The sequence below is a fragment of the Hypanus sabinus genome, chromosome 7, assembly GCF_030144855.1.
Source record: "Hypanus sabinus isolate sHypSab1 chromosome 7, sHypSab1.hap1, whole genome shotgun sequence".
NCBI classification, from domain to species: domain Eukaryota; kingdom Metazoa; phylum Chordata; class Chondrichthyes; order Myliobatiformes; family Dasyatidae; genus Hypanus; species Hypanus sabinus.
Genome location: NC_082712.1, coordinates 47733510 through 47805598, shown reverse-complemented (window position 1 = coordinate 47805598; position 72089 = coordinate 47733510). Strand labels below are relative to the sequence as shown.

General features: G+C 42.9%; 1 long non-coding RNA gene across 1 annotated transcript; it reads left to right on the top strand.

The window, feature by feature from the left end:
• Nucleotides 1-32055: 32055 nt before the first annotated feature.
• LOC132396323 (uncharacterized) lies at nt 32056-54527 on the top strand. Its single transcript, XR_009512952.1, has 3 exons — nt 32056-32191; nt 39190-39637; nt 53002-54527. It is a non-coding gene; the product is annotated as an uncharacterized LOC132396323 (long non-coding RNA).
• The last annotated feature ends 17562 nt before the right edge of the window (nt 54528-72089 follow it).

Genomic DNA, 72089 nt, shown 5'->3' with positions numbered 1-72089 from the left:
CTTTGTATCTGTACTTGGCACAATGCCAATAAAGTTGAATCTAATCTAGTCTAATCTCTTTACGGTTTTGACATTAATTATAAATAGTTTCACCAAGGCTAGAAATTCATCCTCAGTTTTAAAGTTGTATGATACATTGAATTCTGTTCCATGCATTACAAACCTAAATTAACATAATGAAACTGAATTGACTGTGGACATCTTACTTACATTACAGGTTAAAGCATGCCGCAGAGGGCAGATCTTACCCTTGTACTCCAGCTCTGGTTCAGCCAGTGTTTTAGAAAATTTTAGCATAATCTTTTTCCTTGTGCCTCATTTTATATATGTGTCTATATATAACACCTATTAGATGGTTCCTAAGGTTATTGTAGCCAGGAATAGTAGTGGGGATAAGCTCCCACTACCTATAAAATGCTCCAAATGTTGTGCGTCTCTAACAGCCTCTAACAACCAAGTCCAATTCTTGGCCTTCAAGTATGGTTTAGCTGCTAGTCCAGCGGAAATGTTTCTACTGACAAGAGAAGGTGCAAAGGCGGACCACTGGTGCCTCAAAACCAGTTGCTTTAGACAGGTGGGGCTCGTCAGCCTTGGATGGCAGCCCATAGAGGAGAAGGAAAACTCTGATTTTAAATCATTTTGCCTTGTGGGCATACCAACCCATGGGAAAGACTCTGGGAGTAAACCCTGAGGAATAAATCTGCAGCTGGGGTCCCTAAGGCAGTTTGATGTTGCTTACAACTTCACTCTGGCAACCTCAGTGACGACACCGGTGCCAAGCTGTATTGGTGCTTGCCCTTCCTTTGGACTACATCAGTGACATGGAGAAGAGGAACCTGCTACATGGGCAACAGCCGGTCCTTCAAATCTTCCTGCTCAGGCTTGTGCCCTAGAGAGGACATAGTCCACCAGAGGCACAAACCCATGATCCCTTGGGATTGATGGCTGCCGATGATAGATGCATGTTGCATGTATTAGTGAGTAGTACAAATCCATTCATTCTTTGTCAATTAATCAACAATTTTAACACTTGCAGTCTCCATTTGTTGCTGAACAAAGCGATTGGCTTATCATTAATGTGTCAATAGTCATGAATGAATATGGAATGAGCTGGGAGAGGACCTAGTTGAGGCAGGTATATTAATGACACTATAATGCATTTGGAGAGTTATATGGGTGAGGAAGTTTTAAAGGAAAATGGATTAAATGCAGTCAATTGCTCTCAGACAGTTTGTCAACTTGATTGGCACAGACAAATTGAGCCAAGGGGCCTGTATTTGTGCAGTATAGCTCTATGACTCTATAACGTTCTGTGCGTTGATCAGAAGAGGTTGCATGCTGCAAGGACCTGATCAAACCCAGAGCTTTATGTAATGAAATCAGATCATGGGGTGGATTGAAATAGACTCTGGCTGCAAACTGAGGAAATCTTTGACTGAGGACAAAGCAAAACCTTTCTTGTCATGGTGTTTTCTTATTGTTTCTGAATATTTCTAAGATCTGTGACATTTAAAAACTATTACAACTAAAAAAAAGAAAATGATTAAAAATATCACCTGAAGCACTTAAAACTTCTTTAAAAATTGTCACACCTAACAGAAGTAATTAAAAAAATGTGACTTAACTTCTTTTTAGTTTATTTCAATTAAACTAACCCATATCTGCCAGCAGATTTTCCTGGGAATTTCCAGTGTTTTTAACCTGTTCCACTGGGTAGCCTATGCTAGAATGCAGAATGGCAGTGTTTGGCCTACAAGCTGTAAACCTGCTTCTCGTCAAACCTGTCTGCACTATTTCTCAGCAAGTTCTAGCCTAACTGTGTTTGCATAAACAAGGATTTGCATTACAGAAAATTATGACATGGGTAGTTTTCTATGAATGCAATCTCTCTGTAATGGCAGTGGTGTGTTATTTTAGAGCTGAGCCATTCAAGATCAAAAAAACACTTATAGATGCAAGTAAGACTATAAACCCATAAGATGAGGGAGCAGAATTAGTCCATCGAGTCTGCTCCACCATTCCATCATGGCTGATCCTAGATCCCACTCAACCCCATACACCTGCCTTTTCACCATATCCTTTGATGCCCTGATTGATCAGGAAACGATCAACTTCCACATTAAATATATGCATGGACTTGGCCTCCGCTGCAGTTTGTGGCAGAGCATTCCACAGACTTACTGATCTCTGGCTAACTAAAATCCTCCTTACCTCTGTGCTAAAGAGTCACCCCTTAATTTTGAGGCTGTGCTGTCCAGTTCTGGACACCCCCATGATAGGAAACATCTTTCCACATCCACCCTAACTAGTCCTTTCAACATTCAGTAGGTTTAAATGAGATCCCCATGCATTCTTCTAAATTCTAGTGAGTACAGGGCCCAAAGTTGTCAAACGGTCCTCAACTGTTAACCTCTTCATTCCCAGAATCATCCTCGTGAACCTCGTCTGGACCTTCTCCATTGACAACACATCCATTCTGAGATATGGGGCCCAAAACTGTTGACAATACTCCAGGTGCTGCATGACTAGTGTCTTATAAAGGCTCAGTATTATCTCACACAAAATGCTGGTGGAACACAGCAGGCTAGGCAGCATCTATAGGGAGAAGCGCTGTCGACATTTCGGGCCGAGACGTAATTCCCTTTATTCCATTGTGATACTGATACATGTGAGTTTTGCTTCTCCCTCTCAAATTGCAGTATGAATTCAATCATATTATGATCACTGCCTGCTAAGGGTTCTGTTATGTCAAGCTCCTTAATAAGATCTGGGTCATTACACAACACCCAATCTAAGATAGCCTTTCCCCAAGTAAGCTCAAGCACAAGCTGCTCTGAAAAGCCATCTCAAAAGCATTCAACAAATTCCCTCTTTTGCGATCCGACACCAATCTGTTTTTCCCAATCCCCTTGCATATTGAAGTACCCCATTACAATTGCGTTATTACCCTCAGTACATGCCTTTTCCAGTTCCCTTTGCATTCTCAACCCCTCATCTTGGCTACTATTTAGAGGGCCGAATATGCTTCCCATAATGTTTTTTTTAACCATTGCAGTTTCTTAACTCCACCCACAAAGATTCAACATTCTTTGACCTTATGTCACCTCTTTCTAAAGATGTAATTTCATCTTTAACCAACAGAGTCACACCACCACCTATGCCTTCCTGCCTGTCCTTTAAATACAAAGTATATACTTTGATGTTAAACTCCCAACTATGGCATTCTTCAGCCATGACTCAGTGATTTCCACAATGTCATACTGACCGATCTCTAATTGCACCATGAGATTGTTCGGTTTATTCCGAATGCTATGCACATTTAAATACAAAACCTTCACTCCTGCATTCTTCACCCTTTTGAATTTTGCCTCTGTGGTACAATTTAACTCTTTGCTCTGTCTGCATTTGTACCCAATCATTGGCTTGTTCTTCCTTGTGTTCAGGTTACACTTGTAAACCTGCTGGCACATGCTCAGCTCTGTCATCCTGTTTCCCATCCCCCTGTCATATTAGTTTAAACCACTCCCAACAGCTCTAGTTGAAAAGGCCTTTTTGGTCTGATGATTAACACTCACCTACACACCTGGGACAATTTTTACTGGTCAATTAACCCAAAAGCCTTTGGGATGTGAGAGGAAACCCAAGGTTTCTAATTACTTGTTTAAATAGTTTGACCATGGGCTGAAGTGCCTGTTTCTGTGCTGTACTGTTCTATGTTCTGTGTACGTTGGCTACCTTCCACTCTGTGGGAGCTGTTTTCGAATCGCTCTATTGCACCTGTTCCATCCTTGGTTGACTGAACAGTCATCTGATTTAAATGATAATTATTGTGAAACATATGGACATGCAACTAAAGGGAAAGTTGAAGTGAGAGGTCTGGTGCTAGTTTATTTTACACAGAGTGATGGGTGTCTGGAATGTACTGCCAGGGAGAGTGGTGGAAGCAGAAATGATGGTGGTGTTTAGACAGATACATGAATATGCGTGGAACAGAAAAACATATTTGACGTACCTCTATAAGACATTCTTTTTATTTCAGCAACATGTTCAGCACAGGCATTGTGAGTTGTAAGGCTGGTTCCTAATGTTCTATTTGCTCTGAAAACATTTCTTTCCAATCTCATTCTTGTTTGCAAGTTTGGACTTAATGTGATCTACATTAACAGTGAGAATCAGTCTCTGCAAGTTAGCTCCAAGGAAGGTATGATTATTATCAATCCTCCTCCCTCTGCACTTTCTATTAAATTCATAACAACCTCGTTAATTTTTATTATGTAGACTAATCCTTGGTAATTTCAGTCGTCTCTATGCCGATCAGTCAGTCACTGTAGGTTGGACTCTGATCATAGGGAACTCCCAAACAGTACTGGCTAACTTCTAGAGCTCTCTCCTGTACTCAGTGGTCTTCCATTTAGTCTGACAGTTTGGATCACAACTATCTAAAACCTTGCAGAGACGAGGAGAAATTTCTTTAGTTAGAGGTTGATGAATCTGAGGAATTCACTGCCACAGATGGTGTGGAGGCCAAGTCATTGGGTACGTTTAAAATAGAGTTTGACAGGTTCTTGATTAGCAAGGATGTCAAAGGTTGCAGGGAAAAGGTAAGAGAGTTGTGTTGAGGGGGAAAATAAATGAGTCATGATTGAACAGTGGAGCAGACTTGACGGGCCAAATGGCCTAATACTGTGTTTATAATGAAATCACAACCATCTGAGAAATCAACCCAACTATTTATTTACAACAACTCAATTGCAGTAAAATATAATTGTCGCTGTACCTTTAATTCCATTCAGTGCCCGTGGAAAAATCATTTGGTTGGTATTCCAGGATATGTGATTTAATCCTCACCATAACCATCTGAAAATTTAATTCACGTTATTCTTGGGGAAAAACCAAGCATGGTTAGTGAAAACTGTTAATTGATCTGGACTTGATGTCAAATGTTGATGAATCATATTCTTGTGAAATTCTTTAAAAGGAAGTTATTTGTTAATTTGCTAAGTATATCTAAGTTTCTGCTATTTAAATAATTTCCCTGGGAGAAAAAGTTACATTACTCACTGGATGGGTCAGAAAACTGCAGTATGTGCACTATTTAAACTCATGATTACTATATTGTTGTATTATAATCATATAGTAATGGGTGGAATTAATGTGTTGGACTGGCTATTAGCTGTAAGTAGTTAACAAATGATTTAGGTCAACTAGATCAGTTCTCACTGATCCTCGCACTGATAGAACATTTTCAGTTTATAATTTGTGGATGAGTTCTTGAGTTTGTGAATGATGTGAGTTTTTGTTTGGATTGTTCAGATCTACATTTAACTACTTTTCAATTAGTTTTATGCTTTGGAGTTACAAAACATAACAGTGGCGATGAGGAAGTTTAAAATGCACCCCAGACGGCTACCTATCTGTTGAAGTGCAGTGAGATGTCCCAGTTCAGAAAAAGCCACAGCGAGACGTTTGAGCTGAGAAAAAGCATAGCTCGAAATGGTTGATTAAAAAAAAACAACACAACACATGCTTTGAAAAGGGACAGAGACGTTCAAGTTAAAAAAATGTCAGAAATCCTCCTTCATATGGATTATGAAACTACTTCTTTCACTTCTTTTATGTCTTCTTTTTCTTTTTGTTGTGGTTCAGCTACTGTTGGGCCAGTATCTACATTTTGGTGGTGTGTTTTTGGGCTAATTGAGCAATCGGGTGCTTTGATGTCTTTGAGGGTTTTTGATGAGGTTTCAGGAGAAGTGTGCGGCTTTGAGGCCTAAAAAGCTTGGAGAAGGGACTTGAGCCCATGATCGACTCTATTTCTCACTGATTATGTAAGAACATAGCAAGTGGGGAAAGGAGTAGGCCATTTGGTTCACTGATCCTGCTCCTCCATTCAATACAACTGAATATGGCTGATCTCCACCTATCTGCCTTTTCCCTGTAACCCTTAATTCCCTGACTAAACCATTGAGGAAGATTGAAGTCATCACAGTAAGAGCAGAAGGCAAGCGGGTGTTCAGCACTATCTACCAGCCTCTCACTTGCTGCTGCCTGAGGAAGGTCTCTGCTTGTGATGGTCTCTCTCTAGCTTGCTGCTCCTGGAGGAAGCTCCCTGTGTTTGAATGTGCTCTCTCGCTCGATGCAGTTGGACAATGTTGCCGGGGGTCTTGGGCAAGGTTTAATTGATATGGGTTGCGGATCGGACTCTGTAAGGCTTGATCAATCTGGTTTGCGGATCGGACTCTATATGCATTTCTGGTTTCTGGTCCCTCTTTTTTTGTTGCTATTTTGTGCGATTTTGATTGGGGTGGCCTGCAGATAACAAACAACACAGCGCTAGATTGAACTGAACTGAAGATGCATGAATGTACCTCTTTTTCTCTCCAGTCCTGCTGAGGGGTCTCGGCCTGAAACATTGGCTATACTCTTTTCCATAGATGCTGCCTGGCCTGCTGAGTTCCTTCAGCATTTTGTGTGTGTTGCTTAAGTATGCATGGGACACTTCCGATGACTTTGTAGGTGTCAAGCGCTGTCAGAACCACTTTTTTAAACATTTATTTATTTATGGGATATGGCATTGCCAGCTCAGCCAGCATTTATTACCCAATCCTAGTTGCCCTCGAGAAGGTGGTGATGAGCTGCCGTCTTGAACCGCTGCAGTTCCCGAGGTGTAGGTCAACCCACAGTGCTATTAAAGAGGGAATTCCATGACGTTGACCCAGCAATACTGAAGGAACTGCAATATGTTTCCAAAGTCAGGATGGTGAGTGACTTGGAGGGGGATTTCCAAGTGGTGGTGTTCCCAGGTATCTGCTGTTCTCATCCTTCTAGATGGCAGTGGTTGTGGTCTGGAAGGTGCTGTCTTAGGAACTTTGGTGTGCTGTTGCTGTGCATCTTGTAGATAGTACACACTGCTGCAACCGTTTGTCAATGGTGGAGGGATTATGGAAGGGGTAGCAATCAAGTCGGCTGCCTTGTACTGGATGGTGTCAATCCTGCAGTCCCAGAGTCAACTCCTACAACCTCTCACAGAGGAGGCCCCAGAACCTGTGATTGTTTCACAGCCACAAGTCTCACCTGCCAAGCAGAGTGTGGTGAACCACACATACCTGTCTGGACACACCCCCTGCTGACTGCTCCTGTGGCTCCTCCCACAGACCCCAGTATAAAGGCGAATGAGGCCTGAGCCCGGCCTCTCAGTCTCCAGGATGTAGTATAGTGGTCAACCACTGCTTTTTCTTTCTTCCAGTCAATAAAAGCCGATATCTCGACCACGTCTCAGTTATTGATGGTGCATCAATTTTATTGACTGGAAGTTTTAAAACATGGAAAGCATTTTACGTCTGGAAAGATTGGATTTGGACCCCCAAGACCCTGAGGCAGCTCTTGCCTTTGAACTCTGGCTTGCATACTTCCAATCATACTTGGAGGAGGTTCGTGCAACTGAACCCGCTGTTATGCACCGAATTCTCCTCTCGAGGGTCACACTGAAAGTTTACTCACTTATCAGAGGCTGCTGACCTACGAAGGGGCACTGGACGCCCTCAAAAGACAGTACCTGCGGCCGGTGAACACCGTCTACGCAAGACATCGCTTAGCTACGCGACGGCAGCAGCCTGCAGAGTCGAGCGCTGAGTTTCTCCGAGCCCTACAGACACTCACGCGGACTTGCGATTGCAAAACACTCACGGCGGAACATCATGCGGAGCTGCTAGTACAAGACGCCTTTGTTACAGGAATCAGGTCAGTGTATGTGTGCCAGCGGCTGCTGGAAAATGCCAATCTTACCTTACGCTCGGCGATCGAGATGGCCGACACGCTGGAGGCTGCTCTGCACAACGCTGACGCTGCCCAGCCGCGTGATCCCCCGCCAGTTCCGTGGACACCTCAGACCCCGCCACTGCCGGTTCCCGCGAGTGAATTTGCCAACACCGCTGCCAGTCGCGATTCCACGAACTCCCTGAACCTGACCACAGCTGCTGCCAGTCGCAAGCCCGCGCAGTGTTACTTCTGCAGACTCGAAAAACACCCCCGAAAACGCTGCCCGGCCCGAGAAGCGACCTGCTCCAGCTGCGGGAAGAAGGGCCATTTCGCCAAGGTCTGTACGTCTAAACCACGAGTGGGGTCGGGCAGCGCTGCGTGTGAGGCATGGAGGCCGCCATCTTTGTCGGTGCCAACATGCCCCGCCCCCTACCCACCAGTGCTTACCGGGCACCAAGACGGCAGTTCAACTCTGGCCACCGTAACCCTCGACCAAAGCGCCCCACACCAGCTTGCAAGGTCAATGATGGACATCCTGGTGGAGGGGCACAGGACTAGCTGCCTGCTTGAGACGGGCAGCACTGAGAGTTTTATTGACCCGGACACAGTGCAATGCTGCGGACTCGTGACACAGCCGGTAAGCCAGAGGGTCATCATGGCTTCTGGGTCGTATTCTACAGACATCCGGGTGGGTTGTGTAGCGACATTGGTGGTGCAGGGCACAGAATATCGGAACTTTGCGCTACTGGTCATGCCTCAACTGTGCGCGCCTGTGCTATTGGAGCTGGACTTCCAGAGCCACCTCGAAAGTGTGACTATGGCATATAACGGGCCCCTCCCTCCACTCACTGTCAGGAATCTTCAGTTTTGTGGGACCTCGCCATATACCCCGCTACTGACCACACACACACCGACCCAAACATCCCACCCAGCACCATGCCGACAGCTGCGCTACTGACACCACTTGCAGCCTTTCCACCCTCAAGATCCCTCACCCACCGCTGTTCACCAACCTGACCCCCGACTGTAAACCTGTGGCAACTAAAAGCAGGAGGTACAGTGCGGGGGACAGGGCCTTCATTCAGTCAGAGGTGCAGCGGCTGCTCAGGGAGGGGATCATTGAGCCAAGCACAAGCCCTTGGAGGGCTCAGGTGGTCGTTGTTCGGACCGGGCAGAAAAATAGGATGGTCGTGGAATATAGTCAAACCATCAATAGGTTCACGCAGCTTGATGCGTACCCCCTACCCCGCATCGCGGATATGGTCAACCAGATAGCTCAGTACAAGGTGTACTCGACAATAGATCTGAAATCCGCTTATCATCAGCTCCCCCATCCGCCCAGAGGACCGCCCCTACACCGCCTTCGAGGCAGGCGGCAGGCTCTATCACTTCCTGTGCATCCCCTTCGGTGTCACAAATGGTGTCTTGGTCTTCCAGAGGGAAATGGACCGGATGGTGGACCAGTGCCAACTGAAGGCCACATTTCCCTATCTGGATAACATCACCATCTGTGGTCACGACTGGCCGGATCACAACGCCAACCTCCAACGATTTTTCCAAGTGGCCAAAGCCCTGAACCTTACTTATAATAGAGACAAGTGTGTGTTTGGTACCACCCGACTCGTTATCCTTGGGTATGTCATGGAAAACGGGGTCATTGGCCCTGATCCCGACCCCCTGTTAGAACTCCCTCTTCCCACCACCCTCAAAGCCCTCAGATGGTGCCTGGGCTTCTTTTCCTATTACGCCCAATGGGTCCCCCATTACGCAGACAAGGCCCGCCCCCTGGTCAAGTCTACCACTTTTCCCCTCTCTGCCAAGGCCTGCGCAGCCTTCAGCCACATTAAAGGGGACATTGCCAAAGCATGTGGTGGATGAGACCATTCCCTTCCGAGTAGAGAGTGATGCCTCCGACTTCGCGCTGGCTGCTACCCTCAATCAGGCAGGCAGGCCAGTAGCATTCTTTTCTCGTACCCTTCAGGGCCCTGAAATTCGGCACTCCGTGGTGGAGAAAGAAGCCCAGGCCATAGAGGAAGCTATTAGGCACTGGAGGCACTATCTCGCTGGCAAAAGGTTCACCTTGCTGACCGACCAGCGCTCAGTTGCGTTCATGTTCAGCAACCAACAGCGGTGCAAAATCAAAAATGATAAAATTTTGCGGTGGAGAATAGAACTCTCCACCTACAACTATGATATCCTGTACCGGCCTGGAAGGCTCAATGAGCCCCCTGATGCCCTATCCCGAGGAGCGTGTGCTAGCGCACAACTCGACCAGCTATACACCCTCCATGCACATCTTTGCCATCCGGGGGGGGGTCACCCGATTTTACCATTTCGTGAAAGCCCGGAACCTGCCGTACTCCCTTGAGGACATCAGGACGATGACCAGGGACAGCCAAGTCTGCGTTGAGTGCAAACTGCACTTCTACCGTCCTGAAAAGGCGCAACTTATCAAGGCCACCCACCCCTTTGAGTGACTGAGTGTTGACTTTAAGGGCCCCCTTCCCTCCACCGATCGCAAAGTCTACTTTCTCAATATTATCGACGAGTACTCGCGGTTCCCCTTTGCCATCCCCTGCCCCGACACCACTACCACGTCTGTCATAAAAGCCCTGCTCCAGATCTTCACTCTGTTTGGATATCCCTGGTATATCCATAGTGATAGAGGGTCCTCCTTTATGAGTGACGAGCTGCGCCGGTACCTGCTAGCTAGGGGCATTGCTACTAGTCGGACCACGAGTTATAATCCCCGGGGAAATGGACAGGTGGAGAGGGAGAATGCCACAGTGTGGAAGGCCACACTTTTAGCCCTTAAGTCAAAAGGGTTGTCGGTCTCTCGAAGGCAGGAGGTCCTCCCTGAGGCATTCCACTCTATCCGCTCCCTGTTATGTACGTTCACCAATGCCACCCCTCAAGAGCGTCTATTCTCTTTTCCCAGGAAGTCTGTTACTGGGACCACCCTACCGGTTTGGCTGACGTCCCCAGGGCCAGTGCTGCTCCGGAAACATGTGAGGAGTAATAAATACTCCCCGCTGGTCGAGAGGGTTCACCTTCTATATGCGAACCCCCAGTATGCTTACGTGGTCTTACCTGATGGGCGGGAGGACACGGTCTCTGTCCACGACCTGGTGCCCGCAGGAGCAGCAGACCACTACCCTGAACACTCCACGGTAACTATGAACACTGTACCTGAGGTGCACCACTGAGCCCTACACAGACTCCTCACGACACTCCTATACCGGGCGTCTCGTACACGTATATACCAGGCGCCTCGCACACGCATGAGGGATCACTGACGCCTAGTGGGCTGACACCTCCAGTTAGGCCGGAACCAGCACAACCTCCATCTCTGGTGCAATCACCACCGGCACCTGTGCAATCACAGCCGGTGCTACGTAGATCGCAGTGACGGATTCGACCACCTGATAGACTTAACCTGTAAATATACTTGTAAGAAACTTCGCCCCATGGGGAATCTCTTTTAAAATAAAGGGGGGTGGTGAATGTGGTGAACTACATATACCTGTCTGGACACCCCCCCTACTGACTGCTCCTGTGGCTCCTCCCACAGACCCCGGTATAAAGGCAATTGAGGCCTGAGCCTGGCCTCTCAGTCTCCAGGATGTAGCATGGTGGTCAACTACTGCTTGTTCCTTCTTCCAGTCAATAAAAGCTGATATCTCGACTTCACGACTCAGAGAGAGTTATTGATGGTGCATCACAGAATGATCCCACTTGCCAGAAAAGATGTTAACCCACAAATGTAAGAATTTCTCCATGGTGATTAAATCTTTAAGCCTGATGGGATGATTTAAAATTTACTGCACTGTGGATGTCTATGTAGTACTTGTATTATAGCGTATAGAGTTGAGATGCATGCTATATTGAGTTGGAGTTTATAGCTAACAGGGATAAGTGTTGTGTATTTAATAATACATTAATATTTGAGTAATATTATAAATATATTTGATTAAGCATTCTTTGGTGCTTACATAATTCAGTATGGGTTATGTGTAAAAGTGCGTGAATGGCATGTATCATATGCATGCATCTTGCTAAAATAAAAATGAAACCAAGGCATGTTATTCCTGGCTCTGTGTTTTATCTCCATTAGTTTTATGTTTTGGAGTTACAAAACAGAACAGTTTTAATAGAAGGTGCCTTGTGCCTAGATTTTGATCCATTGATTATTAATGAGTGGTATATATTTGTATATGTACAGTATGAATGGTGGCTGAACTTGGTGATAGTGGTGGACATAGGCAGATCTTAACCTTGTCCGGTAAATTAAAGATATTGTTGCTGTATCCTGGGTGTGTGAAGCTTACCAAGGATGCTTGATCACTATCAGCTGATCCATACACTTGGGCTCTGTCTCTGAGTGGCAAACTCTGATTAGATAACATTAGATACAAACATTAGATAAGTGTTATCTCTTGTGCATGTCATATCAAATGTTCAATATGCACAGGAAAACAAAATACTGAAGACGCTATGAATCTGAAGTAAGAACAGTAATGGTAGAAATAACAGGAAGGCAGCATCTGTGAACAGAGGAACAAGAATTAATGTTTTAAATTGATAATCTTTCTTCAAAAAGGGAAAAGAACCAATGCCAGTGGTGAAGAAATGATTTAGCTATTTTAGATTAACAGTTACTATGAAAGGAAGAACAATTACATGAATATGTAACTGAAATAAAGGTGTGGTTTGAAGTTAAGTGAGGGCACTATTTCCCCCATAACCCTCCCAAATGTCCGTCGGTGAACTTCAGTCAGAATTAAAAGGTCTGTATTGTTCTGCTGTCAAGGTGAGTGACATAGCTGTGGGTGGATAAAGAAGAGGACACACAGTTTAATGCTGCCAGATAGGCTCACATCTGGTTCTTCATACCATGGTGCTCTGGGGGTTGTGGTTGACAGCCCGGCCCAGCATTTCTAATGACCAGTGCTATTTATTGTCCTTGTGTTAAAATGCTTTTGTGGGATTATGGTTAATTTATTGTTACATTTTAGCTTGGGTTATACAGTTATTTGCATGTGTGTTTGTGGGTCACCCTGATTGTAACTGAGGTGAGTAATAATCACCTGCCCAGTTTGTATGTAACTGAGTGGGTTCTCTTCCCTGTTCTTAGCTCCCAGTCTCTCTTTGATCTTGTTGCAATAAAGACGTCTTTTGAGATAAATAGACTCTTTTCATCTGTCATCATGGACTGAATGCTTGTCACAACATTTTACAATTACCTTGAGGAAGGGTGATTGACAGAAGACGAGATGATGTATGAGTAGGCAAAATGTTTTGTCACAATTTTTAGAAGAAATTTGCTCTGAAATAAGAACATGTAAAACTGGTTTCTGGATGTTGATTCCTTGAATTCATGGAGAGAAAAGCTTTTTTTTTCTTTCTGAGGTGAAGATTGCCTCACACTGGAGAATTGTATTGTATTGTTTATCAAGGTCAAGGTGGACTCATTAACCAGATCTCGTATGCAGGTCATAGAGAACAATTTCTGGAAACTTTCCAACCAAGTTATCATTAAATGTTCTAACCCTAGAATTTGGTGATAAAATTTCTTGACTGCTTTCTTGACTCTTGACTGCTCAGACAAATGGAGTTTACAAGTCAACAGTTCCTTTCCACTCATAGATACTACCCAACTGCCTGAGTCCAAATAACAGATAGTTTTTTTCTTCAAGAAAACAGTTCTCATTCTCATCTCCATTACTTATCAAAGTCAAGCTCTAGTAATCCTTTGTGTCCTTGCCTATTTCCCTTCAGCAGCTGTCTCTAATCTTCACCCTCACCACCTTGCTGCATCTGCCTCTCATTTTTTAAACCTCTTTGTCTGCCTCTACCTATCATTCACCTGCTGCTGTCTCCTAACTCCACTCACTCCCCTCCCCAACCAGGCTCAACCTGCCAATCATCTGTCACCACTTCCCAGTCCACTGATCATCTCGGGTTCAAAGTTCAAGTTCAATGTAAATTTATTTTCAGAGTATATATATGTCATCACATACAACCCTGAGATTCTTTTTCCTGTGGGTGTAATTTGCAAATCTATCAAATAGTAACCATAACATGATCAAAGAAAGATCATGTAGAGCATGGAAGGCAACAAACTGTGCAAATGTGAATATAAATAAATAGCAATAAATAATGACAACATGAAATAACAAGATAAAGAGTCCTGAAAGTGAAATCATTGGTTGTGGGAACATCTCAATAGTGAGTGTAGTTATCCACTTTTGTTCAACAGCCTTATGGCTGAGTGGTAGTAGCTGTTCCTGAACCTGGTGCTGTGAGTCCTGAGGCTCTTGTACCTTCTGCCTGATGGCAGCAGTGAGTAAAGAGCATGGCCTGGGTGGTGAGGATTTTTGATGATGGATGCTACTTTCCTATGACATCATTTCATGTAGATGTGCTCAGTGGTTGGGAGAGCTTTACGCACTTTGTACTGGCTAAATCCATTACCTTTTGTAGGATTTTCCATTCAAAGGCAATGGCATTCCCACATCAAGCTGTGATGCCGTCAGTCAATACACTCTCCACCACACATCTATAGAAGAGGTGACAAACGACTGGCAGATTGAGCTACGCATCTGTTGTAGTAGAAGTGTTGTTGTGCTTTCTTTGCAATTCCGTACATTTATATGATTGCTCCAGGACAGGTCTTCTGAGATATTAACACCCAGGAATTTAAAGTTACTGACCTTCTCCACCTCTGATCCTCAGATGAAGACTGGCTCATGGACCTCTTGTTTCCCTCTCCTGAAGTCTACAATCAGGTCCCTGGTCTTGCTAAAATTGACAGGTCATTGTTACAACACCACGTTGCCCAATTTTCAGACTCCCTCCTGTATGCTGATACATCACTACCTTTGTTATGGCCCTCAACAGTGGTATCAACAGCAAGCTTGGATATGGCATTGGAGCTGTGTTCAGCCACACAGTCAGAGGTGTAAAGTAAAACAAGGGGTTTAGCACTCAGTCTTGTGGTGCACCAGTGCTGATGCATGAATGAGAAGTTTTTGCTTATTCAAACTGACTGAGTCCACAAGAGAGGAAATCCAGGATCAAATTGCGCAAGGAGGTGTTGAGGTCCAGGCCCTGGAGTTTTAGGTGGGATGATGGTATTAAATGCTGAGCTGTGATCTATAAAGAGAATCCTGATGAATACTTCTTTGCTGTCCAGATATTCCAGGGTTGCGTGAAGAGCCAATCTGAATGGATCAAAGTCATCACTTAGACAGGTTCCTGTGTCACCAGTCACCCTTTCCTATTTATGCCGGCCCTCTCCCCTCCCCAGTCTCAATCCTGATGAAGGAATTTGACTGGAACCATTGACAATTCCTACCAACCTCCCTCCACCCGCCACCTCCCACCCCCCCACCTCCGTCCCATAGATGCTGCTTGACTTGCTGTATTGCTCAAGATTTCAGCAGCTGCAGAAGTCTGTTGTTTCTCTGGAATTTGCAGAGATGCGAACCTGCAGGATACATCCACTGAACGACAGAACCATTCCTATTACCATGCCCATAAATCTGTTAAGAGAGCCCTGCCAAGCTGACTGCCAGTGCCAGCTTGTTACGCACAGCATCTTACGGACTCCCACTTACCCTGGCATCAATTGAAAACAGGGGTCAAGAGGCATCACAGCAAGACTGCTCACAAGCAGGAGATAAAGAGCTGTATGGGGGTCTTGGGAAAGATGAAGTGATGGTCAGGAGACTCAGAAGAAATTTGATAATTATATGCTGTGAAACCATTATCACTGAATCATGAAATTAAACATCAGCAGTCACTTCAAGCAAGAGAGTAACTTCCTGCTCCAGGAATATTGTTTTTCTGTTCTGCGTCTCTCATACAAATTAACAAATGAAACTGGCTTCCAGTAGGAATATAATATAGTATAATACTCTTCATTGTTTACCAATGTTAAGGATCCGGCCTGAACACTGGGTCAAAGGGGCTCTGGACCACAACAGCCCTTAAACTCTACCTTCTTTCACCTGGCCATGTGGGCTTTGAACTAACCCCTTCCCTAATTGGACTCTCGCCAATTCCCCACTTATCTCCTCAATAGCACCCACCTGTTTCTGTTCTCGCTCATTACCCGGTCCATTTAAACCCTGCCTCGACTCTCACTCTCTGCCTGTTTGTCCCAGTCCTGAAATGAGTCGTTCCAGCCTGTTATAGTGACGACTGCCAACGGAAATTGTTGAATTCTGTGTTTCTGGATTCTGCCTGTTTGGAACCTGATTCTTGCCTGAAGCACCCATAATCGTCTGCCCTCGCCGGACAGCCTTTCCCGGGTAAGACCACCGCCTGCCATTCTGGCTTCGTGCCTGCCTCCTGGTGTTGAAAGACAGTTTCCCTTGTGGCCACTAATATATCGCTGGTAAAAGAACATTCATTGGTCTGCACTTGAGTCCTACCGCAAGCGGCCCCTCCTGACTCAGCAGACCCCAACCAGGTACGTGAGGCCGTCTCCTGACAGGGAGTGTTGTTAGGGAGACATGAAGCGCAGTTCGCCTCTGTCACCCAGTCGATGGAAGCCTTCTCCGCCTCTCTGACCAGTTTGGACTCCCAGCTGCAGCAGATTCAGCTAGCACTGAGACCTAACCCTCCTGTTGCGGCACCATCAGCCCCCCAGGCTCCAACCCTACCAGCTCGAGAGCCCTGGTTACCTCCGCCCGAAACTTACAATGGTGACCCAGGCACCTGCAGATCCTTCCTGTCCCAATGCTCGTTGATTTTTGAGCTGCAGCCCGTTACCTTTCCCACTGATCGATCCCGTATCGCTTATGTCATCACGCTGCTGTCGGGGAGAGCAAGAGAGTGGGGTACGGCCGTGTGGGACAGCAGAGCCCCGTTTTGCCACACGTTTGAAGACTTTTGTGAGGAGATGAGACGAGTCTTTGACAGTTCCCAGCAGGGGTGAGAAGCAGCGAGGGAAATGTTGCGAATTCGTCAGGGTAACCGCTCTGTTTCGGACTACGCCATTGAGTTCCGCACACAAGCCACCTCTACCCACTGGGATTCGGTAGTCCAATCTGACGTGTTCTTCTATGGATTGAGCGAGGAGGTTAAGGATGAGTTAGCCACCCGCGACCTGCCTACCGACTTCCAAGAGCTGGTCGATTTGGCCATTAAAATTGACAGCCGCATAAAACAGCGTCAGCGGGAGCATGAGATCCGGGGTTCCTGAAGAACCACCAGGGGGCGACTGATATTTTCCCAGCCTGCACCCACATCTCCTTCTCCAAATCCTCAGTCACCCCCATCCATCCCAACGGAACCCATGCAGATTGATCGTGCCTGTCTGTCTCCTTCGGAGCGAAGGAGGAGGCTTCGGACCTACTCCTGTCTGTATTGTGGTCAGGCTGATCACTATGTATCCAGTTGTCCTGTAAAAGTCAAACGCTCGTTCGTAAATAGGGGACTAGGGACAAGCAATGTTTCCTTTTCCCGGTCCCCCATTACTCGGGCCCTGCTACCCGCTTTTCTACTGGGTGAAAGGAGGAGACATACTGTCTCAGTCTTCATCGACTCCGGGGCTGAGGGAAACTTTATCAGTTCCAGTTTGTTGGCCAAACTCGGGATGCCACTCTCCCGTCTAAAGCAACCCTGGGAGGCCAGCGGCCTAACAGGAGTGAAAATGGCCTTGATTACCCACTCTACGGCTCTGGTGAGTCTCCTCATTTCTGGGAATCACCAGGAGAGCATTATTTTTCATGTGATCGATTTCCCCAAAGCTGAAGTTGTGGTAGGTCACCCGTGGCTAGCACTGCACGGTCCACACATTGATTGGTCGAATAACAGAGTGTTAAGCTGGAGTCCTTTCTGCCTAAATCATTGTCTGCGTGTTGCTCATCTGCCTACAGAAGAGTTTCCCGACCTGTCTTCTGTACCCCCAGAATATTGGGACCTAAAGCTGGTATTCAGCAAGACTTGGGCCACCACCTTACCCCCATATCGCCCCTCTGATTGCGCTGTAGATCTCCTTCCGGGAACCTGACCACCTAGTCTGTGTTCCCTGTCTCCACCCGAAAGGGCGGCGATGGACAAGTGTATCCAGGAGTCCCTGGCTGCAGGAATTATCCGTCCCTCTTCCTCCCCAGCAGGTGCAGGGTTCTTCTTTGTCGCCAAGAAGGACGGGTCCCTGTGTCCTTGCGTGGACTATAGAGGTCTCAATGAGGTCACCGTTAAGAACCGCTATCCTCTTCCTCTAATGTCATCTGCATTTGAATTGCTCCAGGGTGCGTCTATCTTCTCCAAGCTCGACCTCCGCAACGCTTACCATCTGGTCCGCATAAGGGAGGGGGAAGAGTGGAAGACCGCGTTCAATCCACCAGCTGGGCACTATGAATATTTGGTGATGCCTTTCGGACTTTCTAATGGTCCTGCTGTGTTCCAGTCTCTGGGTGAATGATGTCCTCCGGGACATGCCGAACCAATTTGTATTCGTATACCTAGATGACATTCTGATATTTTCTAGGTCCCTCTCTGAACACATCCAGCACGTCTGCCGGGTGCTCCAACGACTCCTGGAGAACCAGTTATTTGTGAAAGCGGAGAAGTGTGAATTTCACCGGAGTTCAACTTCGTTCCTGGGATATGTGATCAGTGCTGGAAAGATCCAGATGGACCCTCTGAAGATCAAGGCGGTAGAGGAGTGGCCACAACCCACCTCTCGACGGGGGGGGGGTCCAACACTTTCTTGGGTTTGCCAACTTCTATCGCCGATTTATCCGAAACTTCAACATCCTGGCCTAACCTCCTCCAAGTCGAAGTTCGCCTGGAATCCAGCGGCTGAGAAAGCCTTTTCGGATCTAAAGACTCGCTTCACCAGGGCCCCTACCCTCCAGGCCGATCCAACCAGGCAGTTTATAGTAGAGACGGATGCCTCTGACGTGGGAGTTGGGGCTATCCTGTCACAGCGTTCAGCAGAGGACGACAAGCTACCCCCATGCGCCTTTTTCTCCCACAAATTTTCGCTCACAGAACACAATTATGACATCGGCGATCGGGAGTTGTTGGCGGTTAAACTTGCTCTTGAGGAATGGCGGCATTGGCTTGAGAGAACGACTACCCCTTTTCTAGTCTGGACGGATCACAAGAACCTGGAATATATCCGTTCAGCCAAACGCCTCAATTCCCGCCAGGCTCGGTGGTCCCCGTTTTTTGCCTGTTTTAGATTTACCCTGACCTACTGTCCCGGCTCTAAGAACGGCGAGCCTGACGCGCTTTCCAGGCAGTTTCCCACGACCGACGAGGCACCCGAGGTTATGACCGTTCTCCACAAGCAATGCCTGGTTGCCGCAGCGCAGTGGGAGATTGAATTTGTGGTCCGGTTGGCCCAACAGGGTGAGTCTGTTCCTGATGCGTGTCCCGCTAACCTATTGTATGCTCCCCAGTCTGTCTGCTCCCAGGTTCTCCGGTGGGGACACACCTCCAGACTGGCATGTCACCTTGGCATTAGACGCACAACGACTTTCATCAGACAAAGATTTTGGTGGCCAACCCTGAGGAAGGATGTCGAGAGCTTCATTTCTGCCTGCCAAGTCTGTGCACAGAACAAGACCTCCAGCCATCCACCCACTGGTCTCCTGCAACCCCTACCTGTTCCTAGAAGGCCCTGGTCACACATTGCACTGGACTTTGTCACTGGTCACCCCCTGTCTGACAGTAACACCACCATTTTTACCATAGTGGATCGTTTTTCCAAATCGGTCCACTTAGTGCCCCTCCCCAGGCTGCCCTCGGCCAAGGAGACTGCCAACCTGGTGATTCAGCATGTTTTCCATATTCACAGTCTTCCCGTTGAAGTGGTATCTGACAGAGGTTCACAATTTACCTCCCACTTTTGGAGAGCTTTTTGCAAACTGCTCGGAATCAGGGTTAACCTCTCATCTGGGTTTCATCCACAGAGTAATGGCCAGACCGAGCGGGCTAATCAGCAGATGGAGGTGATGCTCCGTTGTGTGATGTCTTGGGAGTCTTCCTCTTGGAATTGGCAACTTCCCTGGGTCAAGCATGTCATCAATTCCTTGCCTTCTACTTCATCAGGTCTGTCACCGTTCCAGTACTGTCTTGGCTATCAACCCCCCCTTATTCGCACCTCAGGAGGAGGAAGGGGGCATTCCCTCAGCCGAAGAATTTGTCCAGAGGTGTTCGCGGACCTGGAGGTGAGCCCGAGAGGCACTGCTTCAGTCTACAGCCAGAATGAAGCAGAAAGCAGACAGTCAGAGCAATCGAGGCCCCCCGTTACCGCCAGGGTCAGAAGGTGTGGTTATCCTCGCGGGATATCCCCTTAAAGGTGGACTCCCGCAAGCTGGCGCCACGCTACATTGGACCTTTCCCCATCACCAAGGTGATCAGCCCTTCAACGGGGCATCTGGATCTACCTTTTGCAGGATTCACCCTACCTTCCATGTGTCAAGGATTAAGCCCTTCGTCTGCAGCCCCCTCTGTCCCACCCCTAATCCCCCTCTCCCTCCCTGTCTCATCGCTGGCTCGGAGGCCTTCACTGTGCGCCGTTTACTGGACGTTCGACACAGGGGTCGTGGACTGCAATACCTTGTGGATTGGGAGGTCCCAAGGAAAGATGCTGGGTTCCCGCTCGGGATCCCTCTCTCATCAGGGACTTTCATAGAAGCCATCCCGTACCGGCAAGAAGGGCGTCTGGAGATGCCCGTGGAGAGGGGGGTACTGATAAGGATCCGGCCTGAACACTGGGTCAAAGGGGCTCTGGACCACAACAGCCCTTAAACTCTACCTTCTTTCACCTGGCCATGTGGGTTTTGAACCAGCCCCTTCCCTAATTGGACTCTCGCCAATTCCCCACTTATCACCTCAATAGCACCCACCTGTTTCTGTTCTCGCTCATTACCCAGTCCATTTAAACCCTGCCTCGACTCTCACTCTCTGCCTGTTCGTCCCAGACCTGAACTGAGTCGTTCCAGCCTGTTATAGTGACTACTGCCAATGGAAATTGTTGAATTCTGTGTTTCTGGATTCTGCCTGTTTGGAACCTGATTCTTGCCTGAAGCACCCGTAATCGTCTGCCCTCGCCGGACAGCCTTTCCCGGGTAAGACCTCCGCCTGCCATTCTGGCTTCGTGCTTGCCTCCTGGTGTTGAAAGACAGTTTCCCTTGTGGCCGCTAACAAAACCCTGGTAAAAGAACATACATTGGACTACACAACTGGCCCCTCCTGACAACCTAGTGTATGGAAAGTACTAGATCCCCACAGAACTCTGGTATGTCTTCTGAAGGACTTGCTTGAGACTTGTATCTGTCAGTCACCAGTGTACAGGCAATATTATGCCATCTGAGTTCCACTGTCTATGGGTTCCCAGGCAGCAGGGTAAAATGAGGAGCTGTGTAGCGAAGCACTGAACTGGGACCAGCCCTCTCACTTTCTACAGCTCTGGCTACTTAAAGGCATGATCATTGAATAGCGGCAGGATGTGGTTAGTTACATTGTGTGAAATACAATAATCAGGAGCTGTTTGCATCATTGCACACCATAGAATAAATATGCGTAGTCTTTTTGTATTGGCATACACAATGTGATGGTATTGGTTGAATGACCTGTTTGCTAATTAAATGGCTCACTTTATTTGTCTACCTGCACCACATTTTCTCTGTAACTCTAAAACTATAATTCTGGAGCAAACACAAGGAAATCTGCAGATGCTGGAAATTCAAACAACACACACAAAATGCTGGTGGAACACAGCAGGCCAGGCAGCACCAGGCAGCATCTATAAGGAAAAGCACTGTTGACATTTTGGGCTGAGACCCTTCATCAGGACTAACTGAAAGGAAAGATAGTAAGAGATATGAAAGTAGTGGGGGGAGGGGGAAATGCGAAAAGATAGGAGAAGACCGGAGGGGCTGGGATGAAGCCAAGAGCCAGAAAGGTGATTGGCGAAAGTGATACAGAGCTGGGGAAGGGAAAGGATCATGGGACGGGAGGCCTCGGGAGAAAGAAAAGGGGGGGGGGGTGTGTGGAAGCACCAGAGGGAGATGGAGAACAGGCAAAGTGATGCGCAGAGAGAGAGAGAAAAAAACAAACAACTAAATATGTCAGAGATGGGCTAAGAAGGGGAGGAGGGACATTAACGGAAGTTAGAGAAGTCAATGTTGATGCCATCAGGTTGGAGGTTACCCAGCTGGTATATAAGGTGTTGTTCCTCCAACCTAAGTTTGGATTCATTTTGACAGTAGAGGAGGCCATGGATAGACATAATGGGAATGGGACGTGGAATTATAATGTGTGGCCACTGGGAGATCCTGCTTTCTCTGGCGGATCGAGCGTAGGTGTTCAGCGAAACAGTCTACTGGGTCCCAGCACCAGAGAAAACAGGATCTCCCAGAGACCTCGCCAATCACCTTTCCAGCTCTTAGCTTCATCCCACCCCGTCCAGTCTTCTCCTATCATTTCTTTTGCTCATTTCTGTCATTACCACTGCAATATAATGGTGAGCAACATATTCCCTGAACCCACTTCTGTTTGCTGCTGGTTCCCAGAAACAAACAATAAACATCTTTTCATCAGATTTTGAAGAGCGGTGAGTTGTGTTGCTTTAACTCTTGTACTCTACTCTGTATCTACTCTGATCCTGCTCCACCAAGTTCGCTGCAGACATGAAACAACACACAAAGCACTGGGCAGCTCAATGGATCAGGAAGCATCTATGGAAGGGAAGTGTTATGGGCTGAGACCATTCGTGGAGATGTGTTCGTAATTTTATTGAAGGACATTATTTGCATCCTTCTTTTCTCACTTATCAAATACTGTTGGCTTCCTCTCCTGGTGTTTATCACCATTGATTCAGATTAAGTGAAATTGCAGCATCGGTACAGTGCAAGGACAGAAAATAACTATAAATGAAAAAATAAAGAATGGTATGTGTTCATGGGTTCATGGACCATTAAAAAAAATTAATGGTGGAGGGGTAGAGCTGTTCTTGAATCACTGAGTGTGAGTCTTCAGGCTCCTGTATCTTTTCTTCCCTGATGGTAGTATTGGGAAGAGGGCTTGTCCTAGATGGTGAGGCCCTTTGTGATGGATGGCAGCTTCCTGAGGCCTCCTCCAGATGTCCTTGATGTTGGGGATTGTTGTGCAATGATGGAACTGACTGAGTCTGCAATTCTTTGAGGCTTTTTGCGAACCCGGATATTGGAGCCTTGATACCAGGGTGTGATGCAACCAGTCTGACTCCTCTCCACAGTTCACTTTTAGAAATTTTTCAGTGTTATTGGTGGCATACCGAATCTTCTCAAACTCCCAACTACTTAAAACTGCTGAGACACCTTCTACAGCACTGCATTAATGTGTTGGGTGTAGGATAGATCATCTGAGATGTTGACAGCCAGGAATTTGAAGTTGCTCTTTTTTACTTCCACTGAACCCTCAAAGGGCATGTGCTTATATTTCTGCTTTATCATTAAAAGGAAATCACCCTTTTAACCGAGAGTTTGTCATTTTAAGTATGCCACAGCTGGTTAATTTTCAGAAACGAGGTTAACTTTTGAGACAATTGCTTAAGTTCCGAAAGTCCATTTCCAAGATGTAATTCACGTAGGGTGAGTTTCACCAAGGAGCATGGATAGCCAATGATCTGCAGTCTTCACGTATTCTCTCTGAAATTACATTCATCGCTTTTGTAAGTGATCTGGATATTATGTTTTGTCAATCTATCCACAATACATATTTCTACAATACCACAATATCAACTTACACAAAAGCAAAAGCCTTCTATAGTTTAAACAGGTTTTGGGAGTCACTCAAGCATGTAAGTTTGCTCTGCATACAGCATAGCAAACATGTCAATTGGATTGAAATGCTTGGCATTAATGCTGCTGAAATCAAAATCTTTATGCCTAATTCACAAAGGCAGGTGAGCCGAGAAATGGGAACATCAGCTGTTTAGATTAAACATTAATCCAAGAACAAGTTGCAGGGTTCTGTTCAGTTAAAACATTTTGGAAATTAGACGTGGGATACATTTCAAAAGCCATTTTGAGAAAGGACAAAAGTTAATGAAACACAGTGATGAGTAGCAGTGAATAGCAAAGACTGCTATAAATGTCGAGTATCAAAGCTCCTGCTAAAGTGGTCAACAAATAAGATAGTAACAGAAAGGACAGAATCAGTCAAGAAATTCAGTCAAGTGCAAGTTTGAGAGACAAATAGAAAGTTAGACCAGATGAAAAATAAGCTTAGGTTTGTGCAACAGAAACTTTAGAGAGATTGGGTTAATTGGTTAACTCTGTTCCAATACAGAGTTGGACCCCTCTGAGCTAAGATGAAGTGTCTACCATCCAGTTTGACATATGGGCTCATGCTGTTTTGCGTTACTGTTTCTAAGAGGCCTGAAGATGATGTAATAAAGTTTTGTGATCCAGAGCTCAAAGAAAATTTGATTGAACTATGTCAATTCAAAAACTGCAGGTCATCATTTCAACAATGAGTATTTAGTACCCTTCCATTTACCAATAATTGAATGAGTAACTGCTTTGATAAATACATTTTGATGTGATAATAAAGAACTAGGCTTATGGGGTGAATTCATCATTTTAGCATTAACTCACTGATGAATACTCATCTCCACAACTTTTTAAGAGGGTTATCCCAAAGAAAATTAACCAATATTTAAAGAACATGAAATACTAATGCCGTAAAACTAATTGGAAAAGAATGGCAAGTGGTAAAGTGGGTGAAAACAAGATTAAATCACAGAGAGCTGAAGGTTCTAGATTTCTAGAATTTGGTTGAAATTCACTTGTGAGCCACAGTTGGTTTTGTCAGACTTGGGGAAGGATGGATTTTAAATGCCAGTTCTCATCCTTGCCTTTGACAATGAGCTATTTCACCACATGGTTCTGATAAAGCAACAGATACGTCTTCACCAGTTGTTCTGTTAACCAGAATGATTAGCTGATTGTATTGACAGGTGATCCAAAGGAAGGGAGCTGAGAAGATACCTGATAAAATGTTATAAGATTATAAGGGACATGGATAGCCAATATTATTTTCCCATCCCAAGATTTAATACTAAGGGGTATGCATGCACTTAAAGTGAAAGGGGTGAATTCAAAGGAGATATGCATGGCAAGTTTTGTTACAGAGAGAGTGATGGGTGCCTGGAATGTGCTGCCTGGGTGGTGTGGAGGCAAATACAACAGAGGCATTTAAGGGGCTCTTTGATATCCTCATGAATATGCAGAGAATAGAGGGATATGAAGCACATGCAGCCAGTAGGGATTAGTTTAACTTGATGTTATTCACATAAGTAATTCAGCAGAACATCATGCGACAAAAGGCTTATTCCTGTGCTGTACTGATCTGCTGTAGTATATGTTCCAAAATGTTAATGGCACCTTTATAAAATATGCAGGATAACTGTATTTGTAAATTGGGTGACTAAATATAAGAAATCTTGATCGTAGATTAAAGATAATTGGCAAAAGAATGAAAAGGGACAAGGAGATTATTTCCACACAAGAATACTATAATCGGGAATAGAGGTGATAGAATTATTTTCCATAGTGTGTTTAGAAAGGCATCGGGATAAGAAGGAAGTTTGTTACCACAGGCAGTCGTGGAGGCCACGTCATTGGCCATTTACATAAGAACATAAGAAATAGGGGCAGGAGTAGGCCATCTGACTCATTGAGCTTGCTCCACCGACCTCCTTTTCCCCATAACTCTTATTTCCCCTAGTATGCAAAATCTATCCGACCTTGTGTTAAATACATTTACTGAGGTAGTCTCCACTGGGCAGAGAATTCCACAGGTTCACCACCCTCTGGGAAAATTAGTTCCTCCTCCACTGATCGCTTACTAATGAAATCATATATAAAAATCTGCAGCTCCTGGAAATCTGAACTAAAAACTGAAAAGACATGGAAGGCTCATTAGGTCAGGCAGCACCTGTGGAGAGAGAAACAGAGTTAACTTTTCAGCTCTGAGACGCTTTGTTAGATAAGTGACCCCATGGTTCTAATCTACAAAATGGTGTTTTAATCATATTTATGCTGCTATTGCAATTTAAAAGAAGCCTTTAAATTTCATTGGAGGTTGAGTGTCCATTGCTTTTACCTGAAGTGGGTCAACGAATCGGTAGAGTAAGCATTCATTCCTGTTCACTACATTTGAAACACAAAAAATTCATAAAAGAATGTAAGGAAATAGGAGCAGGAGTCCTTCAAATTTGTTCCAGATTCCTCTTCTTTGCCAGTTCCCCACAGCCCTCAATTCATTGATCATTAAAAAAAATTATCTTTAAGCACCTCCATTGATGAGCCTTCACAGCTCTGTGGGTTTGAGATCTCTAGATATTCTCCACCTTCTGTAAGAAGTCTCTGGGCACTTCAGTCGTAAATGATCATCTCCTACTCAGTCTCCTTGTTTGAGAGCCTCCCACTGGTGGAAACATCTCAACCTCTGCCCTGTCAGTATCTTGTATGACTAGATCTGTATTCTTCTAAACTTCAAAGAGCTTAGATCTACTTTCTTTTGTCATTTATGATAGGAACTTACTTTGACAGCAAGCAACCTTGGATAGTTGGGACAGAGGAAACGATAATAAAATCAAACTGATTCGCCATTCACAAATTTATCTCTTCCAGGTGTTTCACAGGATTCAGGAGATACAGACTACTACATTGATATATACCTGAAAATTCAGATGATGTATAACAAATATGGATTTGAACAGATTGCACAAAACATGCAGGGGTAAATATTCAACAAAGACTACAGACAGCATGACCTTTTGACTGAGGACCTTGAAGACCTTGGCTCAAAGTCTGCACAATGAAACAAAAAGCAATCAATAAACCCCAGAAAATCGACCTCCATGGAACTGGACAAAAGACAAACCTTAGATAATTGTTGCAAAATCGGCTGTACCATTAATGATATTCTCATTGAGCTGTGTTGGAAGAAATAAAACACAATTTATGCCTAGATTTAGTGTCAGTCGGATTCTAAGACAGCAAGATGTTTTTTACAAATTCATGGATCTTTATCAGTTTATTGTTAGGAATTAGGGATAGAGGCCACCAGACGCTGCAGGATTTTTCATTCTGTTCACTTGGAAAATCTTATTCAAATATGCTGAGTGAAAAACCCTACGCAGGTTGATGATGTCAGTCCCAGGGTTCCTACAATGGACATAAACGGACCATAATTTAAAGTTTATTCTATGATCCTCGCAGAAAATACTTAGTGTGATTTGTAGTCTTGTTATCACATTGAAGGCCTACCAATACTTTATAAAAACTGAAATTGAAAATGCGTTTTTGTTTGCACATCAAAATTATTTTCATACAAATTTTGCTAATTTTATTTGTTCATGCTGCATTTGTAAAATCTATCACATTCTTGTGCTTTGTTAAGAGTCAATTTATTCACTACAAAATATTGAGACTTTAATCTGTTTTAAATGATAATTTTAGAATATAGAACATAGTACAGTACAGCCCACAATGTCTCTGCTAAACATATGAGTTAAACTAAATCTCTTCTGTCTGAAAATGATATATATACCTCCAATCCATGCAGATCCACCTGTCTACATGACCCTTCAATTCCACAGACCACTCCCACTCTGACATGTCTGTCCATGGACTCCTCTACCGTCAAGATGAGGCCACACGCAGGTTGATGGAGTAATACCTTATCTCTCGTCTAGGTAGCCTCCTACCTGCCAGCAAGAACATTCAACTCACAGACCTCCGTTGATACCCCCGCCCCCCCCCCCCTTACCCCATCCCGATCTATCATTTTAATCTGGTTCTTGTTTTCTCTCTTCCCCCCCCCCCCCATTATAATCTCCCCCCAGCCCCACATTTCTTTCTCTTTTATTTCCCATAATTCTCCACCTTCCCCCTAGCCCATTTCCTTTCAGCCTATCACTTCCTAGCTCTCAAATTCATCCCTCCCCCCACTTCTTATCCCCCTCGACCATCCCATGTTACTTCACTCCTGATGAAGGGTTTCGGCCCAAAATGTCATCACTACCCCCTCCCATAGAGGCTGTCTGGCCTGCTGAGTTCTGCCAGCATTTTGTGTTTTCGTCTACCTTAAAGTCTTTTTAAACGGCACTCTTGTATCTGCTTCCACCATTTGTTTAATTGGACACCTGACAAGAGCCAATAAAAAGAAGTTATGATGAAGTGGAGCAGCCATTGTAGGACCGGCCATAATGTGAGTGGAACAGAGTTAGAGTGGAAAATTGAGGCTTTGGCTCAAGAAGCTTGGGTAACAGAAGTGGAGGCTTGGTTGGGGTTTCTGTAAAGTATCTGTTTCTTTCTTTAATGGTGCCTAGCCAGAGTAGTAAGAATGGATCCAGGGAAGTGATGTGCTCCTCTTGCAAGATATTGGACATCCAGTCTCCTGATTGATACGTCTGTGAGAAGTGGATGGATGACCTATGTTTTATTCAGTAGAATGAAGACTCATAGATAGGAGCTCCAGGGAGGCAGTTATACCTACGTTGTAGGAGGGTGACTTCCAGGAGAGGGAAAAGTAGACAGTGCAGAACACCCCTGTGCCATTCCCATAAATAACAAGTATACCACTTTGAATAGTGTTGTAAGGGGAACAACCTACAAGTTGAAAGCCATAGCAACCTGGCCTCTGGCTCTGTGATTTAGGAGAGTAGTGGTGATAAGGGATTCAATGGTTAGACGAACAGACTGGAGATTCTGTAGATGTGAAGAAGACTCCCGAGTTGTATGCTGACAGTACCAGGGATGCCTCAGATCAGGGCCACAGCATTCCTAAGAAGGAGGTTGAACAACCAGAAGTCGTTGCACATATTTGTACCAATGACATAAGTAGGAAAAGGGATGAGGTCCTTAAGAAAGAAAATAGGGAGCTAGGTAGGAAGCTGAAAAGATAAAATTCTGATTTGAAGTCTGTGCCACACTGCAGTGAGAGTAAGAATGTGAGCCCATGGCAGTTGAATGTGTCGCTGAAGAATTGGTGCAGGGGTCAGGGTTTCAGATTTGCAGAATAATTCAAACTTGCTTACTGAGGACACTGGAATCGAACTCTGAATTCTGACGCCCCGAGCTGTAATAGCATCATGCTAACTGCCACACTACCATGGCACCCCATCGTATGCTAATTGGATGATTTATTTTATTCATAACTACATTCATAATTATTCTCACTTTTGTTTCTGGTATTTTATTCTTCAACTGTTTCTCCTTTCTTCAGAGGATTCATTTTATTCCTGTTGCTCCGTTCCCTATCTCAGTGACCCACATTATTCTTTAATGACAAATTTATTGTCACATGCACAAGTACTTGTAGCACAGGTGCAAAGAAAAACTACTTGCAGTGCACCACAGGAACATAGCATTAGATAAGTGGCATTTTCAGGAAAATCATACACTTAATGCACACCTGTACACCTGCTTGTTAATGCAAGTATTTAATCAGCCAATCATATGGTAGCAACTCAAAGCATAAAAGCATGCAGACATGGTCAGAAGCAAACACGAGGAAATCTGCAGATGCTGGAAATTCAAACAACACACACAAAATGCTGGTGGAACACAGCAGGCCAGGCAGCATCTATAAGGAGAAGCACTGTCGACGTTTCGGGCCAAGACCCTTCGTCAGGACTAACCGAAAGGAAAGATAGTAAGAGATTTGAAAGTAGTGGGGGGAGAGGGAAATGTGAAATGATAGGAGAAGACCGGAGGAGGAAGTTTAGCTTCATCCCACCCCCTCCGGTCCTCTCCTATCATTTTGCATTTCTCCCTCCCCCTCACTACTTTCAAATCTCTTACTATCTTTCCTTTCGGTTAGTCCTGACGAAGGGTCTCGGCCTGAAATGTTGACATGGTCAGGAGGTTCATTCCAAACATCAGACCAAACATCAGAATGGGGAAATAATGTGATCTAAGTAACTGACCATGGAATGAATGTTGGTGCCAGATGGGGTGGCTTGAGTATCTTAGAGATTGCTGATCTTTTTGGATTTTCATATGCAACATTTTCTAGAGTTTACAGAGAATGCTGCTTAAGAAAAAAACATTCAGTAAGTTGTAGTTCCATGGGAAAACAGAACTTGTTAATGGAAAGGTCAGAGGAGAATGGCCAGACTGGTTCAAGCTGACAGAAAGCCAACAGTAACTCAAGTAACCATATGTTACAACAGTGATATGCAGAAGAGCATCTCTGAATGCACAGCACGTTGAACCTGGAAGTGGATGGGCTACAACAGCAGAATACCACGAACATACTCTTCATTAGGTATAAGAGGTCCTGAGTGTAAATTAAATATGAATTATACATAATATTTACAAAAATAAACACAATTAGAACAAACAGAGTCTATAAAAGTACGAAGAGGTCATGGAGTTTCTAAACTGATCTAATGATGAGGCTTGCACAAGATGGTTCCAAAGCTGAATGGTTGAAGGGAACCATTGAACCTGGTCGTGCATGGTTTCGGACTTCTGTACCTCCTGCCTGCAGGTAGCTGTGAGAAGCTAGCATGGCCTGGATGGTGGGGTTCTTTGATGACAGATGATGCTTTCTTGAGACAATACTTCTTGTAGATACTACTGATGGGGATCTGTGATAATAGAGAGCCCAGTTTAGGAACAAGTGTTTCAGATACAAGAGTGTCTTTTAAGAGACTCTTAGATAGGTACATGGAGCTGAGAAAAATAGAGGGCTATGTGGTAGGGAAATTGTAGGCAGTTTCTAGAGTAGGTTACATAGTCAGCACAACATTGCGGGCTGAAGGACCTGTAATGTGTTGTAGATTTCTATGTTCTATGTCCTAAGTGTCTTGAAGTTTTGTTGCAGGGCGGACAGGAAGTGCATACCCTCTGCAGGCTGGGTTGGCACCTCCTGCAATATTGGTAAAGTACAAAACTGATGTTCACTGTCCACATCTGAAGCTGTCCTTAGGTTAGTTCGGACTCTCCTGTCTTTCTGAGCCCTCAATGGCAGGACTGATTTGCCAGTTCAATCTCTGACCAACAAGGAGAGATTTTATATTAAAAAAAATCCTTGGTCCTCCTCCATTTAGGATGTGTACCTGCTATCAATTGACACTGCTTACTGATTACCCCCTTCCCACTCAGTGTGTGAAGACCTGAGAACTGGCTGCTGAGTGCATGGTGTAGACAGCTGGAAATAGGGTAGTGAAAAATCTCAGAAAGTTCAATCAGTACGGATAATTTCACCCATTGTCCTTTGAATGGGCAACATGGAGTTGTCTCTAAGGCAACCACCATCACAGGGGTACCGTTGATCACAGGAAATAGAGGAGCATTCTGGTACACGAGTAGAGAGAGGAGACAACGTTGCTGTTGTCATTAGAGTTGAAAACACAGAAGTTGCTGGCCAATTCACTGTTGTCTTTAACTAGCAGCCAGGTGTTAAAGAAGTGCCGTCCCTCTGTTTTATTTCAAACTGATACAATCTGGCTATGTTGGGAGAGTCGAGCAAGACAGGTTAATGTAGTAGTTAGGTTTGCAGGAACACGCTGAATTATTTACAACATGGGTACACTCATAACAACAGAGATAATTATGCTAATACAACAATTAGAGCAACTGTGCAAGAGACCCAAAGGGAAAGGTAATTTTCTGTAATCACTTATGCCTGACATAGGAACCAAAGTGAAGTTCAGAATGATGAGGACTTTGATGATTAGTTTGAAGCTGACTGAATTTATAAGTGATCAAATTAAAACTGTGCACAAAGATCTCTGGAGGCAAGAAAATATATAATTTTGTGTGTTTAAATAGTTAATTGGTTGGACAGGTTTATTACTTTTCTAAATGGGAAGCAGTGTCATGCCTATAAATCTCAGTAGATCTTTACTACTGAGTTTTGTCAAATACTGTGACCCTGACACATTTCTGTAGCAGAAGCTGCAATTTAGTTTGAGAGTGGATTCCTGTAATAGAGGATTTCTGTTGTTAGTTCTGACTAGTTTGAGTGCTGATGCAGGCAGCAAGAAAAGAGACAATAGATCCTACCTCACCATCACTGACAATTGCTGCCACTGAGCTATAGCCAATCACATTTTACCCTCCGATATATATTGACATCCCACTAATCACTGGCAACTGCCATAGCTAATCTTTTTACTGCATCAGTCAGATCTATCCTCTGATCAATCACTGACAAGGTTTGATTTGACAAGGTTCTGACAAGAGGCAGAGAAGCAGACACAGAATGAACAGGTCACTGAGTTTTAATCAGCACATAGGACAATAATACATGGTCAGCCATCAGGGCCACAAACAAAGAACTCGCAGTCTAACTAAAACCTAATACCGCCACTGTGGCTCGAAAGCAGTAACCTAGAACTAAATTAATACCTTTCCTGTAACAGTGTCTATCTAAATCACTGACCTTTCCTGGAACGTGGGCTAAGGTAAGCAGGGATTATTGTTGCTGTGCTTTGATCAAGACTTGACGAGACTGAAGCAAAAGGAAGAGAGTTAAGTACAATTACAAAGAAACCCTAATTGGCTGGAATGTGTGTAATCTCACTTGCGTGATTGCCATCTTCTTTCTGCTGCCTGCCTGCGAGAGTGCCCAGACCGCAGTGTCTGCAGTTGGAACAGGCACTCCTCCCTAAGGGGCAGTTTCTGAGGCGCGAGAGGCCTGTGCCTGCTTGAAATGACAAATGTTTGGAGTGGAAACCAAGAATGTTCCTTTGGATGATATCCCTCCCAATCAGTGAGGTACAGGACACTCCCTTGCACCCGCTGGGATGCCAGGATGTGCTGAATATAATAGACCAGGAACCCATCACCCAGCAGAGAGGAGGAGGGGTGGGTGATTAGAGTGGGCGGGTGTTAGGGGAAGAAGTCACTGGCTTTAGTTTGGAAACATGGAACACTGTGTAACAGTAGGTGCAGCCTGTAGTGGGACTTGTTGATAGCCTCCACTATGAATGGTCCCATAGAGCCTGGGGACAGTTTCTGTCAACAGAAATCTTGAGATGCCAGCCAGACTTCTACTCCTGGCTTAAGAGGCCTCACCTATCGGTGAAGCCAATCAGCCTGCCGGGCATGTTTTTTTCTGGGTGCATATTAGAGGAACCCTGGCCCATCTTCACATGCATTTATAGCGTTGGACCAACTGTTCAGCAGCAGGGACTCCCTCGTCAATCTCTTGGTCAGGGAGGGCTGGTGGCTGGAATTCTGTTTGGCATTCTACGGGGGACATGCGAACAGAGGACAACGAGAAGTCATTGTGAGCATTCTCAGACCTAACCAGCTGGGGGATCCAGGTTGTGGGGAAGCAAGAGACAAGGCAGTGCAGGGCTGTCTCCAACCCCTATTTTGCTCTCAGTTGGCTGTTAGATTGGGAGTAGAAAGCTGATGAGAGGCTGCCTGTGGCTCCCAACAGAGAACAGAAAGAATTCCAAAAGTGGGTCATGAACTGTGGTCCTCAATAACACACCATGTCCCGAGGGAAGTCGTGCAGCCTGAATATGTGTTGAACCATGAGGGTGGCAGACTCACGAACTGACGGGAACTTGGGGAGAGCAATAAAATGGGCTGCTTTAGTGAGCCAGTCCTCAACTACCAGAATAGTAGTGTTCCCATCTGTCTGAGGCGGACCAGTGATGGAATTCACCGAGAAGTGGAACCAGGGGCAGTGGCGAGAGCAGACAAGCAGGGCACCGATGTGATGTCTTGTTCTTGGCACAAGTGGCTTGGGTGGACGTGAAATCATGGACATCTTGGGACATAGACAGTCACCAAAAACATCTCTTTATAAATTCCATAGTCTGTTGAATCCTCAGGTGGCCGACCAGACAGAAAGAATGACCCCACTCTAACATTCTGGGGTGCACAGTGGCAGGGACAACCAGCTGGTTGGAAGGTCCCCCACCTGGGCCTGGATCCAATTGATGGGCAGCCTTCACCTCTGTTTCTATTCTCCAAATCAGTGGAGCAGGAATTCATGCGCAGGGAATGATTAGCTGTGGATTGTTGTTGTCAGAGATATCAAACAGGTGAGAGAGAGAGCATCAGCCTTGGTATTCTTGCTGCCAGGTCAGTAGGTGAGGTTGAAATTAAACTAGGTGAAGAAGAGAGCCAAATGGGCTTGAGGGGAGTTGAGTCTCCTGGCATCACAAATGTAGGAGAGGTTTTTGTGAACTGTCCATTCCAGAACGGGGTGCTCTGCAAGTGCTGCATCCAGGGTCTCCTTAACAGCCAGAAGTTCTCAGTTGTCAACTCATAGTTACACTGCAGGAGTCAAGCAATGGGAAAGAAAAGCCCATTATCTACTGAAGAATACAGCTCCAATGGCAACATCAGATGCATCAACCTCAATGATGAATAGACGGATGGGTCTGGGTATTGCAGCACAGGGCAATGGAGATGTGTCACTTTAACTCTGACAATGCTTAGTCTACTTCATTGGTCCATTGGAATCCTGCAGAGTTGTTCTTGATGAGTGTATTTATGGGAGCCATGATGGAACTGAAGTTTCTGATGAAGCAGTGATAAAAGTCTGCAAACCCATGAAGCATCTCACCTGTTTGACTGTAGATGGTTTGGATCTGTGACTACATGAATATTACATGGCTCAATTTGACTACTGCAAGGGGTGAGGATGTAGCTCAAGAACGACACCTGTCTGATGTGGAACATGTATTTCTCTGGCTTGGATAAAGGTTCTTCTCGAGGAGCAGTCTGAGCATTCTCGACTTGTTCCTGGTGAGAGTAGAAACAGATAAGAAAGTCCAAATGCACAAGAACAAACTGATTTCAGGTTCTGGAGAGCATGTTGAAAAACAGCGAGACAGTGCTGGAGACTGGGCGTGGTATGGCGTGGCATCCAGGCTGAAGGTGGTCCTGCCCCAGTGGTTGCCTGGCCGAGGACAAGCTGTATTGTGATTTCTGTGGCATTCATGGACTCGGGTTTATGGTCTATATTTTTATGCTTGGCTATATTTTACCAATATCTTATATGTGTTTTTTATCTTTCTGTGCTATGTGTGCTTGTGCTGTGTGTGACTGTTGGTGCTGTGCTTTTCACCTTCGTCCAGAGTAATGCTGTCTTGTTTGGCTGTATTCATGTGTGGTTCAATGACAATTGATCTTTAATTGAATTTAATTGATAATGAATGCAGGGATGAAGTGTGCAATTCTTCATGTTCACAAGAAAGAAATCCACCCTGGGAGGACGGATAAACCCCAATGCTTCCTTGGTGTATTCTTCCTTGGAAAAGAGCTGGCCCTGAGGAGGACTAGAACCGGGTAAGGGGTCAATAGTGTAGTTGTGTGTCTGCTGTGGAGGCAGAGAGACAGCACTTCTTCTTGAAGTTCAGCATATTCAGCTGCAACACCAGACTGGATTACACTAGCAGTTGGCTCAGAGGAGATACGTTGACAGGGGCATGAGTTAGATACAAAAAGGTAGGTAGGCATGCTGGTCCCCATTCCTGAAGTATATTTAGGGACCAATCAGTGAGTGGGTTGTGTTGAGAGAGCCAGGGAAGGCTGAGCACCAGCGGCAGTTCAGGTGAGTCAACAAGATGGAAGGAGAGCTGTACCCTCTACTTCCCCTTTAGCACAAGTTGGAGGGGTACTGGGGAAGGTCGATCTTGCTGGTATCCAGAGGCCAACCATCCAAAGTCTTGATATCAATATTCTTTCTCATCTGTTGAGAGAGAACTCTCATCTTTGAGGCTGAGAGATATCTATGAGGTTCCTGACTCCCGCTAAGTCAATAAGTGCCAGACTTTGTAGGTCTGGGGACACCATAACAGGGAAGCTAGAAGCATTACTCGATTAGGAGAAGATGCTTATAGGGAGAATCGACCTGTCAGAATTCCCTTTCTTACTGATGGGTCTCCTCATTTTTCTGGGCACTTTGGACATGATGCCTGAAAGTGTCCTGGAGAGCCACGGTAGAGGCACCAACCTGTTCTGGGCCAATCTTGTTCCTCTTGAGATACATGCAGGCCACCCATCTCCACGGACAGTGTACTAGGTGATGAGAGAGGGGGTGAAGAGACCTGGTGATCTGAGGAGTCTGGGGCATTCTCTTTCTGTGGCAGTCAGCAGCCCCGTTGTCTATTCGAATGGCCAGATAATCCAGGCTAATCTGTCACTGTGATCTCGGGCTGGGCATCTGTGTTCATCCCACATAGAAAGTGGTGATGAAAGATCTTTTGTTCCATCCCATCTCAACTGCATAGTCTCGCATTGACCCTCTGCCTTGCATCAGTAGCCAGGACCCTGTCCTGGAAGGTCAAATGCTCTTTTGAACTCGACTACAAATTGCTGGGCAACATCTGTAGGATGTTGAACAGGCTGAATTGTTGTATCTGACAGAATGAGAGTATACTGACAAATTAAAGTTTAAAAACTGTTAGATTCTATTTGGCAACCTTTGAAAATCCATTGTACCAAATTCAGGTTTACAAGCTTTCTTTAGGTAGTGTTATGAACCCTGTAACTGAGTCACTTACCAGCAAAGATAGAGAGGTCCGTTGAAGTCTGATGGTATTATTTTTAACAGTATTTATTAGTAAAAATACACAAAAATAATATCAATGCAAACATACAGATAATATATGTCGTGAATACTAAATCTAAAAGTGCGGGTATAATAATAATCAATAAGAAATAGATCTATCATTGTCTAGGGGATAATGTATTGTCCGATGGAAATATAAAAGTCACTCAGTTCATTTAGGCTGCAGCCTTTGGTTGGAGTCAAGAGAGAGATTCTTAGAAACTTGCCAGCTTTTCCTTTTTATGATTTCGATCCTTCGAGAGTTCTGTTGGTGTGGCCGGTCACTTGTGGCCTCTCCTCTGGCTAAAGCCATTCTTCCGTGGTAAACCCGCTACCCTGGCAAAGGAGGACACACACAGGCCCCACCGGCTTTGGCTATCAAACACTGTCACTGGGTTTCCAGCGTTTCTCCTGGTGCGTCTCAAGGGGTTGTTCCCCAGACCCTCTTTTATCCTTACACACAGGGTCTCAGATGTCACTCAGGTTGGGATGATGCAATCCCTCAACCAGCCCACTCTGGTCATCCCCTGAGGGCATCAATGAATAGTACAGTACTCAATACACAATTCCGTCTCCAAGAGACAATGGCCGTTATCGGTGGCTTTGTCTTGCTGAGGCCAGGACACATTCCAAAACCTTGAAGGTTCTCTCTCATTTCCTGGGTCTCAGACCCGAATTAATAGTGATCTTGCGATTCTCAAGAAGGAGGGGGCCACTTTGTACCCTTCGGCCCCTCAGAGTTGTGGCACATTTGTAACAGTAGTTTTACTGGCATTGTGGAGATTGCCCCTTCCATGAGTTGTCTGGTCAATGTGTTGATGGTGCACCCATACAGTTTGGTTTCATCTATGCCACAGCAGAGTGAGGCATGTGTGTAATTCTGATCCCAAACTTTCCAAACATGGATGAAGTTAACACTTGCAGATGCAGTCAGAATTCCTACCACTACAATGCAAAACAACTTTTGAATATTCACAACACTTCTGCCATTCCGACTTACTTATTCAATTGTTTATATCTTATTCACATGTGATAAAAAATAATAAATGTCCAACATGCTTTTCCAACAGAGTTCCCCACTTCTCAACAATATTGTCTGTCACAAGCTGCAGGAGGTAATAGTCATACAGCTGGAAGAGCTGTTGCCTTTCAGCTCCAGTTACCCAGGTTCAATCCTGTCCTCTGGTGTTATTTGTGCAGAGTCTGACCAAGTGCTCTGACTCCCCACCCCCACCCACCCCAACATCCAAAGGCATGCAGAATGGTGGGTTAATTGGCCAACCAAGAAAAAATTCATGGAATGCGCTGTAATTCCCAGATATGACATAGAAAAAGGCTATTTAACCCTCAAGTTTCGCAGCATGCCAGCTCACAGAACAGTCCTATTTCCTTACTCATTTTCCGTATACTTGCTCTCCCCACATTCCCATCAACTCTCACCAGATTCTACCACTCACCTACACACTGGGGTATTATTTGACACTGGCCAACTTGCCTGCTACCAAGCATCTTTAGCTGCAGAAAGAAACAAGAACACCTGGTGGAAATCCATAGGGCAAGTGTGCAGACAACACTCAGACACAACCGAAGTTCAGGATCTAAGGCCTAGGTTTCTGAAGCTGTGAGACAGAGGCTGTACTAGGTGTACTGCTCATTCATAAGAAGGTAATCCCACATGTGATTAACATAAATCCTTAGCAAAGTTCAAAGTAAATTTATTATTCTTGAGATTCAATTTCTTGCAGGCATTTGCAGGAAGATAAAGAAATACAATAGAATCTATGAGAAACTATATACGTATAACAAATACTGACAAATGTGTTGGTTCATGGCCAAGTGGTTAAGGTGTTCGTCTAGTTATCTGAAGGTCGCTAGTTCGAGCCTTGGCTGAGACTGCGTGTGTGTCCTTGAGGAAGGCACTTAACCACACATTGCTCTGCGACGACACCAGTGCTAAGCTGTATGGGTCCTAATGCCCTTCCCTTGGACAACATCGGTGGTGTGAAGAGGGTAGACTTGCAGCTTGGGTAACTGCCAGTCTTCCATCAAAAAGCCCTGCCCAGGCTTGCGCCCTGGAAACTTTCCAAGGTACAAATCCATGGTCTATCAAGACTAACGGAGGCCTACACTACACACACTGACAAACATCTAATGTGCAAAAGAGAACAAATTGTGCAAATAATAATTTAAAAAAGTAGTACTAAGAACACAAGTTGTAGAGTCCTTGAAAATGAGCAAGTTGTGGAGTTAGTTCAGTATTGGGGTAAGTGAAGTTATCCAGGCTGGTCCAGGAGTCTGATGATTGTAGGGTAATAGCTGTTCTTGAACTGAGTGGTGTGGGACCTAAGACTCCTTTGCCCCCTACCCAATAGTAGTAGCAAAAAAGGAGCATAGCCTGGATGATGGGGGTCCTGGACGCTGCTTTCTTCTGGCAGTGCTCCTTGTAAATACTTTCAATGATGGGGAGGGCTTTGTCTGTGATGGGCTGGGCTCTATCCACCACCTTTTGTAAACTTTTCTACTTTCCACTTTCACCGTTAGTTGCTCTTCCAATAGTAGTGACATCCTACAAAATTCTGCCCATTGATTAAAATAAGTTGAACTTTAAGAGGCCTTTTAATGGGTAATTAGATGAATAAGGCATAGAGGCATATGGAATTAATGCAAGCAAGTGAATTAATATAGATAGGCAATTGATTTGCATATTGTAGTGGACATAGTCCAACTCTATGACCCATTTAATTTCAGAATGTTTGATTAATCACAGTGCCCCAGAAATCAAAATCTTAGTACCTAATTCCAACATTTAATCAAAAATATTAAATCTGATGAAATTAAAGCATCTGTCTACATTGCAATAGTAATTTTGTTTTACATTTTTCTTAGTATCTTGGATTTAGGACATTGGACAAACTTCAAAAGTCATTCTGGAAAGGGAAAAACGTTAATGAAAGACTGACAAGTGACAGTGACTGGGCAAGACTGCGATAAAAATGATATACAGGTAATTAGGAGAGAGGTGACAGAAGACGATAATTCAAATAATTCAAGAACAGGAGCCAAGCAGGAACAGGAACTTCGGCCAGCTGGACTGGACTGCATCAGGCAGAATGGGACAGTTGGCCTTTTGTCACCATTCGGAGTGGATGAAGCTGACTTCTTTGAGCTGAAATGAGGCATCTCATCTCCATCCTGGTAGTTGGGCTGCTGATGTCCCCTTTCCTGCACTCTCAAATGCCCGAGGATGAAGTGATAAAGCTTTGTGAACCAGACTATGCAATAAAACTCACTGTCCTCTGCCAAAAATTGAAAACTGACGTTAACCATTTACATGGTGAGTACAGAGATCTGTTCCATTTACATGAAATAGTCATTGGTGTAGATACCACTAAGCACTAGTTGTGAAGTGATTTTACTGAATAATAGATTATGAAAGAAATGCTCACATTTACTGAAAAACTGCACGGGTCCCATGAAAACATGCTTTTTTTTTGTATTTGATGTGGAGGCTCTGAGGGTTCCAGGAACTTTGGAGTGCAAATTGGATGAATGGAAACATAATGAGCCTTTTCTTCCATTCTTGTCACACTGAGCTATATATTACATCAGACTGTGTTGGGATTTATTTCATTAAAACAACAAAGTTTCAGTTTTTCTGCCATTCACTTCTAAATCAAAAAAACAGAACAGATCGCTACATGTCTTCATGTTGGATTGCATATTTGGGATGCTTTATTATTACATTGGGAGGGTGGAACTCTAATGTTCGAAAGCATGTGACATAGATTACAGCTGCAAAGCACAAAGATTCCTATTGTGAACAAAGTTTGCAGAAAATAAATATGATTTGGTTGAAAAAAGGCCATTTTGTGTATGGTACTGATAATATAAAACAACTTGTTGGATTAATTTTCCTCTGTGAAGAATGAATCAGCAGCCCTTCTAAATGAAGGGTCAGTGATCTTCTTCACTGAAACGTCAGCTTACTTTTTCAGTGAGGTCAGTGTCCTTAGTGATGCTTCTAGACTTGTCCTTCTGCTGAACTCCCTTTTGATTGTAATGTAGTGATTTCTATTTTATTTAGGTAGGAAAAGGGAGGAGGTCCTGATAACAGACGACAGGGAGTTAGAAAAGAAGCTGACAAGCAGGACCTCAAAGGTAGTAATCTTGGGATTACTGCCTGTGCTACGTGACAGTGAGTATAGGAATAGAGTGAGGTGGAGGATAAATGCATGGCTGAGGAGTTGGAGCAGAGGGCAGGAATTCAGATTTCTAGATCATTGGGATCTCTTTTGGAGCAGGCGTTGAATCATAGGAGGACCAATATGCTGGTGGGGAGGTTTGTTTAGGATATTAGGGAGAATTTAAGGTTCCGGTGATGTCATCGTCGAGAATGGCAGCTTAAGTCACTAGCTCCTCCGGAAAAACGTGTATTATGCCCCGTTAACCCATCAAGTATAGTATTTTTCGAAAGTATTTGAACAGATAAGAGGGGCAAGAATGGGGAAAAAGAATGGAAATAAAAAAAAGCGACACTGTGGAGCCTGCTGTCGATAGGTCTGCAGTGGTAGATAGGTCTGATAGTTCTCCTACCTGACCGCGTGCTAGTGAGGCGGACGCTGGATCTCGTTCAGGTGAAGCTGCAAATATGATCGCAATTCTGAAAGAGATAAGGGAGTTCCAGAAAGATATAAAGCAGCAGCTACATGATATTAAGTCAGAGCTCGCCAACGTCAATCAAAAAATAGCAGTGGCAGAGACTCGAATTGAGAAGGTGGAAGATCACGTTGAAAACATGGAACGGCTACTAAGTAAGAAGATAAAAATATTAAATCAACAAGAAGGTAAACTGCTTGACCTGGAGGGAAGATCACGGTGGAAAAATATCAGAATATACAACATTCCAGAAGGAGTGGAGGGCTTGTCTACGACGGAGTTTGTCGGAAAGTTGCTGCAGGACACGCTGGAGCTTCCCTCGACTATGGAGCTGGAAATTGAGAGAGCGCATCGTGCGCTCGTCCCGAAGCCTACCTGAGATAGAGTAGATAAGCCACGCTTAATAATAATAAAATTCCTTCGATACAGTACCAAGATGGAAATTCTACGAAGGGCCTGAGGTAAGAAGTGGGTGTTTTTAGATGAAAAATTAATATATTTTGACCAAGATTACCCCCCATGGTCCTGCAGAAACGTAAAGAATACTCTGAAGTAGACCGAATACTAAAACAAGAAAGGATTAGACTTCAAACTCCGTACCCTGCTAAACTTCGAGTGTTTTATCAAGATGGGATCCAACTGTATCAGACAGTGGAAGAGGCGACTACAGACATGAAGGCCAGAGGGTTGCCCATCAGCGTGATGAAACCGAGGGCAAGCCTGGCAGAGGAATTATCCCGCTCCGCTTGGGAAATAGTGCGAGAATCGAGAAGGCAGGAGACGGGAGGAGGCCAAGAGAAGTATATCAGGAAGAGACTGGGAGTTTCCCAAAGACAGCCCTCACCCCCCTCCAGTAGAGCCATAAGGTTTGGCTAACTTTAAAAATGTTGCGAAGCTAAATGGAAGCAAAAGTAGACAGTGATATACCTTTCTCGAGAAATACTTATTATAATGTGGATTTTATATTACTTAGTTGTTATTCTTTATTCGCTCACTTACTCCTTTTTCCCCACCAAAATGAGAATATATATGTGTGCATATATGTGTATGTATGTAATATATATGTATATATATATGTGTGTGTGTGTGTGTATGTGTGTGGGTGTGTGTGTATATATAGGAAGAGTACACAGGGAAATCTTTTCTGTGTAATGGATTTGTTCACTGACTTTTATGAATACTGCAATGGGGGCCCTCATCTCACAAGTAGGAGGGGTTATCCCCCACAGCTAGACATTTCCTCTAGCTCAACTCAACATCATCTACCAGAGACCTCAGCTTTGGAATCACACCTTTGTTGCCTTTTTTGTTATTATTTGCATTTCTTGGTTCTTATTTGTTCAGGAAGTAGATCAATTAAGTTTTATTCTGCTAATTTCAATGATACATTGACAGAAAAATACAGATGGCTAAGGACAAAGTAAAATTTATTTCTTTTAATGTCAATGGGCTATTAAATCCAATCAAACATAGTAGAATTTTATCCAAAATGAAAAAAGAACAATCCCATGTAGTATATTTACAGGAAACTCATTTAAGTGATAATGAGCATAGAAAACTAAAGAAAATGGGCTTCACTAATTTGTTTTTCTCCTCATATGAATCAGGACATAGGAGAGGAGTTGCTATTTTTATCTCAAATAAGCTAAATTTTGAAAAAGTATTCAAAATGGGAGTTAAAGAGGGCAGATATATTCTGGTAAGAGGGAATATAGATGGAAATTCAGTTACTCTATTGAATATATATGCACCCCCGAGAAGTGATATTGGTTTCTTTCAGAAAATTACTGATATTATGGTAGCAGAAACAGAAGCTCTCCTGATATGTGGGGGAGACTTAAATTTACAATTACAACCTAACTTAGACTCTTCCAATAGAAAAACCTATGAAACAAAATCCTTACATAATAAAGTTAATACACTTTTTGAGGATGTTGGTTTAATTGATATATGGAGGGACCTTTTCCCTGACAGAAGGGATTACACTCATTATTCTGCTCCACATTCTGTATCTACAAGAATTGACTATTTCATAACATTTGGAAAAGTCAAAGACAAAATAAACACCTGTGGAATTGGGACAATAGATGTAAGTGACCATGCACCTATATATTTATCTGTTGATTTTGATCTACAACCAAAGAATACTATTTGGAAGCTAAATTCAAGCCTACTCAATGATCTGTACTTTAAGGAACAAATTAAAAAAGAAATTGGTCTCTACTTAAAATTTAATGATAATAGAGAGGTTTCATCTCCTATTTTATGGGATACTCTGAAGGCTGTCTTAAGAGGGAAAATTATAGTGATATTTTCATATAAGGAAAAAAAGGAATAAGACATTAGAGGAATTACAAAATAGGCTGAAGAAACTAGAGAAAAAACACAAATTAAATTTGGCACAGTATACATTAGGGGAAATTTAAAAAATTAGGAATGAAATTAATAGTTTGGCTACGCAAGAAATCAGGAAAAATTTCATGTTTCTGAAACAGAGACATTATGAAAATGGATCAAAATCTATGAAAATACTGGCGTGGAAACTGAAAAAAAAGGTAGTAGAAAATACAATTCATACAATTAGGGACCAAAGAACGAAAATGATAAAAAGTAAGCTTAGTGAAATTCAAGAAGCTTTTGAAGTGTTTTACAAAACTCTATATTCCAAAGTTCCAGGGGAAAGCATAACCCAAATTGACACCTTCTTGAATTCTCTAGAGTTACCCACTTTAAGCGAAGAACAAAATAGAAGGATGACTGCTGATATAACTGAAGTTGAATTAAAAACTGCAATTAGTAGGCTTAAATTAAGCAAATCACCAGGATCAGATGGGTATACGGCAGAGCAGTACACAGAATTTAGAAATGAGTTAATTCCTGTTTTACTCCCCACACTGAACTGGGCTCTGAAAAAGGCATAAATGCCACCCAGTTGGAAGGAGGCGATAATCTCAGCCATACAGAAAGAAGGCAAGGATAAAATGGAATGCGGTTCATTTAGACCAATATCCCTTCTTAAAGTAGATTATAGATTATTTACCTCCATCATGGCCAAATGATTAGAAGAGTTTCTACCCATACTGATACATAACGATCAGACAAGTTTTATACAACAACGCCAAACACAAGACAATATACGAAGGACACTTCACATTATGGTTCATATACAAAAAAATAAAATCGAAGCAATAGTGATAAGCGTGGACACTGAAAAGACACTTGATTCGGTTAATTGGAATTTTCTTTACAGAGTTTTAAATAGATTTGGTTTCCAAGACACAATTATTGAAACTATACAGACACTATATGACAACCCTACTGCTAATATTAAAATCAATGGATATTTATCAAATAGTCTTACCCTAGAAAGGGGCACGAGACAGAGTTGTTCATGGTCACCGCCACTCTTCGCATTATATCTGGAACCATTAACTCAATACATCAGACAAAATGAAGATATCAGGGGAATTACTATTAAAGGGACAGAGACATAAATTGGCTTGTTACGCGAATGATATTTTGATTTATTTAAGGCAACCAACATACTCTTTACCTAAATTGATGCAATCCTTTGAACAATATGGTCAATTATCAGAGTACAAGATCAACACAGATAAAAACCAATTACTTTCATTTAACTATAGCCCACCAAGAGAAATTGAAAGCAGATATCTCTGGGCATGGCAAACAGAGTCTTTCAAATATTTGGGCATCATTATGCCAAAAGATCTGGCAAAATTATCAGAATGTAATTATCAGCTTTTATATAAAAAAATTAAGGAAGATACAGCAAGATGGAACCTGATTCCTTTTTTCAGTCTCAGTTCAAGGATTGAGGCTATTAAAATGAATATACTGCCCAGACTGTTATATCTCTTTCAGACCCTACCAATAGAGATTAATCAAAATCAATTCAATGAATGGAACAAGATGTTATCAAGGTATATTTGGCAGGGTAAAAGGCCTAGAGTTCATCTCAAAACTTTGCAATTAGCAAAGGAAAAGGGGGGATGAGGCCTACCTCCTCTTAGAGATTATTATTTTGCAGCACAGTTGAGAGCTGTGATATGTTGGTGCAACCCATCATATGACACTCAATGGAAAAACATTGAGGAGCGGGTACTTCCCATCCCCATACAAGCAATTTTGGCTGATAACAACCTGCAAAGGTACATAAATACTATTGATAACCCATGGGCAAAATTGACTCTTAAAATATGGAAAACTACTATAAAATATAATCTAGAGGGAGATATTGCCATTCTTAAATGGTGTGCATATGACTTGGATTTTACACCAAATAAACTGATGCTAGATTTAAGGACTGGACAGCTAAAGGAATAACAGTTCTTTGGAACATAATGAAAGAAGGAACTCTGTTCAGCTTTGAAATGCTTAAAGAGAAACACTTATTAGAAAAACAAGATTTTTGTTGGTATTTACAGATGCGACCATGTGTTAATAAGATGCTTAAGAATGTAACCAAGGCAAGTACATGCTTGATAGAGCTATTTAGAAAAGCATATGATTCAGATAATGGTAGTAGAATCATTTCAAGCATGTATAAGGGATTGTCAAATCTTAAAACACATTCAACTTCATACATTAAAACAAAATGGGAGAAGGAAGGAGGGATAATTATATCTGAGGAGGAATGGACAACAATATGGAGATATCAATGGAACTGTACCAGTTCATAGAAATGGAGGGAGTTTGGATGGAAATACTTGATAAGATATTTTATTATACCATCTCAGAAATCCCATTATGATAGTAACCTCCCTATTTGCTGGAGAAATTGTGGAAATCAAAATACAAATTATTATCATAGTTTTTGGGACTGCCCTGTTATCAAAGACTATTGGAGGGGGATACACAATGCCCTACAAGACATCTTTAAATGTGAAATACCTTTAGAGAGTAAGACCATATATTTTGGATATATACCTCAAGAATGGTTGAAAAGAGATAAATATTTAATGAATGTACTGTTGGTGGCTGGTAAAAAGACTCTTACTAGGAAATTGTTATCACAGGAGAACCCAACTTTAAATGCATGGATGGAAATTACAATGGACATTTACAAAATGGAGAAGATAACAGCATCTGTTAACCATAAGCTGGAACAATTTGATTCATACTGGGAAAATGGTTTAATTACATAATTCCTTATAGGCCTGATTTTATTCTCACAAATCAATGAATATGTCATAAAAAAGATCACTCCCTACTTGTACATAGTTTTTTTTTCCCTTTTGCTTGTTTTTTTTCTCTCCATTCTTTTCTATGAGTGTATACCTCAGATAAATACTATGTGGAGATTTGTGATATATATGATTATATAATATATATGTACAATGTCTGAAATACATCTTATGGAAATGTTTGTTTGATGATGAACTTCAATTAAAAAAAATAAATTACAAAATAAAAAGAATTTAAAATAGAATTGCTGGGCTACGGGAACCGTACTGAAGAGACGGAGGAAGGGACAATTGGCTCACAAATTGAGAAAGCTTGTAGGCAGTGTGAGAGGGAGAATAGGCAGGTGATAGCGAAGGGATACGCTCAGACTGATGGTTTGAGATGTGTCTAGTTTAATGCAAGAAGTATCACGAACAAAGCGGATGAGCTTAGAGTGTGAGTCCGTACGTAGAGCTATGATGTTGTGGCCATTACAGAGACTTGGATGGCTCAAGGGCAGGAATGGTTACTTTGAGTGCCAGGCTTTAGATGTTTCAGAAAGGATAGGGAGGGAGGCAAAAGAGGTGGGGATGTGGGACTGCTGATCAGAGGTAGTGTCACGGCTGCAGAAAAGGAGTAATTCATGCAGGGATTGTCTACTGAGTCTCTGTGGGTGGAAGTTAGGAACAGGAAGGGGTCAATAACTCTACTGGGTGTTTTTTATAGACCTCCCAATAGCAACAGGGACAGCGAAGACAGGGAGGGAGACAGATTCTGGAAAGGAGTAATAATAACAGGGTTGTCATGGTGGGAGATCTTAATTTCCCAAATATTGATTGGCATCTTCCTAGATCAAGGGGTTTAGATGGGGTGGAGTTTGTTAGGTGTGTTCAGGAAGGTTTCCTGACACAATATGTAGATAAACCTACAAGAGGAGAAGCTGTACTTGATCTGGTATTGGAAAGTGAACCTGGTCAAGTGTCAGATCTCTCAGTGGGAGAGCAGTTTGGAGATAGTGACCACAATTCCATCTTCTTTACCATAGCATTGGAGAGGGATAGGAACAGACAAGTTAGGAAAGCGTTTAATTGGAGTAAGGGGAAATATGAAGCTATCAGGCAGGAACTTGGAAGTATAAATTGGGAACAGATGTTCTCAAGGAAATGTACTGTAGAAATGTGACAAATGTTCAGGGGATATTTACGTGACGTTTTCCATAGGTACATTCCAATGAGGCAAGGATTGGATGGTAGGGTACAGGAACCGTGGTGTACAAAGGCTTTTGTAAATCTAGTCAAGAAGAAAAATAAAGCTTACGAGAGATTCAAAAAACTAGGTAATGATAGAGATGGAGAAAATTATAAGGCTAACAGGAAGGAGTTTAAGAATGAAATTAGGAGAGCCAGAAGGGGCCAGGAGAAGGCCTGGACGAGCAGGATTAAGGAAAACCTCAAGGCATTCTACAAGTACGTGAAGAGCAAGAGGATAAGATTTGAGAGAATAGGACCAATCAAGTGTGACAGTGGAAAAGTGTGTATGGAACCGGAGGAGATAGTGGAGGTACTTAATGAATACTTTGCTTCAGTATTCACTATGGAAAAGTATCTTGGAGATTGTAGGGACGACTTGCAGTGGATGGAAAAGCTTGAGCATATGGACATTAAGAAAGAAGATGTGCTCAATCTTTTGGAAAGCATCAATTTGGATAAGTCACAGGGACCAGACAAGATATACCCCAGGCTATTGTAGGAGGCAATGGAGGAATTTGCTGATCCTCTGGCAATGATCTTTGCATTATCAATGGGGACGGGAGGGGTTCTGGAGGATTGGAGGTTTGCAGGTGTAGTTCCCTTATTCAAGAAAGGGAGTAGAAATAGCCCAGGAATTATAAACCAGTGAGTCTTACTTCAGTTGATGGAGAAGATCCTGAGAGGCAGGAGTTATGAACATTTGGAGAGGCATAATATGATTAAGAATAGTCAGCATAGCTTTGTGAAAGGCAGGTTGTGCCTGACGAGTCTGATTGAATTTTTTGAGGATGTGACTAAACACATTGATGAAGGAAGAGCAGTAGATGTAGTGTATATGGATTTCAGCAAGGTATTTGATAAGCTACCCCATGCAAGGCTTATTGAGAAAGTAATGAGCCATGGGATCCAAGGGGACATTGCTTTGTGGATCCAGAACTGGCTTGCCCAGAGTGGTTGTAGACGGGTCATATTCGGCATGGAGGTTGGTGACCAGTGAAGTGCCTCAGGGATCTGTTCTGGGACCTCTTCTCTTCGCGATTTTTATAAATGACATGGATGAGGAATTGGAGGGATGGGTTAGTAAGTTTGCTGATGACACAAAGGTTGGAGGTGTTGTGGATAGTGTGGAGGGCTGTCAGAGGTTTCAGTGAGACATCAATAGGTTGTAAAAGTGGGCTGAGAAGTTGCAAATAGAGTTCAACCCAGGTAAATGTGAGGTGGTTCAGTTTGGTAGGTCAAGTATAATGGCAGAATGTAGTATTAATGTAAGACTCTTGGCAGTGTGGAGGATCAGAGGGATCTTGGGGTCCGAGTCCATAGGACACTCAAAACTGCTGTGCAGGTTGACTGTGTGGTTAAGAAGCCATACAGTGCATTGGCCTTCATCAACTGTGGGATTGAGTTTAAGAGCCGAGAGATAATGTTACAGCTTTATAGGACCTGGTCAGACCCTACTGGGAGTACTGTGCTCAGTTCTGGTAACCTCACTACAGGAAGGATGTGGAAACTATAGAAAGAGGGCAGAGGTGTCCTGGTTTCACAGCAAAGAGGGGAGACATAACAAACAACTTGCTGATTTACAATGTTATAAGTCAGTTGCATCACTTTTTCCGAGCCCTGTGCTCTAAGAATTTGGATCCCTGGGCACACAGCCAGTGGCTAGATAGCTGCTTTCAGTCTTCCGTGTACTCCCATGACTCACCAGTTTCCTGTGGTGGCACTGACCTTGAGTCCGCCCATCTCCAGAGCCTCACAGTCCCAGAACCCTGAAGGCACACTAGTCTTCTAGGCTGCTTCCTTGATATGTCGAATAGCGGCCAGTCGTGAGACCCGGAGAGGGCAAAGAATGGAAGTCAGCTTGTAACTCCAGGTCAAGGTCTTTAGAAGTACCCTGAAAGAGAAAAATAGAGATATTAAAGATAGAAATAGAGCTGTTTCCAAAAATGCAAGCAAAGGAGTCGCCATTGGGCACCCTTGTCCTTCTAAGCTCCACCTTTTCACGAGGTCAATGTCCCAAAAGCAGTGTAGCCGTAAGTCTTCTAGCTTCACAAGTGACAGTGAAGAAATCATCCAACCCAGCAAGTGATGTCTGTCTCTTAAAGGTCAAAGTAAATTTATAATCAATATATGCATATGTTACCATATACTACTGTATCTTGGGATTTATTTTCTTGCAGGCTCTTACAGGACCAAAAGTTAAACCACAGAATTTACTAAAAGACTACCTAAACAGACAAAGAGTGACAAACACTAATGTGTAAAAGAAGACAAACTATGCAAATAAAAAATTATACTGAGAACATGAGTTGTAATGAGTCATTGAAAGTGAGTGTGTAGGTTATAGAATCAACTCAGAGTAGTGTTGAATGAAGTTATCCAAATCATTTTGGGAGCCTGATAGTTGCATGGTAAGAATTGTTCCTAAACTTAATGGTATGGCATCTAGTGCTTCTTTATCTCCTGCCTGATTGTAGTAGTGAGAAGAGGGCATGGCCTGGATAGTGGAAGTCTTCAATGATGAATTCTGCCTTCTTGTGCCAGTCCTCCATGTAAATGCATTGAATGGTTGGGAGAGCTTTGCCGGAGATGGACCAGGATGTGTCCATCACTTTTTGTAATGTTTTCTATTCCTGGGCATTGGTGTTTCCATAGGCCATGAGACAGCCAGTCAAAATAGTCTCCACTGTGCAGCTGTAGAGATTTGTTAAGGCTTGTTTCTCTGTGCATCCCTGGGAACAACTTGTAGATCACAGAGTCTTCTGTCATGAAGATACTCTGAATGATCTTGATATCTTGGTTAATGGCCCAGAAAGTTTTCTGAGAATACTAAGAAAACATTCGCAAGGAAATTTAAATGACTTCTTCAAAAGTGTGAATTCCTAACTTAGATTAATCATATGATAAACTATTCTGGACAGTAAAAGCAAAGACTCTGATTGCGGTAAAATAAGGAACAATGAATCCAGACAATGATATTACCAAGGTCTCAAATGCAGGCAGAAGAGCTGTTAAAAATAAAAAATAATAATAACAATAAGTATTTCATTGATCCCGAGTGGGAAATTATTTTGTTTCAGCAGCAACATTTAAAAACACAGTTAGCAATAAATATAAGGAATAGTATAATAAAGTACAGAATAGTAATATATACAATGTTAATTCACCAATGTGCATTGATAATGTTATGAAATAATAAAACAAAGACTACTGTACTATGACGTGAATTCACCTGTTGCACAGAGATCAACTGTTCTATACGCTTAATGCATTCGGTAGGAAAGATTTCCTGTAACCATCCTTGTGACAGCAGACCTGAATGAGCCCGTTTGAAAGGGTGCTCAGCTGTTTATTCAGTAAATCATGGAGATGATCTGCCAGATTGTCCATAATGAATAACAGTTTGTTTAGTGACCAACTCTCCATCACCAACTCAAAAGAGTCCAGTTGTAGCCAAGGACAAATCCAGCCTTTTTGATGAGTTTATTTAGTCTTTTTGCATCATCAGCTCCAATTCTGCTCCCCAAACATAAAGCCATAAAGAAGACTGTACTCACTACAACAGACTGGTAAAAGATCTCCAACATCCTGCTGCACATATTGAAGGATCTCAGCTTCCTTATAAAACAGAATCTGCTCATCCCCTTGTAAACAGCCTTGGTGTTGGTTTTCCAGGTTTGTTTTCCAAGTCTGTTATCCAGGTCCCTCTCTGATAACCCCAACAATTGCATGGAAGTAAGAAATTAGTAGAGGCCCAGGTTAAATTAAAAAATGTGTTTATTGTCATATGCACAGGTGCAATGAAAAACTTACTCCAGCAGTATCCGAGGCATATAGTATCAGATAAGCAGTGTTAACAAGAAAAACATGAACTACATACATTTTTTTTACAATAAAATACAATTAGGAAAAATACAAACAGTATTTTGGTGTAAAGTGGTCAAAATGGTCATAGTGTAACTAAACTGTAGTGATTAGAATTTTGCTGGTTGGTTGAAGAACTGTAATTTTGAAGGGAAGTATCAGTTTTTGAATCTTCTAGTGTGTGACTTCAGGCTTTAGTACTTATTGCCTAGTGAAATACCTTTGTGAGAAAATGTGATAGATAGATATTTTAAAATCATACAGCTTAGACTCTTCAGCCCAACTGGCCCATGCCAACCAATATCTTTCTTTAACTAAAGATAAAAAGAGTACAAGGTAAATTAATGTTTAATGTTAAGTCGGAGATCAGTTATGATCTCACCAGATTGCACTTGGGTACTATCTCCACATCTTCTGATAAGGCAAAATCTAATCAGGGATAGTCATAATCTGATTAGGGATAGTCAGCATAGTGTGGAGGATCTGAGAGATCTTGGAGTCTGTGTCTATAGGACATTCAAAGCTGCTGCACAGGTTGACAGTGTTGTTAAGAAGGCATATGGTGTGTTCATCAACCATGAGATTGAGTTCAAGAACTGTGAGGTAATTTTACAGCTATAAAAGACCTTGGTTAGACCCCACTTGGAGTACTGTGTTCAGTTCTTGTCACCTCACTACAGGAAGGATGAGGATACTATAGAGAGAGGGCAGAGGAGATTTACAAGGATGTTGCCTGGGTTGGAGAGTATGTCTTATGATAATAGGTTGAGTGAACTTAGCCTTTTCTCCTTGGAGTGACAGAGGATGAGACATTACCTGATAGAGGTGTATATGATGATGAGAGGCATTGAACATGTGGATAGGCAGATGCTTTTTCCCAGGGTTGAAAAGGCTAACATGAGGGGGCATAGTTTTAAGGTGCTTGTGAATGTCAGGGGTAAGTTTTTCACACAGAGAGTGGTGGGTGTGAGGAATGCACTGCCAGCAGCAGTGGTGGAAGCGGATACAATAAGGTCTTTTAAGAGCCTCTTAGATAGGTACATGGAGCTTAGAAAAAAATAGAGGGCTATATGCTAGGGAAATTCTAGGCAGTTTCTAGAGTAGGTTACATGGTTGGTACAACATTGTGGGCCGAATGGCCTGTAATGTTCTGGAGATTTTCTATTTTCTATGTAAATAAGTCCCAGATGTCTCACAGGATGGCACCTGGGAATTATCTCCACATCTTCTCCTAATCCTCTTGACAAGGGGAAAGTAATCTCCTCGATTATTACACAGTTCAGACTGAAAGTATTTTCCCCCAGTCATTTTAATGTGGATGGTTCTGAACTTTATAAGGATTGTAAACTTTAACATGAAATATACTAAGAATTTATGAAGCTATTAATGTATGTTAGCTGGTAACTGATGGTGGCCCATCAAGTGTGTTCCATCATTCAATAATGGCTGCATTTGGTCCATTAGATCCATTCTGTCATTCAATCATAGCTGATTTGTTTTTCCTCTGAACTCCATACTCCTGCTTGCTTGATCCATTGGCTGATGATTTGTTGCTATTATTTTCTATTTAAATTTGAATGTCCAACTGTCTTACCTGATTAACCACTGCAACTGCCCATCCTCGCTATCGCTGTCATTGTTTGATTGCTAATACATCCCATTTGTTTTGTTCTAGATTAACAATCTGCAAATGGGACAAACATAAATAAAAATAAAATCAGCCTCAACAATCTTCTTTTATTCACAGTTGGAGTCGAAGATCCCCTCCAGAACCTGACCAAATTGGAGTACATCAAGGATAAGTACATGAAGAAGATTAAAAGCATTTTTGACAGGGACAGGAATCAGCTACTCAAGATGCATAATGCACAGCAACCAATTTACAATCCATACAACCAAAACAAGCCAAAACCAAAAGCTGGTTATGAATCTGTCTTTCAGACCAGCCGAGATTCCATAATGCAACCTGCTAAACGAAGTTATGCTAATGATTCTAAAAAGAGTAATAAACAATTGTTGTATAGTGACCTATGCTGTATTAATGGGTGTACCAAGGCTGTGATCCTCACTGAACTCTGTTCCTCAAAATAATAGTGTATTTCCATGTTTGTGAAATACTGTATATGTGGAATCAGAATCAATCTAGTTATAGAGTCATGGAGTCATAAAGAATATAACATGGATACAGGCCCTTTGACCCAATCCTTACCAACTATGGTGCCCATTCAGCTAGTCCCAATTTCCTACATTTGGCCCATATCCCTCCTACTCTGATACCATTGTATCTGCCTCAACTTCTTCCTCTGGCAGCTCATTCCATAGTCTCACAACCCCCTTTATGAAAGTGTTGCCCCTCAGCTCCCTTTAAATTGTTTCACCTTTCACCCTAAGTCTATGCCCCATATTCTCCCATCCTGTGGAAAAGATTGTTACCATCCATCTTATCCATGCCTGTCATAATTTTAAACATTTTTATAAGGTCACCCCTGATTCTCCTGTGCTCCAAGGAATAAAGACCTAGAATGGCTAACCTCTCCCTGTAACCCAGGCCCTCTAGTCCTGGCAACATCCCCGTACATCCTTTCTGCACAATCAATCTCGGTTAGCTCCTGTCTACACCTCCTGCCCCCCCCCCCCACCAAAATGAATGCTGCTCCAGTTGAGGGTAGTCACCTGTGGACCTGTTCAATCCTTTTCTATCGCTATTTTAAAACTAATGAAATTATGGTCACAAGAGCCAAAATGCTTCATTCTCACATTGGAGGTCCAGTATTGCACTTTCTTAAGTAGGGACCTCTATGTATTAACTCAGGAAATTCCACCCTGTTCATGTCCTTAACACAAAGGAAGTTAAAATTTCCCATTAATACAACCCTACCATTCTTACAACGATGGGCAATTTCTCTACACCCCTACATCTTAAATTCCCTTTGGCTAGTGGAGGATCTATAATACAACCATACTAGAATGACCTTACCCTTGTTGTTTCTAAGTTCTATCCTTAAGGTCTCAGTGGATGACTCCCCAAAACTGTCATCTCTAAGCACAACTGTTACGCCATCCCTTATCAAAAAGGCTATATCCCTCCTCGCTTACTTGTGCCTCTGTCATACCTGTAACATCTGTGTCCTGGAATACTGAGAGGCCAACCCTGCTCTTCTCTCAGTTATGTTTCTGTAATGGGTATAACATCCCCATCAGAGCCATTCCATCTCTGAGTTTGTCTGCCTTATTTGTTAACTTAAAGCATTGCAATAAAAGTGATTAACTGAGTATTCCTTTCTCTGTCTTTATTGCATCCATTGCTATTCTGATACTTGGTCTCATACCCATCCCTTTTTTTACATGTCACCTCCAACCTCAAAGAAATTTCAATGGTCCATGAACCTGAATTCGTGCCCCATGTGCCAGTTCTCAGCAAGAAATTCATCTGGCCTGTCATTCTGTTTCTACCCTCATTACCAAATAGCACTGGGAGTAACTGGAGATCTTGCCTTTGAGGTCCTGTTTCTTTGTGCTTACACTCATCTGCAGGACATCATCTCTTGTTCTACATATGTCACTTATACCTACATGTATGACCTCTAGCTGTTCGTGGTCTCCCTCAAGAATTTTCTATAGCTATTTAAAGCCTGGCTCTGGCACCTGGGAGGCAACACAGATTCTGTCATCACAAGCATGAGAAAATCTGCAGATGCTGGAAATCCAAAGCAATACACGCAAACATACACACAGTCAATGTTCGGGCTGAACATTGTTTACTATTTTTCATAGAAGCTGCCTAGCCTGCTGCATTACTTCAAAATTTTGTGTGTGCTATCCTGGCATCTCTTCTGTGGCCAAAGAACCTCCATCTCCACTAAATTGGTAGACTTAGTGAATTCATATTTTAGACAAGGACACTAAGTTAGGTAAATCTAAAGTTTATCGAGAAATTTACATTGTCTGCACCATCATTCCCACAGTGGGTGTTGATGTAGTTCTGTGCAGTGATAGTTATTTGAATCGACTGTGCAGAACAAATGGAGTAAATCAATTTTGTCAAAGACTGCCGATCTTGTATGAACTTTGAAGTTCAACATGCAATATCACAATATTAACTCCTGCATTTCTGCATTGTTTTTTATTTTCTAAAGCAAATTATGTTTTGAACAGTTCACTTTACTTATTTTCATTAGAGCTGTATATATCCAGGCTTGAGGCAGTTTTCTATCACATTCTGGACTTGTGTCTTTCAGCACAGCAAATAATCTTCTGGAAGAACTCATGCAGCATCTGTGGGAGGAAGTGAATTGTCAAAATTTTGAGTCATAACTCTACACCATTCTAATTCCTTTCCTCACACAGTTCTTCTGCTGATTTTAATCTGGCTCCAGATTTCGGAAACTGCAGTTTGCTGAGTGCCTTTCAAATGCTGGAAATGCTTTGCGAAATCAGGGAGTGAAACGTTTCATTGTAAAATGCTCAACCTTGTATGTAATTGTGCAGCCAGAGAATTTGTGTTACATATCCAGTTATGTTCCTGGTCAATGGTGCAGTTGTTGCTGATGGGGCATGGGGGGTGGGTTCAATGATAATATTGGTGTTGAAAGTCAAGTGGATCTCGTTATCCACTTGTCTCTTGCCAGAGAAGGTCATGTACAATAATGATTTCTATATCAGAATGGTCATGAGATCATCCCAATAATGATCCTCACTAAGGTCAGAATGGCAGTGTGTGGGCATTAGGACAAGTGCCCCTTTGGTGCTTCTCAGTGCCTGAGGTTAATGGCCTTTCTGTCAACTGCCACTTTATACCGAGCTATGCTTCAATTCCCTTAGTTCAATTCCACCTACGTGCATCCAGACTGGGGTTATACTTGAGAATTGGCTGAATGGGGGGAGTGCTAGATTTACGGACAGAGGGATCTTATAGACAATAGACAATAAACAATAGGTGTAGGAGTAGGCCATTCGGCCCCATGAGCCAGCATCGCCATTCAATGTGATCATGGTTGATCATCCACAATCAGTACCCCGTTCCTGCCTTCTCCCCATATCCCTTGACTCCATTATCTTTAAGAGCTCTATCTAACTCCTTCTTGAAAGCATCCAGAGAATTGGCCTCCACTGCCTTCTGAGGCAGAGCATTCCATAGACCCACAGCTCTCCAGGTGAAAAAGTTTTTCCTGAACTCCGTTCTAAATGGCCTACCCCTTATTATTAAACTGTGGCCTCTTGAGTTTCAGGTCTTAGCTCTCTGCAGATAGGGTGATAAGGAAGACAAATGGCATTGGTCAGGGCACTAAGTATAAGAGTAAGAAGACATTTTGCTGCAAAAAAAACTTTGGTTAAGCTGCACTTGGAATACTGGAATATTACTGAAATGGACAGGCTATTCTGCCCATGATATTATGTCAACTTTGATGGCAATTTACACTACATGTCCTCTTCCTTTGATTCATCCATATCTCTGCATTCCTTTTATATTCACATTTTCACCTAAGTCCTCTTAAACTCAACTAGACTGCCTGATTACATCACTACCCCGGTAATGTATTCCCAGCATCTACCATGCTTTGTGTAAAAAACTTTCCCTCACATTGCCTTAAACTTCCCCTCACAACTTTAAATGAATGCTCTCCGTTGTTTCTACCTTGGGGTAAAGACTCTGTTTCCCCATCTATGTGTCTATGAGACCTCTATCTGGTCCCCACTCAGCCCTGATGCTCTGGAGAGAACAATCCAAGTTCATTGAATCTTTCCTTAAAGCTCTTATCATCTAATCCAGGTAGCAACTCTCTTCAACTATTTCCACAGTGTCTATATCCTTTCTATAATGGGAAGATCAGAACTACAGCCACTATTCCAAGAGTGGCCTGAACCATGATTTTCTTACTGGGTTATGCACTGACATAAGAGATATAGTTTAATGTTCTGTGTTTTAATTCAGAAGAAACAGTTTGTTTAAAGGATGGCAGAAGAGAAGTCGTCTTAGTAATTCTGGGCGTTGGCCTGGGAGACTGGGATTCATTATGCTCAGACTAATGCCTTAAATTTGTATGAAAGTCAGTCCTCACTAGTATGAATTGTATCTAGTGTTCATGGGATTTATTGTTGTGGGTTATAATTAGTTTATATCGGGGTATAATAGATGCATACACCCCCTCAGCTGAGAACTTCTACTGCCATGAAACACCAGCGAACACAAAGCAGAAGATAATTGCACTTGTAAGCCGTTGCCAGATCAGTTCTTTGGAGATGGTGATTAGGGTGTCTAGTGTTGATCCGATTAAAGGGATGGAGTGATCACCTTTGATTAATGCCATATGGCTCACATCACTACTGTTGTAGTGTCCAATTACAGGGAATGCCAGTGTTTTTGCTTTATGAAGTGGGTGGGGGAGGGGAACATGAGCGTTCAGTAAAATTGTCAGTGGACATTCCATACAGTTATGTATTTTGGACCACAGAGTTATAATTGGCTATCACTTGACAAGTGCTTGGCAGATGTATTAAGGTCCAGAGCATCACTGTAAGATGATGATGACGGCTGGTTCTTCGCCTGCGAAGATCAGGAGGGAAAAACTATTGCTGAAGGACTTTTCTTCCTGCATAGTGTGGATCAGTGCACGCAGACCGATTTCTCTCTTTAGGCTGGGGGACATTCCACAATGGCACAGCGAGCCTTGACGACTGCAGCAACCTTAAGGCTGTAAGTTGAGAATCGGAGTTTTCCTTCTCCTAGACAGACTGCCTGGCAAGGTGAACGAGTCCCATCTATCTGGGTTTGAAATTAGGGATGTCCTTTGCCTAGGCTTGCTGCCAATCAAGGCTGATGAGCCCAACCTACCCGCGCAAATATACAAGACTAAGTCAACTGCATTGCTCCAAAGAATGCTATATGAAGTCATTCTTACCCTCAGCCATTAGGTTCTATAATGAGTCAACCTATAGCCAGGGAAGTGATGACCCCTTCCTGTTAGACTGTTTGTGGTAACTTATATTTATTCTTTCTACTTCTCTTCTAATATTTATATCTGTGCACTTGCACTGCTACTGTGACACTGTAGTTTTGCTTGGGATCAATCTACCTATCTATCTGTCTATACTGATGGGCACTCAGTCGCACCATGACATAGCAAACTCAGTAAGAACAGGGGCACCATGTGAAGGTGTTGCTATGGGCACGGAAGTGTAGGAGAGGCCATATGCGAGTGATCTCCTGCACAGCAAACCAAACAGTGGTCTTGCAGTGATCAGTAAGTACATCTGGAAAGGAGAGACTATGGAAGATGCCTCACCTGCCTTAAGTGGGCAGGATGTCCCCCCTAGGACTTACCCATCCCCATGGTTAAGAGGTAGAGTTTGAAATCTGTCTGATAAAATCACTCTAATGTTACTTTTCAAGGTCAACAGAAGGAGAAGACTTTTGCCTAAGCTAAAGTGTGCCTTGTGGCTGGATTGCAAAAACTATGTTGTTTCTTGGTATTGTGAACGTTTGTTGCAGGTTTAGCCAGTGAGATTGTATCGCCATCTGCTGAGCAGTCCTGGTAAAGGGAAATAGTCTGGAAAACTGCAGATTGACATCCTGTAGAATTATGAACCACACTTTTACAGGCTCCAGCCCAGTGAATTCTGGTCCCACAACAACTGGAAAAGGCTGCCAGGGTATTGGTGGAAGTCAGTGTAGTACCTGCATTTAAGAGGCTTCATATAAACACATGAATATGCAGGGAATGGAGCGATATGGTAAATTGGGAAATTGGTTTATTATTGTCATATGTACCAAGGTGTAGTGAAATACTTGTTTTGCATGCATCCATACACATAACTTCTTCACATTAGTGCACTAAAATAGAAAAAAGGCAAAACAATAACTAAATGCAGAATAAAGTGTTACAATTACAGAAAAATAGCAGTGGAGGCAGACAATAATGTGCGAGCTCACAAGGTAAATTGTAAGGTTAATTGTCCATCTTATTGCAGTAGGACAATGTTCAACAGTTTTATAACAGCAGGATAATAATCAGAATTAGTTTATCTATAACCTATGTCATGAAATATGTTGTTTTCTGGCAGCAGTATACGTAGTTCAAAACACAAAAATACTATAAGTTACAAAATAAATAGGACAAGAGGCAAATAATGAGGCAGTGTTAAGGGGTTCATGGACCATCCTGAAATCTGATGGTGGTGGGGTAGAAGCTGTCTTAAAACACTGGATATAGGTCTTCAGGTTCCTGTACCTTCTCCCTGGTGGTGATAATGAGAAGAGCTGAATGGTGATGGTCTTTAATGATGGATACTGACTTCTTGTGGTACTGTCTCTTGAAGATGTCCTTGTTGCTGGGGAGGATTGTGCCATGATAGAACTGGCTGAGTTGACAACCCTCTGCAGCCTCCTGTGATCCTGTGCATTGGAAGCTCCGTATGAGACTATGATGCAACCAGTCAGAATGTGCTCCACCATGTATCTGTAGGACTATGTAAGAGCCTTTGGTGATTTGTTTTGGCCAGGCATCTTGACTGGCAAGGGCAAGGGCAAGTTGTGCTAAAGGGCCTGTCTGTATGCTACGTAACTGTGAATCTCAATTAAAGGAAAATGCATGGATTCATTGCCTCTCTTCCATTATACTTTTACTGTTAATTACATTGGGTTGAGAGTTAAAAGTCAAGTTAAGGCTTGACTTATTGTTATCAACTTATGAAATGAAAAACTCAAGCCAAGGTTTGTGACTAAAGCCCAGGGAGAGGTCAGTTCCAAACAATTCCTCAACTCAATATATATGGTCAAGTATTTGGGTGAATAGGGGAAATCTCTTGGTTATTCAGAGTGATGGGTCATAGACTGGGTCAACAGTTGCATTGTCTAAAATAAAAACAATGTGATAGAAAATAAAATTTTATTAAATGTTTTACCCGTTGGTACAGCATCAACTCATTCCCTGCTTCTTGTTGAACACCCTGTGCCCTTCCCATCCTCATTAACCATTTGGAGGTTATCATGGAGACCATGTTTGTGGCACCTCTGGATGGACAACCAGCTGGAGTAAGGGCAGTTGGAGTGACAACAACCTGAAGAGGCAGTAGATAGCTCTGGAGGGAGATGCTCAAGAAAGGTGGCACCTGGTCAAAAGTGCCGACTAATCAGGACTTTTTACTGTGGAGCTGAGTAGGAGGTAGCCTCTTGCACCAGGCAGACTGACCATTGTGTCTCAACGTGACAGGGTCTGTTTCTTGATGTACCACTCAACGTGCTGACTTCCCCACAGGCTCCTCCCTGACTGCTGCTGATCTCAGCACATTATCCACGTCTCCCAGCAACAACGCAGAAGTCTCTCTCCCATAGTAAACCATTCCTTTCATGATAGAATTAACAGCTGGAACCAGAGTTCATTGGAATATACAACAGTATCTGAACAAGTGCAGATCCATGCCTCTTGAATTTCATTCAGTTCACAATTGGAATACTAGGTGATGAAGGGAACAGTAAGTGCCACCGCTTCATTGGTGCTGTATGATCAAAGAGAAACAATGCAAATTCCTCCTGCATCTGCATACCTGCCCACAACCATCATTCTGGGTAACACTTATTCCCTGATTATTATTCAAATTATTTTACTTTGCTTCATCTGGGACTGTTTTCAAATTACAAAGTTCAAAGTTCAAAGTAAATTTATTATTGAAGTACCTATGTGCCAACATAGACCACTCTGAGATTCATTTTCTTGCAAACATTCACAGTGGACACAAATAAATCATAGAATCAATGAAAAACTGCACGTAACAAGATGTATAAATAATGTGCCAACGACAAAAGACTGTGTAAATACAAAAAATACAAAAATAATAAATAAGTAAGCGATAAGTACCAAGAATATGAGATGAAAGGTCATTGAAAGTAACTCCATAGTTGTGGAAACAGTTCAGTGATGGTGTGAGTGAAGTTATCCCTCTTTGACCCAAGAGCCTGGTGGTTCTGGGGCTATAACTATTCCTTATTCTGGTGGTTTGGGTCCCAAATCCCCTGTACCCCTCTTCCTGATGGCAGCAGCAAGAATGGTGGGGTCCTGATCTTGAAGCCCAATGTTGTGAAGTTATTATCAATCTCTATATAAAAATAAAGTTGACAGGTAGGTTTTCCTGCCAATCCTTAGGTAAGTCCAAAGCAACAAACAAACAATAGGATCTGGACATCGTCACATCCCCCACTTATAATCATAGCTGAGAAGTCTATGGTAACAAATATATTTGTTAATTCATTCAAGCCATCTAATCAGTTAATTTTTCAAATTTTTCCTTACCACTACCAGGGAGGAAGTACTGCTGCTTGAAGATGCAGACTCAACAATCCAGGAACAGTTTCTTCCCCTCCATCATCACATTTCTGAATGGTCAAGGAACCCATGAACTCTACCTCATTCTTTTTTTTTGGCTGCACTACTTATTGTGCTATTTATAGTAGTTTTATATTTTGCTCTTTCTTGCTGCTATAAAACAATAGATTTTAGATCATATATGACCGTGATAATAAACCTGATTCTGATTCATTTGAACTACTGTCACTAAAAATAACCTTAACAGGAGCTCAGTCATCTTACAACAATAAGAAATTACTGTGGGAAATGTAACAGCCACACCCACAAATTACTATAGAAGAGATGGCACTAAAAGCTCTGCTGGATAAGGATCAATTTCTAGGCAACTGAATCTAGCCTCTAGGATCAAGATACTAGAGACGTTATACTTCAGCAAAGAGAGAGTATGTCAACAATGTTCTTGTCATAGGTGATCCATTGTAATTTGTTCATTCATTCTCTGTCTGTGGAACACCACTGGTCACTGAAGTCCATGCAGAATATGAATTATCTGCAACCACCCTTTGCCTTCTGTGTGCAAACCAATTCTGGATCTACAAAGCAAGGTCTCCTTGGATCCCACACTTCTTTACTCTCTGAGTGAGTCTTGCATAGGAAACCTTACCAAATCCCTGACTGAAATCCATATACACTACATCCATTGCTCTACCTTCACCAATCTGTTTTGTTTCATCCTCAAAGAATTTGAGCAGTGTGCTTTGAGCACACTGATTGGCACATGTTCAGGGAGGCTGCAACCGATGGCGACTGTACCAACTTAGAGGAGTACACAGCATCAGTGACCAGCTACATCAGAAAATGCATTGATGATTTTACTCTGTCCAAGACCATCACCATACATGCCAACCAGAAGCCATGGATGACCGTGGAGCCGCGTGCGCTGCTGAGGTCCTGTGACTCCACCTTCAGAGCAGATGACAAGGCAGCTCTAACAACAGCAAGGGCCAAACTGTCTCGAGCCATCAGAGGGGCAAAGTGTGCACATGTCCAGCTAATCCACAGTCACTTCCAGGACAGCGGCGACATGCGGCACATGTGGAAGGGCATCCAGGACATCACCAATTACAAGACAACGTCACCTGACTGTGCAGGTGATGCCTCCCTCCCAAATGCGCTGAGTAACTTCTACGCCCAGTTTGAGGCGGAAAATGACGTGGCGGCCAGGAAGTCCACCCCTCCTACGAATGACTAGGTGCTGTGTCTCTCCATGGCCGATGTGAAAAGAACCCTGTGCAGGGTCAACCCACGGAAGGCTGCTGGACCAGACAACATCCCTGGTAGAGTGCTCAGAGGATGTGCAGACCAGCTAGCAGATGTTCTCACTGACATCTTCAACATCTCCCTCAGCAGCACCACCATTCCAATGTGCTTCAAGGCCACCACCATCGTCCCCATGCCGAAGAAGTCTTCAGTGTCCTGCCTAAATGACTACCGTCCCGTTGCACTCACATCTATCATCATGAAGTGTTTCGAGAGGCTCGTCATGAGGCATATCAAGACCCTGCTGCCCCCCCTCACTGGACCCCCTGCAGGTTGCGTACCGTCCCAACCGCTCAATAGATGATGCCATTGCCACCACCCTCCACCTGGCTCTAACCCACCTGGACAAAAAAGACACGTACGATCGGGTGCTATTCATAGACTTCAGTTCAGCATTCAACATAATCATCCCTCAGAAACTGATTGGAAAGCTGAGCCTACTGGGCCTGAACACCTCCCTCTGCAACTGGATCCTAGACTTCCTGACTGGGAGACCTCAGTCAGTCTGGATCGGGAGCAGCATCCCCAACACCATCACATTGAGCACGGGGGCTCCACAGGGTTGCGTGCTCAGTCCACTGCTGTTCACTCTGCTGACCCACGACTGTGCTGCAACACACAGCTCGAAACATATCATCAAGTTCGCCGATGACATGACCGTGGTGGGTCTCATCAGCAAGAACGACGAGTGAGCTTACAGAGAGAAGGTGCAGCGGCTAATGGACTGGTGCAGAGCCAACAACCTGTCTCTTAATGTGAACAAAACAAAAGAGATGGTTGTTGACTTCAGGAGGGCTTGGAGCGACCACTCCCCGCTGAACATTGACGGCTCCTTAGTAGAGATTGTAAACAGCACCAAATTTCTTGGTGTTCATCTGACAGAGAATCTCACCTGGTCCCTCAACACCAGCTCCATAGCAAAGAAAGCCCAGCAGCGTCTCTACTTTTTGCGAAGGCTGCAGTAAGTCCATCTCCCACCCCCCATCCTCATCACATTCTACAGGGGTTGTATTGAGAACATCCTGAGTAACTGCATCACTGCCTGGTTTGGAAATTGCACCATCGCAGATCGCAAGACCCTGCAGTGGATAGTGAGGTCAGTTGCGAGGATCATCGGGGTCTCCCTTCCTGCCATCACGGACGTTTACACTACACGCTGCATCTGCAAAGGAAACAGGATCACAAAGGATCCCATGCACCCCTCATACAATCTCTTCTCCCTCCTACCATCTGGGAAAAGGCTCTGAAGCATTCGGGCTCTCACGACCAGACTATGTAACAGTTTCTTCCCCCAAGCTATCAGACTCCTCAATACCCGAAGCCTGGACTGACACCTTGCCCTACTGTCCTGTTTATTATTTATTGTAATGCCTGCTCTGTTTTTGTGCATTTTATGCAGTCCAGTGTAGGTCTATAGTCTAGTGTAGTTTTTTCCTGTGTTGTTTTTACATAGTTCAGTCTAGTTTTTGTACTGTGTCATGTAACACCATGGTCCTGAAAAACATTGTCTCATTTTTACTATGCACCGTACCTGCAGTTATGGTCGAAATGACAATAAAAGTTGACTTGACTTGACTTGAATTCAATCAGGCTCATAAAGTATGACCTGCCCTTGACAAAGCCATGCTGTCTATCCCTAATCAGATTATGTCTCTCCAAATGCTTATAAGTCCTGTCTCTCAGGATCTTCTCCAACAACTTGCGCACCACTGAAGTAAGTCTCAGTGGTCTATAATTTCCTGGGTTATCTCTGCTCCCTTTCTTCAACAAGGGAACATTTGCAACCCTCTAGTCCTCTGGTACTTCTCCTGTCCCTATTGATGCTGCAAAAATCATTCGCAGAGGGTCAGCAATCTCTTTCCTCACTTCCTGAAGTAGCCTGGGGTATATCTCATCCAGTGACGTATCTAACCTCACACCTTTCAAAAGCTCCAGGACATCCTCTTTGTTAATGTCTATTATAATCTAATAATTTGTTGAAGGAGAGCAAGAAATTGGAGCAATTGGTAATTGGTAATTAGATTAACATGTACAAAGGTACAGTTAAAAACATTGCTTTGCATGCTGCCCATTAAATAATGTAATTACAACAGTGCATCGAGATAGTACCAGGTAAAGCAATCACAGAATGCAGAATACTCATAGTGATACAGTTACAGAGAAAGTGCAATGCAGGCAAACAATAAGGTTTAAGGCCATGACGAGGTAGATTCTGAGGTCTATCTGTTGCACAAGAGGTTCATTAAATAGTCTTATAACAGTGGCATAGAAGAAAAAGGACAAATCAGATTAGATACTGGAGTTCAGCATATTGTTGGTTGACAATCTTGGAAACTGCTTGTTATTTGCTATGGGAGGTCAATGTGGGGCTTGTAGGCTGCACAGGTGTTGTGTATTTACTATTTCAATAATATTTGAGCAGTAATGTAAATATATTGTTCGATGAAGTATTCTTTGTTTGTCTACATAATTCATTATGGGTTGTATGTAAGAAACATGTGAACCCTGAAGAAGGGTCCAGGCTCAAAACGTCGACTGTTTACTTTTTTCCATTGATACTTCCTTGCCTGTTGAATTGCTCCAGCATTTTATGTGTGTTCCTTTGGATTTCCAGGAAGTGCATTTGTGAACAGCATACATCATTACGCCACCACATCATATGTGTGTGCAGCTCACTAAAAGAAAAACGAAGATGACCATTTATCCCCTGCTCCTGTGTTTTTCATTTGATTCATTTTTTAAGTTGTAAAATATAACACTGAGAAAAAGAAAGCTTTAAAACAAACCCAAGATGACTACCTCCCTGTTGATGTGCAGCACGTTTATTTTTTCTTTGGAAAAAGGGAGATGTTTGAACTGAAAAAAAGTGAGAGAGACAGTAGAGTGAAAAAAAAGGCTGAAAAAGTCAAACGTCATGGGTTCATAAACAATGGGAACCAGGTGACAATAATAATAAATGCAATAAAGCAGAAATAGTTGGCTGCATTGGGAAAATAGATGTATTTGATTGCACAATGGATAACTGGATTATGTATACTGAATGAATTGAACAGGATTTTGAGGCAAACAACAGAAAATCTGCAGATGCTGGAAATCAAAGCAATACACACAAAACGCTGGAGGAGCTCAGAAAGCCAGGCAGCATCTATGCAAAAGAGTAAATAGTTGACATTTTGGTCTGGGATTCTTCATCAGGAATGCTTCAGGACTAAGTTTCATAAGTGGAATCAAAAGGAAGTGGAAACCATTTCAGCTTATGTGGCTGAATTGACAAAGTTATTCAAGCATTGCCAGTTCAATGTTGGGCAAAATGATGCATTGAGAGATAATTTAGTTTGTGGAATCTTACTAGAAAACATTCAAAAATAGCACCTAACTGAAGCACAATTCACATTTAACAGAGCAGTTGAAATTGCTGTATCAATGGAAACAGCAGCCTGAGTTGCAATCAAATTGCAGTCAGGAATGAAAGTGACTGTGAACAAAATTGCAACATCTAAACAGAAACATGCTTGAACAAATGTGTTGCTATTGTTGCAGGCCTCACATACACTAGACCAATGTTGGTTTAAAGGTGAAACTTGCAGAAAATACAATAAAGTAGGACACATATGAAGAACATGTTGGGTAGATTACAATAAATAGGAAGAGAAAAGGAGAAAAAAGAGAAAAAGTCAAATTGCAGTTTCAGAAAGAGTACTAATCTGATGAAAAATTTGCTGCTGATCTGTGCTGCTGATGAAAAATTTGATTATGATGAGAGTTTTATGGGACTTGGTATCCTTGCGATTTACAATATGAGAACTAACTATTGACAAGCAATATGGCTTACACCAGAAGTGAACATCAAATAAATTAAAATGGAATTAGACACAGGTTCAACTGTTTCAGCCATTCCACAAAATGAGTTTGGACAAGACTTCAAAAATATGGAACTGAAGCCTGCAAATATACAACTAAGAACTTATAATGCAGAAAAGATAACTCTTGTGGGTATGATGTTTGTAACAGCGATATGCAACAACCAAGAAGCCACATTGGTAAAAACAGAATAACCAGCATTGTGGAGCTGTGATTGTCTGAGACAACTACAGCTTGAATGGAGATCCATCCACCACTTACATACCATATCCATGAAAGAGAGTAAATTGAAAGTGAATTAAGAAAGGTACTTGATGATACCAGAGATGTGTTCAAGGATAGCATTGGAAAACTCAAACGCATGAAGTGTAAAACAGGTTTAAATGAAAATGTCACATCCAAGTTTTACAAAGCCCATCCGGTTCCTTATTCCATCCACAATAAAGCAGCCAGTGAGATAGACTGCATAGCAGCCAAAGGAAATCTTTCAAAGTTTGAGTGGAGACCATGAGGAATGCTAGTGGTCCCACTAGCATGAGAGGATGGGTCTTTCAGGATTTGTGGTGATTTTAAGGTCACCATCAACTCAGTACTGAAAGCTGATCAATATCCTCTGCCCAGGATGGAGGATATCTTTGCTAACCTTTCTGGAGGAAAACATTTCTGCAAAGTACAATTGGCTTTCATTTACCTACAGATGGAGACAGAAGAGTCGAAAGTGTTTCTCACCATAAACATTCACTATAATAGGATTATTTTTGGAGTAGCCTCTGTACCTGCACTCTGGCAGAAAGCTATGCACCAGGTGCTGCAAGCTGCCCAGCCACTCAGATTTACCTGGATGACATCATTTTTACCAGTAAGGATGACAAGAAACATCTCCAAAGTCTCAGGACAGTGTTAAAACAGATTAGAAGATTATGTATGTAGAGCATGATGCAACAAGTGTGAATTATTTAATAAAGCACCAGTTACTGAGGTCACACCATTGATGCACAAGATTTACACAAGTATGCTAAGAAAAATTAAGCAGTGGTGGATACCCCAAGGCCAAAGTATGTGTCACAGTTTCAGACCTTTTTAGGATTTGTCAATTACTATAAAAGGTTCCTGTCAAATCTGAATACTATGCTAAATCCTTTGTACTCATTGTTACAAATTCAGAAGAAATGGCAAAGGACAAGACAATATAAGGTGGCTTTCCAATAGACAAAGGAATTGGTGATGTCAGCACTACACATGATATACTCACTAATTAAGATCCACAGCGTCCAGTGAAGCTTGCCAGTAATGCCTCATCTCGTGTTATTGGTGCAGTTGTGTCTTATGGTATGACTGATGCCTTTGGGGTGTAAAACATTGCAACCTGTACTCGTATAGGGGAGAGTTTACCCTCACTATTGATAATCAACCATAGGGGTCCATTTCCAATCCACAGAAGGGTGCTCCATTAACAGCAGCAGCACGAATGCAGAGATGGACTCTATTTCTTGGAAGACACAATTACAAGATTGTATTCAAGAGAATATCTTACCTTGGAAATGCTGAAGGGTTGTCTTGTTTATCCTTGGAAAAGGAAATATCCGAAAACTTTACAAAATTTGATGCAAATTGAAAGTCTCCCTATTATGGCAGAGATGATCCAAAGGGAAACTGGAAAAGACACCCAGACTGTCCACACAGCAACCCACAATGGCTGGAATGTGCAGCAGAATTACCATCTCCCCCATTTTTATCAACTCCAGAATGAACTTGCCCTTGACAGAGATTGCCTTATGTGGGGATTGAGAGTTGTCGTACTATCCAAGCTGAGAGCTGAAATGTTTGATGAGACCCCTGCCAGTCATCTAGGAGTAGTCAAAATGAAAGTGTTGGCTTGAAGCTTTCTCTGGGATATGTAGATCAGCAGATTGAGCAGCTTGCCATGCAAAGTTTGGGATACCAACACATCCAGAAGATGCCAAGAGCAGTGCCTCACCATCCCTGGCAATCCCCGCATTGATCTTGCAGAGGATTCATTTGGACCATTTGTGGGCAGAAATTTCTTGGTTGTAGTGGATGCAGCTACAAAGTGGCGAGAAGTGTAGCCTCCACTACAGCTTTGCACACTGTTGATGTGTTGCAAAACCTCTACTCGTGTTCCAGAACACTTAGCCAGTGAAATTAGACCACAATTTTGTTGTGGAACAGTTTCAGTTCCTCTTGAAAATGAATGCAATAAGACATATCACATCTGCACCATACCACCCAGCTACAAATGGCTTGGCAGAAAATTTTGTCGAGAGTCTAAAGATTGCACTGTGAGCAATGTCAGGAGGACACACTCTACACTAGTCAGTGAATCAGAAACTCACCAATTTACATCTCGCATATCACAATGCAGCATAATCTATGACCAAAAACTCACCAATTGTGCTGTTCCTGGGTTGTCCCTTGCATTCACCCTTTGACCTCCTCATGCACAGTCTCAGAAGGTGTATGTAGGATAAATAGCAGAAGCAAATTTAGAGCTCCTCAAACAAGAACATACGATGTTTCACTTCGGGACAAGCAATCCTGGTGAGGCACTTACAGATCAGAAGTGGGCACTTGGAAAGATAAAGGACAGAACTGGACCATGCTCCTACACAGTGGAGCTTGCATCTCATGTCATCTGGAGATGACACGTTCATCAATTGAGGAAAGCAGAGTTAATTGTTAGAGAAGAAAGGTGTTCAGAGCTGTCAGAACAATGCCCTGCAGTCCCAGAGTCAACTCCTACAACCACCACGGAAGAGACTCCAGAACCTGAGATTGTTTCACAGCCACAAGTTTCAACTGCCAAGCAGAATGAAACCCTTGGTCAGGAAAGAGATTATCGCACAAAAGTAAGAAATCCTCCACAGTGATTAGGCTTGAATAGGACAATTTAAAATTTACAATGCTATGCATTTCTATTTTGTAGTTGTGCATATGTTTCTTCCAATTTATTTTTGGAGTTACAAAGCATCTCTTCAGGATTCACTAAAAGGCTTCCAATTGGCATCAAGGAACCATCGACGTTTTTCTAGACCTCTGCCCTTATTACTTTATTTTTCCACCTGTGATGTTTCCCTGTTCCCTAAAACTAGAGCTCGCCTTACCTGGAAGAAGATTGAGATATCTTTGACTAAGATTAGAAATAGCAGAACTCCCAACTACAGCAAATTAAGAAAGCATGAACAGTTAGTTGCATGACAGAATAATTAGGATAAATTCCTGCTCCAGTATTACATTGTTTCTGCTGTTTTGTCATCCTCAGTAAACTGTTTTATCAAATATGACTGCTTGCAGTAGAAGTAAATGCTTGACATCATATTGTCACCCACTTTTGAAGTAAGAGAATGCAGAAATCAAATACCAATCACATCTACCATGTTTAAAAGTATTGTTGGTCTTGGGGTCTGGTTCAGGTACAGATCTCTGTTCTTGAGTGATTTGTGCATGGAATTCACTGGCATGTTGAGTAAGTGTTTGAGAGGCACAGAAACCATAGCAATAATCCCAGATGACTTGGTGCACCATGCTCTAATAGTTCTGGCTGTACATACTGTATTCCTGTCCTGTCAGACTTTTATTGAAAGCAAAAGGTACTATTGTGAGTGCATTAGAGCATTTTGCTACTTTGCAATTGCCTATGAAGTTAATGGTGTAGAACACTGAAGCACATCATGTTCAATTCTCAGTGGATCAGAAAGCAGGGCAGAGCTGGAACGCTTGAGCTATTGTGTGTCCTCAAAAGAAATATCACGTGTATGGACCACACTGAAATTCTTGGAACCCACAAGCCCCACTGCAGTACATGCTGTTCGAGATCATTTTGCTCTGTATAAGCAACCTGAGCACATGTTATTGTTGGTGACAATTTTGTAACCAGCATGTGATGTTGCATTAGCCTCCTTGCACTTCAATGCTGACATGTTTTAAACATTAGAAATTAAGTTACATTTTAAATAAACAGCACCAGCATCACTGAGAACAATAGGAGCCACCAGATGAATAAATGTGATCATGGAGAGCTGGTTTCAAGACTGCTCCTTGAAGGAGGAATTTCACACACTGAAGTTCATACTGGGATATTGTAGTCTGCTCACTTGCCAAATCTACACAGCAAGTAAAACTATTTCAATGATGACAGCAAATAAGAAACAAGTGTCTAAGTTGGTTTAAAGGCTGCTTGGACTAGAATATTCAATGTATAATATAAAATTATAAGATGAATAGATTGGGTAGATAGTCAGAGTCTTTTCCCCAGTTTGAAATGTCAAATACAAGAGGCCATTCGTTTAAGCTGAGAGAGAAAGTTCAAATAAAAGCAGGTCTTTTATAGTTAGAGAGATAAGTATTGAAATGGACTGCTGGGAAGTGATGGTAGCAGTTATGATAACTACAGTTAAGATGCATTGAGACAGACACATGAACAGGTAGGGAATGGAGGATTCACTCTGTGTAGGCAGATGGGATAAGGTAGATTGCCGTTATGGTTGGCAGAGGCATGATGGGCCGAAGAGCTTGTTCCTGCGCTGTACTGTTTTTTTATTCTATGTTCTCTGAATTGAGCTGTTGGCAATTTGTTAAGGGGCACCAGTGGGAGTCACAACTATAATGGCAGACCTGCAACCTCTTGAAATCCTGTGCATTAGAGCTTCCATACCAGGTTGTAATGGTAGTCAGAATTCTCTTTGGCATACATCTATAGACTCTTCAAATTCCTACTGAAGTCAAGCCAATGGCAAACCTTCCTCATGATTGCACCAATGTGTTGGGCCCAGGATAGATCCTCTGATATGTTAACAGCTAGGAACACAAAGTTGCTGATTATTTCCACTGCTGACTGGTGTGCCTTCTCCTGACTTCCCCTTCCTGAAGTCCACAGCCTTTTTGGTGTTGTGTGTAGGTTGCTGTTGTGATACCATTCAATCAGTCAATCTATTTCGCTCTGGCACAGCTCCTCATCACCATCTGATATTTTAGTGACATTTTGCTTTATCTACTGATATCTTGCCTTATAATCTCTCAACCCTGCTCTTCAAAGTTCAACATAAATTTGTTATCAAAGTACATATATGTCACCATGTACAACTTTGAGATTCACTTCCTTGCAATCATGCTCAATAAATCCAATAACTATCATTGAATCAATGAAAGACTGCACCAACAGGGTAGACAACCAATGTGCAAAAGTCAACAAACAGTGCAAATTAAAAAGAAAAAAAGAAATAATAATAATAATATCAACTAAAATAATCAACAAACATTATAAAAAACCAACAAATTCAAGATGATAAATGTAGAAAATGCTGAGAAAAAACAGAAACAATCCAAAGCATTACAG